Below are 69783 nucleotides of genomic sequence, written 5' to 3'. Positions count from 1 at the left end.
TGACTCTGTACCGGTACCCCCTGTATATAGCCTCCACATTGACTCTGTACCGGTACCCCTGTATATAGCCTCCACATTGACTCTGTACCGGTACCCCCTGTATATAGCCTCCACATTGACTCTGTACCGTAACACCCTGTATATAGCCTCCACATTGACTCTGTACCTGTACCCCCTGTATATAGCCTCCACATTGACTCTGTACCGTAACACCCTGTATATAGCCTCCACATTGACTCTGTATCGGTACCCCCTGTATATAGCCTCCACATTGACTCTGTACCGTAACACCCTGTATATAGCCTCCACATTGACTCTGTACTGGTACCCCCTGTAATATAGCCTCCACATTGACTCTGTACCGGTACCCCCTGTATATAACCTCCACATTGACTCTGTACAGTAACACCCTGTATATAGCCACCACATTGACTCTGTACCGTAACACCCTGTATATAGCCTCCACATTGACTCTGTACTGGTACCCCCTGTAATATAGCCTCCACATTGACTCTGTACCGGTACCCCCTGTATATAGCCTCCACATTGACTCTGTACCAGTTGCAAGTATTTCAGGGTAAATTTCAGGGTAAAGTCGACACATGTACTCGAATGGTGCAGCCGTCTAAGGCACTGCATCGCAGCACTAAAGGTATCACTACAGACCCGGGTTCGATCCCGGGCTGTATTACAACTGACCGTGAGTTTGAGTCCCATAGGGCGGCGCACAATTGGCCCAGCGTCGTCCGTGTTATGGCAGGGTTTGGCACAACGTCGTCCGTGTTAGGGCAGGGTTTGGCCCAGCGTCGTCCGTGTTAGGGCAGGGTTTGGCCCAGCGTCATCCGTGATAGGGCAGGGTTTGGCCCAGCTTCGTCCGTGTTAGGGCAGGGTTTGGCCCAGCGTCGTCCATGCTAGGGCAGGGTTTGGCCGGGGAGGCTTTACTTGACTCATCGCACTCTGGTGACTCCTTGTGGCGGGCCGGGCACCTGCAGGCTGACCGCGTTGTCAGTTGAACAGTGTTTCCTCCGACACATTGGTGCAGCTGGCTTCTGGATTAAGCAGGTGGGTGTTAAGAAGTGCAGTTTGGCCGGTCATGTTTCGGAGGACGCACGACTCCACCCTCACCTCTCCCGAGGAAAGCTCCCGTTGGGGAGTTGCAGTGATGAGATAAGATCAAAATTTGGGGAGCACAAAATGTAAATACATAATGCACCCAAGGATTCACAGATCTAGGAGTGAGTGGCTCAGGCTCAGTACACATTCATGTTTGAAACACCAGACAGGACATATCATCATCCATTTGGGGTCAATCTACTAGTCCCAGAAGCACATGGAGAGGTTTATCCTAATATCCTGACTTCACTACAGAGAGAGAGAGAGAGAGGGAGACAGAGGGAGACAGAGGGAGACAGAGGGAGACAGAGGGGGAGACAGAGGGTGACAGAGGGAGACAGAGGGGGAGACAGAGAGAGAGAGACAGAATCAGCACGTCCTTTATTATTCCAGCTGACTTCATATTTGATAAGAATTGAAAACCTGTCCCGGGCAGACGCGGGGTAATCGATGTCCTCTCATTCAAAAAGTAAGGATACTGCTTTGCTTTGGCCACAAGCATCTCCCCCACATTGAAGGTACTCTTACTGTGAAATATGATCCAAGGTGACAAGAAGTCCCTCTGGGGAAATAGTGGAGGGTAGTTTGATGACTCTGCAGCAGTGATCCCACTGGTTCACCTGGTAACAGAAGGGATGGAACTGAAGTGAGTGTCAAACAGACAGGTGCAGGAACTTACTATAACTTCCCCAGCGCAGTCCTGGAAACTTTGTCCATTGCTGGAGTGGGGTTGAGAATTGGATCGATGCTCAGAACTCTACTGACGTAGACCTCAAAACTGATGGACAAGTGTTTTTCACCTCGTCTTCCCTGGCTACTGTACTGAAGTTGGAGCTTTCCTGGCTACTGTACTGAAGCTGGGGCTTTCCTGGCTACTGTACTGAAGTTGGGGCTTTCCTGGCTACTGTACTGAAGCTGGGGGCTTTCCTGGCTACTATACTGAGGATGGGGGCTTTCCTGGTTACTGTACTGAAGCTGGGGCTTCACTGGCTACTGTACTGAAGCTGGGGGCTTTCCTGGCTACTGTACTGGAGCTGGGGGCTTTCCTGGCTACTATACTGGAGTTGGGGGCTTTCCTGGCTACTATACTGGAGTTGGGGGCTTTCCTGGCTACTGTACTGGAGATGGGGCTTTCCTGGCTACTATACTGAAGCTGGGGGCTTTCCTGGCTACTATACTGGAGTTGGGTCTTTCTGGCTACAATACTGGGGATGGAGCTCTGTCGATGAAACCATTAATGAACCTGACGATATGTACGTAGACCCTGATGATGATGACAACATACAGGACGGGGATGACAACACTGGCCTTCAAAGAGACTCTCACCACTCAGTGTACAGCACCATCTCCAGAAAAGATTCAACTCAGAGCCTTGACTGAAGACAATAAACACACTGGACTGAAGAGCGTCAGCACCAAACAAAAGGTCATTTTCTCAAATTTCCCCATGTTTTCCCAGAAATCCCAGTTGAAAGACCCCTAGCTGGGCCTCACACCTCTATTCTCCTGTCTGTATATTGATCCATCTGTCTTGTCTTTCAGGAGATTGCTATTTACAGCAGCATGCCATCCCAGCATCTCACTACTGGCTTGCTTATAAAGCTAAGCAGGTTCGGTCCCTGGATGGAAGACCAGATGCTGCTGGAAGAGATGTTGGAGGACATGAGTAAGGTTACTGACATTCATAGCAGAGCATGGGTTCACAACATGTTTCTGCACACAACCACAAATTGACTATAAGAGAATAGGTCACCATTTTGGACATGGCCTATCAATTTAGCCTGCTTTCATAAACTTTCTGCTGTCCACATGCACAAACATAACCTGCCCTGCTAGATTAAATGCAGCTCCTTTTGGGTAATCCACATATTGACACTTTTTAAGGCTCGGCACTGATTGGATAAGTCTGTGAGGAGATGTTAAGTTGTCCGGTCGTGTAGCGAGAGTGGGAAGGACATTAGTGATGTGAATAGCCGCTAAGGGCCCGATGTACGGACCGTCAACGTGTGTCTCAATGTAATCACAGGGCCTGATGTACGGACTGTCAACGTGTGTCACAATGTAATCACAGGGCCTGATGGCATGACATCTGCTAAGAACAGAATCTCATTCTAGTTCCACATGGAACTATTAGAATAGAATCTCATTCCATTTCTACATGGAACCATAAGAATAGAATGGCATTCTAGTTCTACATGGAACCATTAGAATAGAATCTCATTCCAGTTCTACATGGAACCATAAGAATAGAATGGCATTCTAGTTCTACATGGAACCATTAGAATAGAATCTCATTCCAGTTCTACATGGAACCATTAGAATAGAATCTCATTCTAGTTCTACATGGAACCATTAGAATAGAATCTCATTCTAGTTCTACATGGAACCATAAAAATAGAATCTCATTCCAGTTCTACATGGAACCATTAGAATAGAATCTCATTGTCGTTCTACATGGAACCATTCGAATAGAATCTCATTCTAGTTCTGCATGGAACTCATGCATCAGTGAATATTAATGACGTGTTCTTGCGAACCTTTATGTCACCATGAACGTGTCAAAGAAACAGACCACTAACAGTGGGCCCACATTCCCTTAAACATACCCAACTCACACCTTTCTGGTTGAAGTAAACTAACAGTGGGCCCACATTCCCTTAAACATACCCAACTCACACCTTTCTGGTTGAAGTAAACTAACAATGGGCCCACATTCCCTTAAACATACCCAACTCACACCTTTCTGGTTGAAGTAAACTAACAGTGGGCCCACATTCCCTTAAACATACCCAACTCACACCTTTCTGGTTGAAGTAAACTAACAGTGGGCCCACATTCCCTTAAACATACCCAACTCAGACCTTTCTGGTTGAAGTAAACTAACAGTGGGCCCACATTCCCTTAAACATACCCAACTCACACCTTTCTGGTTGAAGTAAACTAACAGTGGGCCCACATTCCCTTAAACATACCCAACTCACACCTTTCTGGTTGAAGTAAACTAACAGTGGGCCTACATTCCCTTAAACATACCCAACTCACACCTTTCTGGTTGAAGTAAACTAACAGTGGGCCTACATTCCCTTAAACATACCCAACTCACACCTTTCTGGTTGAAGTAAACTAACAGTGGGCCCACATTCCCTTAAACATACCCAACTCACACCTTTCTGGTTGAAGTAAACTAACAGTGGGCCTACATTCCCTTAAACATACCCAACTCACACCTTTCTGGTTGAAGTAAACTAACAGTGGGCCCACATTCCCTTAAACATACCCAACTCACACCTTTCTGGTTGAAGTAAACTAACAGTGGGCCCACATTCCCTTAAACATACCCAACTCACACCTTTCTGGTTGAAGTAAACTAACAGTGGGCCCACATTCCCTTAAACTTACCCAACTCACACCTTTCTGGTTGAAGTAAACTAACAGTGGGCCCACATTCCCTTAAACATACCCAACTCACACCTTTCTGGTTGAAGTAAACTAACAGTGGGCCCACATTCCCTTAAACATACCCAACTCACACCTTTCTGGTTGAAGTAAACTAACAGTGGGCCCACATTCCCTTAAACATACCCAACTCACACCTTTCTGGTTGAAGTAAACTAACAGTGGGCCCACATTCCCTTAAACATACCCAACTCACACCTTTCTGGTTGAAGTAAACTAACAGTGGGCCCACATTCCCTTAAACATACCCAACTCACACCTTTCTGGTTGAAGTAAACTAACAGTGGGCCCACATTCCCTTAAACATACCCAACTCACACCTTTCTGGTTGAAGTAAACTAACAGTGGGCCCACATTCCCTTAAACATACCCAACTCACACCTTTCTGGTTGAAGTAAACTAACAATGGGCCCACATTCCCTTAAACATACCCAACTCACACCTTTCTGGTTGAAGTAAACTAACAGTGGGCCCACATTCCCTTAAACATACCCAACTCAGACCTTTCTGGTTGAAGTAAACTAACAGTGGGCCCACATTCCCTTAAACATACCCAACTCACACCTTTCTGGTTGAAGTAAACTAACAGTGGGCCCACATTCCCTTAAACTTACCCAACTCACACCTTTCTGGTTGAAGTAAACTAACAGTGGGCCCACATTCCCTTAAACATACCCAACTCACACCTTTCTGGTTGAAGTAAACTAACAGTGGGCCCACATTCCCTTAAACATACCCAACTCACACCTTTCTGGTTGAAGTAAACTAACAGTGGGCCCACATTCCCTTAAACATACCCAACTCACACCTTTCTGGTTGAAGTAAACTAACAGTGGGCCCACATTCCCTTAAACATACCCAACTCACACCTTTCTGGTTGAAGTAAACTAACAGTGGGCCCACATTCCCTTAAACATACCCAACTCACACCTTTCTGGTTGAAGTAAACTAACAGTGGGCCCACATTCCCTTAAACATACCCAACTCACACCTTTCTGGTTGAAGTAAACTAACAGTGGGCCCACATTCCCTTAAACATACCCAACTCACACCTTTCTGGTTGAAGTAAACTAACAATGGGCCCACATTCCCTTAAACATACCCAACTCACACCTTTCTGGTTGAAGTAAACTAACAGTGGGCCCACATTCCCTTAAACATACCCAACTCACACCTTTCTGGTTGAAGTAAACTAACAGTGGGCCCACATTCCCTTAAACATACCCAACTCACACCTTTCTGGTTGAAGTAAACTAACAGTGGGCCCACATTCCCTTAAACATACCCAACTCACACCTTTCTGGTTGAAGTAAACTAACAGTGGGCCCACATTCCCTTAAACATACCCAACTCACACCTTTCTGGTTGAAGTAAACTAACAGTGGGCCTACATTCCCTTAAACATACCCAACTCACACCTTTCTGGTTGAAGTAAACTAACAGTGGGCCCACATTCCCTTAAACATACCCAACTCAGACCTTTCTGGTTGAAGTAAACTAACAGTGGGCCCACATTCCCTTAAACATACCCAACTCAGACCTTTCTGGTTGAAGTAAACTAACAGTGGGCCCACATTCCCTTAAACATACCCAACTCACACCTTTCTGGTTGAAGTAAACTAACAGTGGGCCCACATTCCCTTAAACATACCCAACTCACACCTTTCTGGTTGAAGTAAACTAACAGTGGGCCCACATTCCCTTAAACATACCCAACTCACACCTTTCTGGTTGAAGTAAACTAACAGTGGGCCCACATTCCCTTAAACATACCCAACTCACACCTTTCTGGTTGAAGTAAACTAACAGTGGGCCCACATTCCCTTAAACATACCCAACTCACACCTTTCTGGTTGAAGTAAACTAACAATGGGCCCACATTCCCTTAAACATACCCAACTCACACCTTTCTGGTTGAAGTAAACTAACAGTGGGCCTACATTCCCTTAAACATACCCAACTCACACCTTTCTGGTTGAAGTAAACTAACAGTGGGCCCACATTCCCTTAAACATACCCAACTCACACCTTTCTGGTTGAAGTAAACTAACAGTGGGCCCACATTCCCTTAAACATACCCAACTCACACCTTTCTGGTTGAAGTAAACTAACAGTGGGCCCACATTCCCTTAAACATACCCAACTCACACCTTTCTGGTTGAAGTAAACTAACAGTGGGCCCACATTCCCTTAAACATACCCAACTCACACCTTTCTGGTTGAAGTAAACTAACAGTGGGCCCACATTCCCTTAAACATACCCAACTCACACCTTTCTGGTTGAAGTAAACTAACAGTGGGCCCACATTCCCTTAAACATACCCAACTCACACCTTTCTGGTTGAAGTAAACTAACAGTGGGCCCACATTCCCTTAAACATACCCAACTCACACCTTTCTGGTTGAAGTAAACTAACAGTGGGCCCACATTCCCTTAAACATACCCAACTCACACCTTTCTGGTTGAAGTAAACTAACAGTGGGCCCACATTCCCTTAAACATACCCAACTCACACCTTTCTGGTTGAAGTAAACTAACAGTGGGCCCACATTCCCTTAAACATACCCAACTCACACCTTTCTGGTTGAAGTAAACTAACAGTGGGCCCACATTCCCTTAAACATACCCAACTCACACTTTTCTGGTTGAAGTAAACTAACAGTGGGCCCACATTCCCTTAAACATACCCAACTCACACCTTTCTGGTTGAAGTAAACTAACAGTGGGCCCACATTCCCTTAAACATACCCAACTCACGCCTTTCTGGTTGAAGTAAACTAACAGTGGGCCCACATTCCCTTAAACATACCCAACTCAGACCTTTCTGGTTGAAGTAAACTAACAGTGGGCCCACATTCCCTTAAACATACCCAACTCACACCTTTCTGGTTGAAGTAAACTAACAGTGGGCCCACATTCCCTTAAACATACCCAACTCACACCTTTCTGGTTGAAGTAAACTAACAGTGGGCCCACATTCCCTTAAACATACCCAACTCACACCTTTCTGGTTGAAGTAAACTAACAGTGGGCCCACATTCCCTTAAACATACCCAACTCACACCTTTCTGGTTGAAGTAAACTAACAGTGGGCCCACATTCCCTTAAACATACCCAACTCACACCTTTCTGGTTGAAGTAAACTAACAGTGGGCCCACATTCCCTTAAACATACCCAACTCACACCTTTCTGGTTGAAGTAAACTAACAGTGGGCCCACATTCCCTTAAACATACCCAACTCAGACCTTTCTGGTTGAAGTAAACTAACAATGGGCCCACATTCCCTTAAACATACCCAACTCACACCTTTCTGGTTGAAGTAAACTAACAGTGGGCCCACATTCCCTTAAACATACCCAACTCAGACCTTTCTGGTTGAAGTAAACTAACAGTGGGCCCACATTCCCTTAAACATACCCAACTCAGACCTTTCTGGTTGAAGTAAACTAACAGTGGACCCACATTCCCTTAAACATACCCAACTCACACCTTTCTGGTTGAAGTAAACTAACAGTGGGCCCACATTCCCTTAAACATACCCAACTCACACCTTTCTGGTTGAAGTAAACTAACAGTGGGCCCACATTCCCTTAAACATACCCAACTCACACCTTTCTGGTTGAAGTAAACTAACAGTGGGCCCACATTCCCTTAAACATACCCAACTCACACCTTTCTGGTTGAAGTAAACTAACAGTGGGCCCACATTCCCTTAAACATACCCAACTCAGACCTTTCTGGTTGAAGTAAACTAACAGTGGGCCCACATTCCCTTAAACATACCCAACTCAGACCTTTCTGGTTGAAGTAAACTAACAGTGGGCCCACATTCCCTTAAACATACCCAACTCACACCTTTCTGGTTGAAGTAAACTAACAGTGGGCCCACATTCCCTTAAACATACCCAACTCAGACCTTTCTGGTTGAAGTAAACTAACAGTGGGCCCACATTCCCTTAAACATACCCAACTCAGACCTTTCTGGTTGAAGTAAACTAACAGTGGGCCCACATTCCCTTAAACATACCCAACTCACACCTTTCTGGTTGAAGTAAACTAACAGTGGGCCCACATTCCCTTAAACATACCCAACTCAGACCTTTCTGGTTGAAGTAAACTAACAGTGGGCCCACATTCCCTTAAACATACCCAACTCACACCTTTCTGGTTGAAGTAAACTAACAGTGGGCCCACATTCCCTTAAACATACCCAACTCACACCTTTCTGGTTGAAGTAAACTAACAGTGGGCCCACATTCCCTTAAACATACCCAACTCACACCTTTCTGGTTGAAGTAAACTAACAGTGGGCCCACATTCCCTTAAACATACCCAACTCACACCTTTCTGGTTGAAGTAAACTAACAGTGGGCCCACATTCCCTTAAACATACCCAACTCAGACCTTTCTGGTTGAAGTAAACTAACAGTGGGCCCACATTCCCTTAAACATACCCAACTCACACCTTTCTGGTTGAAGTAAACTAACAGTGGGCCCACATTCCCTTAAACATACCCAACTCACACCTTTCTGGTTGAAGTAAACTAACAGTGGGCCCACATTCCCTTAAACATACCCAACTCACACCTTTCTGGTTGAAGTAAACTAACAGTGGGCCCACATTCCCTTAAACATACCCAACTCACACCTTTCTGGTTGAAGTAAACTAACAGTGGGCCCACATTCCCTTAAACATACCCAACTCAGACCTTTCTGGTTGAAGTAAACTAACAGTGGGCCCACATTCCCTTAAACATACCCAACTCACACCTTTCTGGTTGAAGTAAACTAACAGTGGGCCCACATTCCCTTAAACATACCCAACTCAGACCTTTCTGGTTGAAGTAAACTAACAGTGGACCCACATTCCCTTAAACATACCCAACTCACACCTTTCTGGTTGAAGTAAACTAACAGTGGGCCCACATTCCCTTAAACATACCCAACTCAGACCTTTCTGGTTGAAGTAAACTAACAGTGGACCCACATTCCCTTAAACATACCCAACTCACACCTTTCTGGTTGAAGTAAACTAACAGTGGGCCCACATTCCCTTAAACATACCCAACTCACACCTTTCTGGTTGAAGTAAACTAACAGTGGGCCCACATTCCCTTAAACATACCCAACTCACACCTTTCTGGTTGAAGTAAACTAACAGTGGGCCCACATTCCCTTAAACATACCCAACTCACACCTTTCTGGTTGAAGTAAACTAACAGTGGGCCCACATTCCCTTAAACATACCCAACTCACACCTTTCTGGTTGAAGTAAACTAACAGTGGGCCCACATTCCCTTAAACATACCCAACTCAGACCTTTCTGGTTGAAGTAAACTAACAGTGGGCCCACATTCCCTTAAACATACCCAACTCACACCTTTCTGGTTGAAGTAAACTAACAGTGGGCCCACATTCCCTTAAACATACCCAACTCAGACCTTTCTGGTTGAAGTAAACTAACAGTGGGCCCACATTCCCTTAAACATACCCAACTCACACCTTTCTGGTTGAAGTAAACTAACAGTGGGCCCACATTCCCTTAAACATACCCAACTCACACCTTTCTGGTTGAAGTAAACTAACAGTGGGCCCACATTCCCTTAAACATACCCAACTCACACCTTTCTGGTTGAAGTAAACTAACAGTGGGCCCACATTCCCTTAAACATACCCAACTCACACCTTTCTGGTTGAAGTAAACTAACAGTGGGCCCACATTCCCTTAAACATACCCAACTCAGACCTTTCTGGTTGAAGTAAACTAACAGTGGGCCCACATTCCCTTAAACATACCCAACTCACACCTTTCTGGTTGAAGTAAACTAACAGTGGGCCCACATTCCCTTAAACATACCCAACTCAGACCTTTCTGGTTGAAGTAAACTAACAGTGGACCCACATTCCCTTAAACATACCCAACTCACACCTTTCTGGTTGAAGTAAACTAACAGTGGGCCCACATTCCCTTAAACATACCCAACTCAGACCTTTCTGGTTGAAGTAAACTAACAGTGGACCCACATTCCCTTAAACATACCCAACTCACACCTTTCTGGTTGAAGTAAACTAACAGTGGGCCCACATTCCCTTAAACATACCCAACTCACACCTTTCTGGTTGAAGTAAACTAACAGTGGGCCCACATTCCCTTAAACATACCCAACTCACACCTTTCTGGTTGAAGTAAACTAACAGTGGGCCCACATTCCCTTAAACATACCCAACTCACACCTTTCTGGTTGAAGTAAACTAACAGTGGGCCCACATTCCCTTAAACATACCCAACTCACACCTTTCTGGTTGAAGTAAACTAACAGTGGGCCCACATTCCCTTAAACATACCCAACTCAGACCTTTCTGGTTGAAGTAAACTAACAGTGGGCCCACATTCCCTTAAACATACCCAACTCAGACCTTTCTGGTTGAAGTAAACTAACAGTGGGCCCACATTCCCTTAAACATACCCAACTCACACCTTTCTGGTTGAAGTAAACTAACAGTGGACCCACATTCCCTTAAACATACCCAACTCACACCTTTCTGGTTGAAGTAAACTAACAGTGGGCCCACATTCCCTTAAACATACCCAACTCACACCTTTCTGGTTGAAGTAAACTAACAGTGGGCCCACATTCCCTTAAACATACCCAACTCACACCTTTCTGGTTGAAGTAAACTAACAGTGGGCCCACATTCCCTTAAACATACCCAACTCACACCTTTCTGGTTGAAGTAAACTAACAGTGGGCCCACATTCCCTTAAACATACCCAACTCACACCTTTCTGGTTGAAGTAAACTAACAGTGGGCCCACATTCCCTTAAACATACCCAACTCACACCTTTCTGGTTGAAGTAAACTAACAGTGGGCCCACATTCCCTTAAACATACCCAACTCAGACCTTTCTGGTTGAAGTAAACTAACAGTGGGCCCACATTCCCTTAAACATACCCAACTCACACCTTTCTGGTTGAAGTAAACTAACAGTGGGCCCACATTCCCTTAAACATACCCAACTCACACCTTTCTGGTTGAAGTAAACTAACAGTGGGCCCACATTCCCTTAAACATACCCAACTCACACCTTTCTGGTTGAAGTAAACTAACAGTGGGCCCACATTCCCTTAAACATACCCAACTCAGACCTTTCTGGTTGAAGTAAACTAACAGTGGGCCCACATTCCCTTAAACATACCCAACTCACACCTTTCTGGTTGAAGTAAACTAACAGTGGGCCCACATTCCCTTAAACATACCCAACTCACACCTTTCTGGTTGAAGTAAACTAACAGTGGGCCCACATTCCCTTAAACATACCCAACTCACACCTTTCTGGTTGAAGTAAACTAACAGTGGGCCCACATTCCCTTAAACATACCCAACTCACACCTTTCTGGTTGAAGTAAACTAACAGTGGGCCCACATTCCCTTAAACATACCCAACTCACACCTTTCTGGTTGAAGTAAACTAACAGTGGGCCCACATTCCCTTAAACATACCCAACTCACACCTTTCTGGTTGAAGTAAACTAACAGTGGGCCCACATTCCCTTAAACATACCCAACTCACACCTTTCTGGTTGAAGTAAACTAACAGTGGGCCCACATTCCCTTAAACATACCCAACTCACACCTTTCTGGTTGAAGTAAACTAACAGTGGGCCCACATTCCCTTAAACATACCCAACTCACACCTTTCTGGTTGAAGTAAACTAACAGTGGGCCCACATTCCCTTAAACATACCCAACTCAGACCTTTCTGGTTGAAGTAAACTAACAGTGGGCCCACATTCCCTTAAACATACCCAACTCACACCTTTCTGGTTGAAGTAAACTAACAGTGGGCCCACATTCCCTTAAACATACCCAACTCACACCTTTCTGGTTGAAGTAAACTAACAGTGGGCCCACATTCCCTTAAACATACCCAACTCACACCTTTCTGGTTGAAGTAAACTAACAGTGGGCCCACATTCCCTTAAACATACCCAACTCACACCTTTCTGGTTGAAGTAAACTAACAGTGGGCCCACATTCCCTTAAACATACCCAACTCACACCTTTCTGGTTGAAGTAAACTAACAGTGGGCCCACATTCCCTTAAACATACCCAACTCACACCTTTCTGGTTGAAGTAAACTAACAGTGGGCCCACATTCCCTTAAACATACCCAACTCACACCTTTCTGGTTGAAGTAAACTAACAGTGGGCCCACATTCCCTTAAACATACCCAACTCACACCTTTCTGGTTGAAGTAAACTAACAGTGGGCCCACATTCCCTTAAACATACCCAACTCAGACCTTTCTGGTTGAAGTAAACTAACAGTGGGCCCACATTCCCTTAAACATACCCAACTCACACCTTTCTGGTTGAAGTAAACTAACAGTGGGCCCACATTCCCTTAAACATACCCAACTCACACCTTTCTGGTTGAAGTAAACTAACAGTGGGCCCACATTCCCTTAAACATACCCAACTCACACCTTTCTGGTTGAAGTAAACTAACAGTGGGCCCACATTCCCTTAAACATACCCAACTCAGACCTTTCTGGTTGAAGTAAACTAACAGTGGGCCCACATTCCCTTAAACATACCCAACTCACACCTTTCTGGTTGAAGTAAACTAACAGTGGGCCCACATTCCCTTAAACATACCCAACTCACACCTTTCTGGTTGAAGTAAACTAACAGTGGACCCACATTCCCTTAAACATGCCCAACTCATACCTTTCTGGTTGAAGTAAACTAACAGTGGGCCCACATTCCCTTAAACATACCCAACTCACACCTTTCTGGTTGAAGTAAACTAACAGTGGGCCCACATTCCCTTAAACATACCCAACTCACACCTTTCTGGTTGAAGTAAACTAACAGTGGGCCCACATTCCCTTAAACATACCCAACTCACACCTTTCTGGTTGAAGTAAACTAACAGTGGGCCCACATTCCCTTAAACATACCCAACTCACACCTTTCTGGTTGAAGTAAACTAACAGTGGGCCCACATTCCCTTAAACATACCCAACTCACACCTTTCTGGTTGAAGTAAACTAACAGTGGGCCCACATTCCCTTAAACATACCCAACTCACACCTTTCTGGTTGAAGTAAACTAACAGTGGGCCCACATTCCCTTAAACATACCCAACTCACACCTTTCTGGTTGAAGTAAACTAACAGTGGACCCACATTCCCTTAAACATACCCAACTCACACCTTTCTGGTTGAAGTAAACTAACAGTGGGCCCACATTCCCTTAAACATACCCAACTCACACCTTTCTGGTTGAAGTAAACTAACAGTGGGCCCACATTCCCTTAAACATACCCAACTCACACCTTTCTGGTTGAAGTAAACTAACAGTGGGCCCACATTCCCTTAAACATACCCAACTCAGACCTTTCTGGTTGAAGTAAACTAACAGTGGGCCCACATTCCCTTAAACATACCCAACTCACACCTTTCTGGTTGAAGTAAACTAACAGTGGGCCCACATTCCCTTAAACATACCCAACTCACACCTTTCTGGTTGAAGTAAACTAACAATGGGCCCACATTCCCTTAAACATACCCAACTCACACCTTTCTGGTTGAAGTAAACTAACAATGGGCCCACATTCCCTTAAACATACCCAACTCAGACCTTTCTGGTTGAAGTAAACTAACAGTGGGCCCACATTCCCTTAAACATACCCAACTCACACCTTTCTGGTTGAAGTAAACTAACAGTGGGCCCACATTCCCTTAAACATACCCAACTCACACCTTTCTGGTTGAAGTAAATAAGTAAGGATCATCTATAGCTATGAAAGAGCCTCTTTATGTCTCTCTCTCTCGCTCTCTCTCTCTCTCTCTCTGTGTCTCTCTCTGTCTCTCTCTCTCTCTGTCTCTGTCTCTGTCTCTGTTTCTCTGTCTCTGTCTCTGTCTCTGTCTCTCTCTCTCTCTCTCTCTCTCTCTCTCTCTCTCTCTCTCTCTCTCTCTCTCTCAATTAAATTCAAAGGGCTTTAATGGCAATGGAGGCATTTAGTTTACATTGCCAAAGCAAGTGAAATAGATAATAAACAAAAGTGAAATAAACAATATAAATTGTACTGTAAACATTACACTCACGAAAGTTCCAAAATAAGAGAGACATTTCAAGTGTCATTATGTCTATAAGTTCATATTATATCTACATACAGTGTTGTAACGATGTGCAAATACTTAAAGTTCAAGGGTGAAAATAAATCAACATAAATATGGGTTGTATTTGTGTTTGTTCTTCACTGGTTGCCCTTTTCTTTGAGGCAACAGGTCACACATCTTGCTGCTGTGATGACACACTGTGGTATTTCACCCAATAGTTCATCAGAGCTATTTTTAAATTCTTTGTGGATCTGTGTAATCTGAGGGAAATATGTGTCTCTAATATGGTCATACATTTGGCAGCAGGTTAGGAACTCTGGAATGTCCTGTCTGTCTGTCTGTCTGTCTGTCGTTCTCTCAATCTGTTCCTGTCTCTATCTCGCATCCCCTGTAACACACGCACATCAAATCTAATTGTATTTGTCACATGCGCCGAATACAACAGGTGTAGATCTTACTGTGAAATGGTTTACTTATAAGCCCTTAACCAACAATGCAGTTTTAAGAAAATACCCTCCAAAAAAGTAAGAGGTAAGAATAACAAATAATTAAAGAGCAGCAGTAAATAACAATGTGGAGGATATATACAGGGTGTTACGGTACAGAGTCAATGTGGAGGCTATATACAGGGTGTTACGGTACAGAGTCAATGTGGAGGCTATATACAGGGGGTACCGGTACAGAGTCAATGTGGAGGCTATATACAGGGGGTACCGGTACAGAGTCAATGTGGAGGCTATATACAGGGGGTACCGGTACAGAGTCAATGTGGAGGCTATATACAGGGGGTACCGGTACAGAGTCAATGTGGAGGCTATATACAGGGGGTACCGGTACAGAGTCAATGTGGAGGCTATATACAGGGGGTACCGGTACAGAGTCAATGTGGAGGCTATATACAGGGTGTTACGGTACAGAGTCAATGTGGAGGCTATATACAGGGTGTTACGGTACAGAGTCAATGTGGAGGCTATATACAGGGTGTTACGGTACAGAGTCAATGTGGAGGCTATATACAGGGTGTTACGGTACAGAGTCAATGTGGAGGCTATATACAGGGTATTACGGTACAGAGTCAATGTGGAGGCTATATACAGGGTATTACGGTACAGAGTCAATGTGGAGACTATATACAGGGTGTTACGGTACAGAGTCAATGTGGAGGCTATATACAGGGTGTTACGGTACAGAGTCAATGTGGAGGCTATATACAGGGTGTTACGGTACAGAGTCAATGTGGAGGCTATATACAGGGTATTACGGTACAGAGTCAATGTGGAGGCTATATACAGGGTGTTACGGTACAGAGTCAATGTGGAGGCTATATACAGGGAGTTACGGTACAGAGTCAATGTGGAGGCTATATACAGGGTGTTATGGTACAGAGTCAATGTGGAGGCTATATACAGGGTGTTACGGTACATAGTCAATGTGGAAGCTATATACAGGGGGTACCAGTATAGAGTCAATGTCAATGTGCGGGGGCACCGGTGTCGAGGTAATTGAGGTAATTATGTACATGTAGGTAAAGTTATTAAAGTGACTATGCATAGATAATAACAGAGAGTAGCAGCAGTGTGTGGGTGGTGGGGGGGGGGGGGGGCAATGCAAGAGTCTGGGTAGCCATTTGATTAGCTGTTCAGGAGTCTTATGGCTTGGGGATGGAAGCTGTTTAGAAGCCTCTTGGACCTAGACTTTGGCGCTCCGGTACCGCTTGCAGTGCGGTAGCAGAGAGAACAGTCCATCACTAGGATGGCTGGAGTCTATGACCAGTTTTAGGGCCTTCCTCCGACACCGCCTGGTATAGAGGTCCTGGTCCTGGTGCTGTACTGGGCTGTACGCACTACCCTCTGTAGAGCCTTGCATTGGGGGCCGAGCAGTTGTCATACCATGCAATGATGCAACCAGTCAAGATGCTCTCGACGGTGCAGCTGTAAAACCTTTTGAGGATCTGAGGACCCATACCAAATCTTTTCAGTCTCCTGAGGGGTATTAGGTTTTGTCGTGCCCTCTTCACGACTGTCTTCATGTGCTTGGACCATGTTTGTTGGTGATGTGGACACCAAGGAACTTGAAGCTCTCAACCTGCTCCACTACAGCCCCGTCAATGAGAATGGGAACGTACTCGGTCCTCTTTTTCCTGTAGTCCACTATCACCTCCTTTGTAATATGGCTACAGGTTCATCTGCCTCACCTAAAGCCCATTCTGGTGGGAAGCTGCTATAGACAGTCAGTATCTGGATAATGCAGTGTGTGTGGAAATGGTTGATAATGTATGTGATCAACAGAGAAGTATATTTTCTGGGTGATTTAAATATTGACGGGCTCTCATCAAGCTGCCCTTTCAAACTGTAACCAGTGCCTGCAACCTGCAATCAGTCAACCTACCAAGGCATTTACAAATAAAATAAAATCTGATTGTTTTAGTCACATGCGCCGAATGCAACAGGTGTAGTAGACCTTACAGTGAAATGCTGAATACAACAGGTGTAGTAGACCTTACAGTGAAAAGCTTACTTACGAGCCCCTAACCAACAATGCAGTTTTAAAATTCAGTTTAAAAAAAATATGGATAAGAATAAGAGATAAAAGTAAAACAGTAATTTAAGAGGAGAAGAAAAAAATAACAATATATACAGGGGGGTGGAGGCTATATACAGGGTATTACGGTACAGAGTCAATGTGGAGGCTATATACAGGGTATTACGGTACAGAGTCAATGTGGAGGCTATATACAGCCAGCCAGTCAGCCAACCAGCCAGTCAGTCAGTCAGCCAACCAGCCAGTCAGTCAGTCACCCAGCCAGCCAGTCAGTCACAAAGCACTGTAGCAGCTATTTTTATTTAATGATCGATTAGATAATCGTCTAGGCATCTCACGATTCCATTTCCATTTCTCTGCCCTCTCTGTCTCTTTTCAATTCGGCTGTAGGGCGTATAGAATCTTTAGAACTCTGCATCACGCGCTTGACTGGTCCTTATCATGGGCAAAGGAAATGTTGCCATCCCTCATGGCTGAATTCATTACGCTTAGATTCATTATACCATACATACAACACCAATCGTGTTGGTTAAGGTTGATCATTCTTTGTAGTCAACTTGCGATTGACCATGGGGATTATAGTTTTTTTTAAATCGATGTTACATACACAAAGGGAAAGCTAGGCCTTGTATCCATTTGGTCTTCAGCCAACTCCTAATTTGCTAGGCTTACATCTACATATTTCAAACTTTTTGATAAATGGATGTTTAGAGTTTAGAAAGACAAAATAAATAGTGATGACTTGCATTAGGCTAAAGTTGGCTGTGGGACCAATCACTAAAACATTGATTTATTTAAATCATTGATGCTGACAAGGACACACTTCCAATAATTTATCCTGGATTAAATCAGTCCCAAAGAATATCTTGAGACAGAAGACGATGTTGTATCATTGATGCTGGTAAGATATTTGACTATTATGTGCTCATTGAACAACACCAATGGAATGGTAATAGGCAACATTTTGAACACACATACCTCATTCGAGGATTTTTCTTTATTTTTACTATTTTCTACATTGTAGAATTGTATACAGAATATAGTCCTATTTGGTAAAAGACCAAGTCCACGTTATGGCAAGAACAGCTCAAATAAGCAAAAAGAAATGACAGTCATGACATTACTTTAAGACATAAAGGTCAGTCAATCTGGAAAATTCCAAGAACTTTGAAAGTTTCTTCAAGTGCTGTCACAAAAACCATCAAGCGCTATGATGAAACTGGCTCTCATGACGACCGCCACAGGAAAGGAAGACCCAGAGTTACCTCTGCTGCAGAGGATAAGTTCATTAGAGTTACCATCCTCACAAATTGCAGCCCAAATAAATGCTTCATAGAGTTCAAGTAACAGACAACATCAACTGTTCAGAGGAGACTGCGTGAAATCAGGCCTTCATGGTCAAATTGCTTCAAAGAAACCACCACTAAAGGACACCAATAAGAAGAGACTTCCTTGGGCCAAGAAACACGAGCAATGGACATTAGACCAGTGGAAATCTGTCCTTTGGTCTGATGAATCCAAATTTGAGATGTTTGGTTCCAACCACCATGTCTTTGTGAGATGCAAGAGTGTCAATAGTGTGCAAAGCTGTCATCGAGGCAAAGGGTGTCTTCTTCTTCGAGAAATCTAAAATCTAGTTTGATTTGTTGAACACTTTTTTGGTTACTACATGATTCCATATGTGTTATTTCATAGTTTTGATGTCTTCACTATTATTCTACAATGTAGAAAATAATAAAACTAAAGAAAACACCTTTAATGAGTAGGTGTGTCCAAACTGTTGACAGCAACATATTATAAAAAATGTTGCTTCCTCTTGGGCCCCCCACGGGCCTGGGCCCAGGGGCTTCAGCACCGATAGACCCCTGCATTTAACCGGCCCTGGTCATACAATCCGCTGGCGCTTCATACACTCTGTTGGTGCGTCATAGAGTTTCTTCTCGGAAAAACGGTGACTGGCGCCATTGTGTGGCTTTACGGAAAATAACACCAAAAGAGTTGAAAACTCCAATTCATAGGAGTCCAATCAATCAGCAAACTTAAACGACAATGAATTTCATTATAGGCTACGTGTTACATCTACTGTTGAACAGATCCTATTGACATATTGTTTCACATCTTTATGGTTACGCACAGGTTGACAATTACGCTATAGACTTCACTTTCTACACCGATTGGTCAACGTTGATACGATATGCCTTCAAGTTGATAACTTTGGCACTTTCACTTATTCTAGCTAATAGCCTACTTGGGCTAAACAAATCCTTCATTATCGACAGGTCATCTCTGAAGTCGCGGGCGTTGCAGAGCGCAGTGAACAGCTCTAGAGAACTATTTTAGAATTCATCCATCCCCTTTCCTGGACCAATTTCCTTTTGGAAAGACCAATAAAAAGCGTGGGAAAATTCTCCCCACTTTTTCCATTTACAGGGCTGGTTATTAAAAGAAAGCACGCGGGGACGCCTGCCGAACATACCGCAGAGTGGTAGAACGACGGAGTACTGAGGAGAAGTCAACCAACAGAAGAACCCAACTTTACGACTGACAGGTACGGATGCTTCGCTTTTATCTTAAACCGAGCTTTTAAAAAAAATGTAGGCTATTCTTATAACATTGGTCGCCCATAACTTTTACTTTTCGTCTTCGTAGAATTATCTGTGAGTTACGACTGTGATGATGAAAGCATAACATACAAAGTGATGCATGCGTATGGGATTGTAAATTATTTGGTATAGCAAAGTTAAAATGACAGAGTCAATTAACATAGGGTTTGCTCACATTTTAAGAGTATACAACAACAACAAAAATGTATAAAATAGTTTGCCCCAACTGTCAACAGTTGAAAAATCCATCAAGTTCGGTCAAACGTGTCTCAAGAACATAACATTGTATACGAATTATTGTGGGGGAAAAATAAGAAACACGCGCACCGCTCTTGATAGTGTATCACTGCTCTTTAACAACAAGCTCTACGAATCGACCACACAGCCTTCGTCATACAAACTATTGGGAAATATATGTAATACATTTGGATGGTAAATAGGCCTGCAAAATACAGGAAGAATATATGTTTCTGAAATGGCATTAAACTACAACAAAGAAACATATGGTGTAACACAGGATGGATACACAAGTGGACGTATGGACAGGGACACAGGTGGATGTATGGACAGGGACACAAGTGGATGTATGGACAGGGACACAAGTGGATGTATGGACAGGGACACAGGTGGATGTATGGACAGGGAGACAGGTGGATGTATGGACAGGGAGACAGGTGGATGTATGGACAGGGGGACAGGTGGACGTATGGACAGGGAGACAGGTGGACGGATGGACAGGGACACAGGTGGATGTATGGACAGGGACACAGGTGGATGTATGGACAGGGACACAGGTGGATGTATGGACAGGGAGACAGGTGGATGTATGGACAGGGAGACAGGTGGACGGATGGACAGGGACACAGGTGGATGTATGGACAGGGACACAGGTGGATGTATGGACAGGGACACAGGTGGATGTATGGACAGGGACACAGGTGGATGTATGGACAGGGACACAGGTGGATGTATGGACAGGGACACAGGTGGATGTATGGACAGGGACACAGGTGGATGTATGGACAGGGACACAGGTGGATGTATGGACAGGGAGACAGGTGGATGTATGGACAGGGAGACAGGTGGACGGATGGACAGGGACACAGGTGGATGTATGGACAGGGACACAGGTGGATGTATGGACAGGGACACAGGTGGATGTATGGACAGGGACACAGGTGGATGTATGGACAGGGACACAGGTGGATGTAGGGACAGGGACACAGGTGGATGTATGGACAGGGACACAGGTGGATGTATGGACAGGGAGACAGGTGGACGGATGGACAGGGAGACAGGTGGACAGATGGACAGGGACACAGGTGGATGTATGGACAGGGAGACAGGTGGATGTATGGACAGGGACACAGGTGGATGTATGGACAGGGAGACAGGTGGATGTATGGACAGGGAGACAGGTGGACGGATGGACAGGGACACAGGTGGATGTATGGACAGGGACACAGGTGGATGTATGGACAAGGACACAGGTGGATGTATGGACAGGGAAACAGGTGGACGTATGGACAGGGACACAGGTGGACTTATGGACAGGGACACAGGTGGACGGATGGACAGGGACACAGGGGGATGTATGGACAGGGACACAGGTGGATGTATGGACAGGGACACAGGTGGATGTATGGACAGGGAGACAGGTGGATGTATGGACAGGGAGACAGGTGGACGTATGGACAGGGAGACAGGTGGACGGATGGACAGGGACACAAGTGGATGTATGGACAGGGACACAAGTGGATGTATGGACAGGGAGACAGGTGGATGTATGGACAGGGACACAGGTGGATGTATGGACAGGGAGACAGGTGGATGTATGGACAGGGAGACAGGTGGACGGATGGACAGGGACACAGGTGGATGTATGGACAGGGACACAGGTGGATGTATGGACAAGGACACAGGTGGATGTATGGACAGGGAAACAGGTGGACGTATGGACAGGGACACAGGTGGACGGATGGACAGGGACACAGGTGGATGTATGGACAGGGACACAGGTGGACTTATGGACAGGGACACAGGTGGACGGATGGACAGGGACACAGGTGGATGTATGGACAGGGACACAGGTGGATGTATGGACAGGGACACAGGTGGATGTATGGACAGGGAGACAGGTGGATGTATGGACAGGGAGACAGGTGGACGTATGGACAGGGAGACAGGTGGACGGATGGACAGGGACACAAGTGGATGTATGGACAGGGACACAAGTGGATGTATGGACAGGGACACAAGTGGATGTATGGACAGGGACACAGGTGGATGTATGGACAGGGACACAGGTGGATGTATGGACAGGGACACAGGTGGATGTATGGACAGGGAGACAGGTGGATGTATGGACAGGGAGACAGGTGGACGGATGGACAGGGACACAGGTGGATGTATGGACAGGGACACAGGTGGATGTATGGACAGGGACACAGGTGGATGTATGGACAGGGACACAGGTGGATGTATGGACAGGGACACAGGTGGATGTATGGACAGGGAGACAGGTGGATGTATGGACAGGGAGACAGGTGGACGGATGGACAGGGACACAGGTGGATGTATGGACAGGGACACAGGTGGATGTATGGACAGGGAGACCGGTGGATGTATGGACAGGGACACAGGTGGATGTATGGACAGGGACACAGGTGGATGTATGGACAGGGAGACAGGTGGACGGATGGACAGGGAGACAGGTGGATGTATGGACAGGGAGACAGGTGGACGGATGGACAGGGACACAGGTGGATGTATGGACAGGGACACAGGTGGATGTATGGACAAGGACACAGGTGGATGTATGGACAGAGAAACAGGTGGACGTATGGACAGGGACACAGGTGGATGTATGGACAGGGACACAGGTGGAGGTATGGACAGGGACACAGGTGGACTTATGGACAGGGACACAAGTGGACGGATGGACAGGGACACAGGTGGATGTATGGACAGGGACACAGGTGGATGTATGGACAGGGACACAGGTGGACGTATGGACAGGGACACAGGTGGACGGATGGACAGGGACACAGGTGGATGTATGGACAGGGACACAGGTGGATGTATGGACAGGGACACAGGTGGATGTATGGACAGGGACACAGGTGGATGTATGGACAGGGAGACAGGTGGATGTATGGACAGGGAGACAGGTGGACGGATGGACAGGGACACAGATGGATGTATGGACAGGGACACAGGTGGATGTATGGACAGGGACACAGGTGGATGTAGGGACAGGGACACAGGTGGATGTATGGACAGGGACACAGGTGGATGTATGGACAGGGAGACAGGTGGACGGATGGACAGGGAGACAGGTGGACAGATGGACAGGGACACAGGTGGATGTATGGACAGGGAGACAGGTGGATGTATGGACAGGGACACAGGTGGATGTATGGACAGGGAGACAGGTGGATGTATGGACAGGGAGACAGGTGGACGGATGGACAGGGACACAGGTGGATGTATGGACAGGGACACAGGTGGATGTATGGACAAGGACACAGGTGGATGTATGGACAGGGAAACAGGTGGACGTATGGACAGGGACACAGGTGGACTTATGGACAGGGACACAGGTGGACGGATGGACAGGGACACAGGGGGATGTATGGACAGGGACACAGGTGGATGTATGGACAGGGACACAGGTGGATGTATGGACAGGGAGACAGGTGGATGTATGGACAGGGAGACAGGTGGACGTATGGACAGGGAGACAGGTGGACGGATGGACAGGGACACAAGTGGATGTATGGACAGGGACACAAGTGGATGTATGGACAGGGAGACAGGTGGATGTATGGACAGGGACACAGGTGGATGTATGGACAGGGAGACAGGTGGATGTATGGACAGGGAGACAGGTGGACGGATGGACAGGGACACAGGTGGATGTATGGACAGGGACACAGGTGGATGTATGGACAAGGACACAGGTGGATGTATGGACAGGGAAACAGGTGGACGTATGGACAGGGACACAGGTGGACGGATGGACAGGGACACAGGTGGATGTATGGACAGGGACACAGGTGGACTTATGGACAGGGACACAGGTGGACGGATGGACAGGGACACAGGTGGATGTATGGACAGGGACACAGGTGGATGTATGGACAGGGACACAGGTGGATGTATGGACAGGGAGACAGGTGGATGTATGGACAGGGAGACAGGTGGACGTATGGACAGGGAGACAGGTGGACGGATGGACAGGGACACAAGTGGATGTATGGACAGGGACACAAGTGGATGTATGGACAGGGACACAAGTGGATGTATGGACAGGGACACAAGTGGATGTATGGACAGGGACACAGGTGGATGTATGGACAGGGACACAGGTGGATGTATGGACAGGGACACAGGTGGATGTATGGACAGGGAGACAGGTGGATGTATGGACAGGGAGACAGGTGGACGGATGGACAGGGACACAGGTGGATGTATGGACAGGGACACAGGTGGATGTATGGACAGGGACACAGGTGGATGTATGGACAGGGACACAGGTGGATGTATGGACAGGGACACAGGTGGATGTATGGACAGGGAGACAGGTGGATGTATGGACAGGGAGACAGGTGGACGGATGGACAGGGACACAGGTGGATGTATGGACAGGGACACAGGTGGATGTATGGACAGGGAGACCGGTGGATGTATGGACAGGGACACAGGTGGATGTATGGACAGGGACACAGGTGGATGTATGGACAGGGAGACAGGTGGACGGATGGACAGGGAGACAGGTGGACGGATGGACAGGGAGACAGGTGGACGGATGGACAGGGACACAGGTGGATGTATGGACAGGGAGACAGGTGGATGTATGGACAGGGACACAGGTGGATGTATGGACAGGGAGACAGGTGGATGTATGGACAGGGAGACAGGTGGACGGATGGACAGGGACACAGGTGGATGTATGGACAGGGACACAGGTGGATGTATGGACAAGGACACAGGTGGATGTATGGACAGAGAAACAGGTGTACGTATGGACAGGGACACAGGTGGATGTATGGACAGGGACACAGGTGGAGGTATGGACAGGGACACAGGTGGACTTATGGACAGGGACACAAGTGGACGGATGGACAGGGACACAGGTGGATGTATGGACAGGGACACAGGTGGATGTATGGACAGGGACACAGGTGGACGTATGGACAGGGACACAGGTGGACGGATGGACAGGGACACAGGTGGATGTATGGACAGGGACACAGGTGGATGTATGGACAGGGACACAGGTGGATGTATGGACAGGGACACAGGTGGATGTATGGACAGGGAGACAGGTGGATGTATGGACAGGGAGACAGGTGGACGGATGGACAGGGACACAGATGGATGTATGGACAGGGACACAGGTGGATGTATGGACAAGGACACAGGTGGATGTATGGACAGGGAAACAGGTGGACGTATGGACAGGGACACAGGTGGATGTATGGACAGGGACACAGGTGGATGTATGGACAGGGACACAGGTGGATGTATGGACAGGGACACAGTTGGACGGATGGACAGGGACACAGGTGGATGTATGGACAGGGACACAAGTGGATGTATGGACAGGGACACAGGTGGATGTATGGACAGGGAGACAGGTGGACGGATGGACAGGGACACAGGTGGATGTATGGACAGGGACACAGTTGGACGGATGGACAGGGACACAGGTGGATGTATGGACAGGGAGACAGGTGGACGGATGGACAGGGACACAGGTGGATGTATGGACAGGGACACAGTTGGACGGATGGACAGGGACACAGGTGGATGTATGGACAGGGACACAGGTGGATGTATGGACAGGGACACAGGTGGATGGATGGACAGCGACACAGGTGGACGGATGGACAGGGACACAGGTGGACGGATGGACAGGGAGACATTGTTATTCGTTCTCGCCTCACATAACATGGTTTTAAAAGAGGATTGTTAGCGTGCTGTAGTGATTGAGGAGGGGGGAAGCTGTGGTCCACTTACAGTACATGCAGCAGTGGTTTCCAACCCTTGTCCTCCAGTACCCCCAACACCCTGGTCAGAACACCCTGTACCCCCAACACCCTGGTCCTCCAGGTTGTTGGGGGGTACTGGAGGACCAGGGTGTTGGGGGGGTACTGGAGGATAAGGGTGTTGGGGAGTACTGGAGGACCAGGGTGTTGGGGGTACTGGAGGACCAGGGTGTTGGGGGGTACTGGAGGATCAGGGTGTTGGGGAGTACTGGAGGACATGGGTGTTTGGGGGTACTGGAGGACCAGGGTGTTGGGGGTACTGGAGGATCAGGGTGTTGGGGAGTACTGGAGGATCAGGGTGTTGGGGAGTACTGGAGGACATGGGTGTTGTGGGGTACTGGAGGACCAGGGTGTTGGGAAGTACTGGAGGATCAGGGTGTTGGGAGGTACTGGAGGATCAGGGTGTGGGGGTCCTGAAGTACCAGGGTGTTGGGGGGTACTGGAGGATCAAGGTGTTGGGGAGGGAGGGGGGGTTACTGGAGGACAAGTGTGTTGGGGGGTACTGGAGGACCAGGGTGTTGGGGAGGGAGGGGGGGTTACTGGAGGACAAGTGTGTTGGGGGGTACTGGAGGACCAGGGTTTTGGGGGTTACTGGAGGGGCTATTGGAGGTGCAGGGTGTTGGGGGTACTGGAGGACCAGGGTGTTGGGGGGTACTGGAGGACCAGGGTGTTGGGGGGTACTGGAGGATCAGGGTGTTGGGGAGTACTGGAGGACATGGGTGTTTGGGGGTACTGGAGGACAAGGGTGTTGGGGGTACTGGAGGATCAGGGTGTTGGGGAGTGCTGGAGGATCAGGGTGTTGGGAAGTACTGGAGGACCAGGGTGTTTGGGGGTACTGGAGGACATGGGTGTTTGGGGGTACTGGAGGACATGGGTGTTTGGGGGTACTGGAGGTCCAGGGTGTTGGGGGGGTACTGGAGGACCAGGGTATTGGGAGGTACTGGAGGATCAGGGTGTTGGGAGGTACTGGAGGATCAGGGTGTGGGGGTCCTGAAGGACCAGGGTGTTGGGGGGTACTGGAGGATCAAGGTGTTGGGGAGTACTGGAGGACCAGGGTGTTGGGGGGGGGGGGGGTTACTGGAGGACCAGGGTGTTGGGGGTACTGGAGGACCAGGGTGTTGGGGGTACTGGAGTTACAGGGTGTTGTGGGGTACCGGAGGACCAGGGTGTTGGGGGGTACCGGAGGACCAGGGTGTTGGGGGTACTGGAGGACCAGGGTGTTGGGGGTACTGGAGGATCAGGGTGTTGGGGGGTACTGGAGGATCAGGGTGTTGGGGAGTACTGGAGGACCATGGTGTTGGGGGGTACTGGAGGACCAGGGTGTTGGGGAGTACTGGAGGATCAGGGTGTTGGGAGGTACTGGAGGATCAGGGTGTGGGGGTCCTGAAGTACCAGGGTGTTGGGGGGTACTGGAGGATCAAGGTGTTGGGGAGTACTGGAGGACCAGGGTGTTGGGGAGGGAGGGGGGGTTACTGGAGGACCAGTGTGTTGGGGGGTGCTGGAGGACCAGGGTTTTGGGGGTTACTGGAGGGGCTATTGGAGGTGCAGGGTGTTGGGGGTACTGGAGGACCAGGGTGTGGGGGGTACTGGAGGACATGGGTGTTTGGGGGTACTGGAGGACATGGGTGTTTGGGGGTACTGGAGGTCCAGGGTGTTGGGGGGGTACTGGAGGACCAGGGTATTGGGAGGTACTGGAGGATCAGGGTGTTGGGAGGTACTGGAGGATCAGGGTGTGGGGGTCCTGAAGGACCAGGGTGTTGGGGGGTACTGGAGGATCAAGGTGTTGGGGAGTACTGGAGGACCAGGGTGTTGGGGGGGGGGGGGGTTACTGGAGGACCAGGGTGTTGGGGGTACTGGAGGACCAGGGTGTTGGGGGTACTGGAGTTACAGGGTGTTGTGGGGTACCGGAGGACCAGGGTGTTGGGGGGTACCGGAGGACCAGGGTGTTGGGGGTACTGGAGGACCAGGGTGTTGGGGGTACTGGAGGATCAGGGTGTTGGGGGGTACTGGAGGATCAGGGTGTTGGGGAGTACTGGAGGACCATGGTGTTGGGGGGTACTGGAGGACCAGGGTGTTGGGGAGTACTGGAGGATCAGGGTGTTGGGAGGTACTGGAGGATCAGGGTGTGGGGGTCCTGAAGTACCAGGGTGTTGGGGGGTACTGGAGGATCAAGGTGTTGGGGAGTACTGGAGGACCAGGGTGTTGGGGAGGGAGGGGGGGTTACTGGAGGACCAGTGTGTTGGGGGGTGCTGGAGGACCAGGGTTTTGGGGGTTACTGGAGGGGCTATTGGAGGTGCAGGGTGTTGGGGGTACTGGAGGACCAGGGTGTGGGGGGTACTGGAGGACCAGGGTGTTGGGGGGTACTGGAGGACCAGGGTGTTTGGGGGTACTGGAGGTCCAGGGTGTTGGGGGGGTACTGGAGGACCAGGGTATTGGGAGGTACTGGAGGATCAGGGTGTTGGGAGGTACTGGAGGATCAGGGTGTGGGGGTCCTGAAGGACCAGGGTGTTGGGGGGTACTGGAGGATCAAGGTGTTGGGGAGTACTGGAGGACCAGGGTGTTGGGGGGGGGGGGGGGTTACTGGAGGACCAGGGTGTTGGGGGTACTGGAGGACCAGGGTGTTGGGGGTACTGGAGTTACAGGGTGTTGTGGGGTACCGGAGGACCAGGGTGTTGGGGGGTACCGGAGGACCAGGGTGTTGGGGGTACTGGAGGACCAGGGTGTTTGGGGGTACTGGAGGATATGGGTGTTTGGGGGTACTGGAGGATCAGGGTGTTGGGGGGTACTGGAGGATCAGGGTGTTGGGGAGTACTGGAGGACATGGGTGTTTGGGGGTACTGGAGGACAAGGGTGTTGGGGGTACTGGAGGATCAGGGTGTTGGGGAGTGCTGGAGGATCAGGGTGTTGGGAAGTACTGGAGGACCAGGGTGTTTGGGGGTACTGGAGGACATGGGTGTTTGGGGGTACTGGAGGACATGGGTGTTTGGGGGTACTGGAGGACATGGGTGTTTGGGGGTACTGGAGGTCCAGGGTGTTGGGGGGGTACTGGAGGACCAGGGTATTGGGAGGTACTGGAGGATCAGGGTGTGGGGGTCCTGAAGGACCAGGGTGTTGGGGGGTACTGGAGGATCAAGGTGTTGGGGAGTACTGGAGGACCAGGGTGTTGGGGGTACTGGAGTTACAGGGTGTTGTGGGGTACCGGAGGACCAGGGTGTTGGGGGGTACCGGAGGACCAGGGTGTTGGGGGTACTGGAGGACCAGGGTGTTGGGGGTACTGGAGGATCAGGGTGTTGGGGGGTACTGGAGGATCAGGGTGTTGGGGAGTACTGGAGGACCATGGTGTTGGGGGGTACTGGAGGACCAGGGTGTTGGGGAGTACTGGAGGATCAGGGTGTTGGGAGGTACTGGAGGATCAGGGTGTGGGGTTCCTGAAGTACCAGGGTGTTGGGGGGTACTGGAGGATCAAGGTGTTGGGGAGTACTGGAGGACCAGGGTGTTGGGGAGGGAGGGGGGGTTACTGGAGGACCAGTGTGTTGGGGGGTACTGGAGGACCAGGGTTTTGGGGGTTACTGGAGGGGCTATTGGAGGTGCAGGGTGTTGGGGGTACTGGAGGACCAGGGTGTGGGGGGTACTGGAGGACCAGGGTGTTGGGGGGTACTGGAGGACCAGGGTGTTGGGGGGTACTGGAGGATCAGGGTGTTGGGGAGTACTGGAGGACATGGGTGTTTGGGGGTACTGGAGGACAAGGGTGTTGGGGGTACTGGAGGATCAGGGTGTTGGGGAGTGCTGGAGGATCAGGGTGTTGGGAAGTACTGGAGGACCAGGGTGTTTGGGGGTACTGGAGGACATGGGTGTTGGGGGTACTGGAGGACATGGGTGTTGGGGGTACTGGAGGATCAGGGTGTTGGGGAGTGCTGGAGGATCAGGGTGTTGGGAAGTACTGGAGGACCAGGGTGTTTGGGGGTACTGGAGGACATGGGTGTTTGGGGGTACTGGAGGTCCAGGGTGTTGGGGGGGTACTGGAGGACCAGGGTATTGGGAGGTACTGGAGGATCAGGGTGTTGGGAGGTACTGGAGGATCAGGGTGTGGGGGTCCTGAAGGACCAGGGTGTTGGGGGGTACTGGAGGATCAAGGTGTTGGGGAGTACTGGAGGACCAGGGTGTTGGGGGGGGGGGGGTTACTGGAGGACCAGGGTGTTGGGGGTACTGGAGGACCAGGGTGTTGGGGGTACTGGAGTTACAGGGTGTTGTGGGTACTGGAGGATCAGGGTGTGGGGTTCCTGAAGTACCAGGGTGTTGGGGGGTACTGGAGGATCAAGGTGTTGGGGAGTACTGGAGGACCAGGGTGTTGGGGAGGGAGGGGGGGTTACTGGAGGACCAGTGTGTTGGGGGGTACTGGAGGACCAGGGTTTTGGGGGTTACTGGAGGGGCTATTGGAGGTGCAGGGTGTTGGGGGTACTGGAGGACCAGGGTGTGGGGGGTACTGGAGGACCAGGGTGTTGGGGGGTACTGGAGGACCAGGGTGTTGGGGGGTACTGGAGGATCAGGGTGTTGGGGAGTACTGGAGGACATGGGTGTTTGGGGGTACTGGAGGACAAGGGTGTTGGGGGTACTGGAGGATCAGGGTGTTGGGGAGTGCTGGAGGATCAGGGTGTTGGGAAGTACTGGAGGACCAGGGTGTTTGGGGGTACTGGAGGACATGGGTGTTGGGGGTACTGGAGGACATGGGTGTTGGGGGTACTGGAGGATCAGGGTGTTGGGGAGTGCTGGAGGATCAGGGTGTTGGGAAGTACTGGAGGACCAGGGTGTTTGGGGGTACCGGAGGACCAGGGTGTTGGGGGTACTGGAGGACCAGGGTGTTGGGGGTACTGGAGGACCATGGTGTTGGGGGGTACCGGAGGACCAGGGTGTTGGGGGTACTGGAGGACCAGGGTGTTGGGGGTACTGGAGGATCAGGGTGTTGGGGGGTACTGGAGGATCAGGGTGTTGGGGAGTACTGGAGGACCATGGTGTTGGGGGGTACTGGAGGACCAGGGTGTTGGGGGTACTGGAGGACCAGGGTGTTGGGGGTACTGGAGGACCAGAGTGATGGGGGTACTGGAGGATCGGGGTGTTGGGGGGTACTGGATGACCATGGTGTTGTGGGTACTGGAGGACCAGGGTGTTGGGAGGTACTGGAGGGCCAGGGTGTTGGGAGGTACTGGAGGATCAGGGTGTGGGGGTCCTGAAGGACCAGGGTGTTGGTGGGTACTGGAGGACCAAGGTGTTGGGGAGTACTGGAGGACCAGGGTGTTGGGGGGGTTTGGGGGTACTGGTGGACCAGTGTGTTGGGGTGTACTGGAGGATCAAGGTGTTGGGGAGTACTGGAGGACCAGGGTGTTGGGGGGGGGGGGTTACTGGAGGACCAGGGTGTTGGGGGTACTGGAGGACCAGGGTGTTGGGGGTACTGGAGTTACAGGGTGTTGTGGGGTACCGGAGGACCAGGGTGTTGGGGGGTACCGGAGGACCAGGGTGTTGGGGGTACTGGAGGACCAGGGTGTTGGGGGTACTGGAGGATCAGGGTGTTGGGGGGTACTGGAGGATCAGGGTGTTGGGGAGTACTGGAGGACCATGGTGTTGGGGGGTACTGGAGGACCAGGGTGTTGGGGGGTACTGGAGGATCAGGGTGTTGGGGAGTACTGGAGGACATGGGTGTTTGGGGGTACTGGAGGACAAGGGTGTTGGGGGTACTGGAGGATCAGGGTGTTGGGGAGTGCTGGAGGATCAGGGTGTTGGGAAGTACTGGAGGACCAGGGTGTTGGGAAGTACTGGAGGACCAGGGTGTTTGGGGGTACTGGAGGACATGGGTGTTTGGGGGTACTGGAGGTCCAGGGTGTTGGGGGGGTACTGGAGGACCAGGGTATTGGGAGGTACTGGAGGATCAGGGTGTTGGGAGGTACTGGAGGATCAGGGTGTGGGGGTCCTGAAGGACCAGGGTGTTGGGGGGTACTGGAGGATCAAGGTGTTGGGGAGTACTGGAGGACCAGGGTGTTGGGGGGGGGGGTTACTGGAGGACCAGGGTGTTGGGGGTACTGGAGGACCAGGGTGTTGGGGGTACTGGAGTTACAGGGTGTTGGGGAGTGCTGGAGGATCAGGGTGTTGGGAAGTACTGGAGGACCAGGGTGTTGGGAAGTACTGGAGGACCAGGGTGTTTGGGGGTACTGGAGGACATGGGTGTTTGGGGGTACTGGAGGTCCAGGGTGTTGGGGGGGTACTGGAGGACCAGGGTATTGGGAGGTACTGGAGGATCAGGGTGTTGGGAGGTACTGGAGGATCAGGGTGTGGGGGTCCTGAAGGACCAGGGTGTTGGGGGGTACTGGAGGATCAAGGTGTTGGGGGGTACTGGATGACCATGGTGTTGTGGGTACTGGAGGACCAGGGTGTTGGGAGGTACTGGAGGGCCAGGGTGTTGGGAGGTACTGGAGGATCAGGGTGTGGGGGTCCTGAAGGACCAGGGTGTTGGTGGGTACTGGAGGACCAAGGTGTTGGGGAGTACTGGAGGACCAGGGTGTTGGGGGGGTTTGGGGGTACTGGTGGACCAGTGTGTTGGGGTGTACTGGAGGACCATGGTGTTGGGTGTTACTGGAGGGGGTATTGGAGGTGCAGGGTGTTGGGTTTACTGGAGTACCAGGGGATTACTGGAGGACCAGGGTGTTGGAGGTACTGGAGGACCAGGGTGTTGGGGGGTACTGGAGGACCAGGGTGTTGGGGGTACTGGAGGACCAGGGTGTTGTGGGGTACTGGAGGAACAGGGTGTTGGGTGGTACCGGAGGAACAGGGTGTTGTGGGTACTGGAGGACCAGGGTGTTGGGGGTACTGGAGGACCAGGGTGTTGGGGGTACTGGAGGACCAGGGTGTTGTGGGGTACTGGAGGAACAGGGTGTTGGGTGGTACTGGAGGGCCAGGGTGTTGGGAGGTACTGGAGGATCAGGGTGTGGGGGTCCTGAAGGACCAGGGTGTTGGTGGGTACTGGAGGACCAAGGTGTTGGGGAGTACTGGAGGACCAGGGTGTTGGGGGGGTTTGGGGGTACTGGTGGACCAGTGTGTTGGGGTGTACTGGAGGACCATGGTGTTGGGTGTTACTGGAGGGGGTATTGGAGGTGCAGGGTGTTGGGTTTACTGGAGTACCAGGGGATTACTGGAGGACCAGGGTGTTGGAGGTACTGGAGGACCAGGGTGTTGGGGGGTACTGGAGGACCAGGGTGTTGGGGGTACTGGAGGACCAGGGTGTTGTGGGGTACTGGAGGAACAGGGTGTTGGGTGGTACCGGAGGAACAGGGTGTTGTGGGTACTGGAGGACCAGGGTGTTGGGGGTACTGGAGGACCAGGGTGTTGGGGGTACTGGAGGACCAGGGTGTTGTGGGGTACTGGAGGAACAGGGTGTTGGGTGGTACCGGAGGAACAGGGTGTTGTGGGTACTGGAGGACCAGGGTGTTGGGGGTACTGGAGGACCAGAGTGATGGGGGTACTGGAGGATCAGGGTGTTGTGGGTACTGGATGACCATGGTGTTGGGGGTACTGGAGGACCAGAGTGATGGGGGTACTGGAGGACCAGGGTGTTGTGGGGTACTGGAGGAACAGGGTGTTGGGTGGTACCGGAGGATCAGGGTGTTGTGGGTACTGGATGACCATGGTGTTGGGGGTACTGGAGGACCAGAGTGATGGAGGTACTGGAGGACCAGGGTGTTGGGGGTACTGGAGGACCAGAGTGATGGGGGTACTGGAGGATCAGGGTGTTGTGGGTACTGGATGACCATGGTGTTGGGGGTACTGGAGGACCAGAGTGATGGGGGTACTGGAGGACCAGGGTGTTGTGGGGTACTGGAGGAACAGGGTGTTGGGTGGTACCGGAGGATCAGGGTGTTGTGGGTACTGGATGACCATGGTGTTGGGGGTACTGGAGGACCAGAGTGATGGGGGTACTGGAGGATCAGGGTGTGGGGGTCCTGAAGGACCAGGGTGTTGGGGGGTACTGGAGGACCAAGGTGTTGGGGAGTACTGGAGGACCAGGGTGTTGGGGGGGGGGGGGGTACTGGAGGACCAGTGTGTTGGGGGTACTGGAGGACCAGGGTGTTGGGGGTACTGGAGTTACAGGGTGTTGTGGGGTACCGGAGGACCAGGGTGTTGGGGGGTACCGGAGGACCAGGGTGTTGGGGGTACTGGAGGACCAGGGTGTTGGGGGGTACTGGAGGACCAGGGTGTTGGGGGGTACTGGAGGATCAGGGTGTTGGGGGTACTGGAGGACCAGGGTGTTGGGGGTACTGGAGGATCAGGGTGTTGGGGGGTACTGGAGGATCAGGGTGTTGGGGAGTACTGGAGGACCATGGTGTTGGGGGGTACTGGAGGACCAGGGTGTTGGGGGGTACTGGAGGATCAGGGTGTTGGGGAGTACTGGAGGACATGGGTGTTTGGGGGTACTGGAGGACAAGGGTGTTGGGGGTACTGGAGGATCAGGGTGTTGGGGAGTGCTGGAGGATCAGGGTGTTGGGAAGTACTGGAGGACCAGGGTGTTGGGAAGTACTGGAGGACCAGGGTGTTTGGGGGTACTGGAGGACATGGGTGTTTGGGGGTACTGGAGGTCCAGGGTGTTGGGGGGGTACTGGAGGACCAGGGTATTGGGAGGTACTGGAGGATCAGGGTGTTGGGAGGTACTGGAGGATCAGGGTGTGGGGGTCCTGAAGGACCAGGGTGTTGGGGGGTACTGGAGGATCAAGGTGTTGGGGAGTACTGGAGGACCAGGGTGTTGGGGGGGGGGGTTACTGGAGGACCAGGGTGTTGGGGGTACTGGAGGACCAGGGTGTTGGGGGTACTGGAGTTACAGGGTGTTGGGGAGTGCTGGAGGATCAGGGTGTTGGGAAGTACTGGAGGACCAGGGTGTTGGGAAGTACTGGAGGACCAGGGTGTTTGGGGGTACTGGAGGACATGGGTGTTTGGGGGTACTGGAGGTCCAGGGTGTTGGGGGGGTACTGGAGGACCAGGGTATTGGGAGGTACTGGAGGATCAGGGTGTTGGGAGGTACTGGAGGATCAGGGTGTGGGGGTCCTGAAGGACCAGGGTGTTGGGGGGTACTGGAGGATCAAGGTGTTGGGGAGTACTGGAGGACCAGGGTGTTGGGGGGGGGGGGTTACTGGAGGACCAGGGTGTTGGGGGTACTGGAGGACCAGGGTGTTGGGGGTACTGGAGTTACAGGGTGTTGTGGGGTACCGGAGGACCAGGGTGTTGGGGGGTACCGGAGGACCAGGGTGTTGGGGGTACTGGAGGACCAGGGTGTTGGGGGTACTGGAGGACCAGAGTGGTGGGGGTACTGGAGGATCGGGGTGTTGGGGGGTACTGGATGACCATGGTGTTGTGGGTACTGGAGGACCAGGGTGTTGGGAGGTACTGGAGGGCCAGGGTGTTGGGAGGTACTGGAGGATCAGGGTGTGGGGGTCCTGAAGGACCAGGGTGTTGGTGGGTACTGGAGGACCAAGGTGTTGGGGAGTACTGGAGGACCAGGGTGTTGGGGGGGTTTGGGGGTACTGGTGGACCAGTGTGTTGGGGTGTACTGGAGGACCATGGTGTTGGGTGTTACTGGAGGGGGTATTGGAGGTGCAGGGTGTTGGGTTTACTGGAGTACCAGGGGATTACTGGAGGACCAGGGTGTTGGAGGTACTGGAGGACCAGGGTGTTGGGGGGTACTGGAGGACCAGGGTGTTGGGGGTACTGGAGGACCAGGGTGTTGTGGGGTACTGGAGGAACAGGGTGTTGGGTGGTACCGGAGGAACAGGGTGTTGTGGGTACTGGAGGACCAGGGTGTTGGGGGTACTGGAGGACCAGGGTGTTGGGGGTACTGGAGGACCAGGGTGTTGTGGGGTACTGGAGGAACAGGGTGTTGGGTGGTACTGGAGGGCCAGGGTGTTGGGAGGTACTGGAGGATCAGGGTGTGGGGGTCCTGAAGGACCAGGGTGTTGGTGGGTACTGGAGGACCAAGGTGTTGGGGAGTACTGGAGGACCAGGGTGTTGGGGGGGTTTGGGGGTACTGGTGGACCAGTGTGTTGGGGTGTACTGGAGGACCATGGTGTTGGGTGTTACTGGAGGGGGTATTGGAGGTGCAGGGTGTTGGGTTTACTGGAGTACCAGGGGATTACTGGAGGACCAGGGTGTTGGAGGTACTGGAGGACCAGGGTGTTGGGGGGTACTGGAGGACCAGGGTGTTGGGGGTACTGGAGGACCAGGGTGTTGTGGGGTACTGGAGGAACAGGGTGTTGGGTGGTACCGGAGGAACAGGGTGTTGTGGGTACTGGAGGACCAGGGTGTTGGGGGTACTGGAGGACCAGGGTGTTGGGGGTACTGGAGGACCAGGGTGTTGTGGGGTACTGGAGGAACAGGGTGTTGGGTGGTACCGGAGGAACAGGGTGTTGTGGGTACTGGAGGACCAGGGTGTTGGGGGTACTGGAGGACCAGAGTGATGGGGGTACTGGAGGATCAGGGTGTTGTGGGTACTGGATGACCATGGTGTTGGGGGTACTGGAGGACCAGAGTGATGGGGGTACTGGAGGACCAGGGTGTTGTGGGGTACTGGAGGAACAGGGTGTTGGGTGGTACCGGAGGATCAGGGTGTTGTGGGTACTGGATGACCATGGTGTTGGGGGTACTGGAGGACCAGAGTGATGGAGGTACTGGAGGACCAGGGTGTTGGGGGGTACTGGAGGACCAGGGTGTTGGGGGTACTGGAGGACCAGGGTGTTGTGGGGTACTGGAGGAACAGGGTGTTGGGTGGTACCGGAGGAACAGGGTGTTGTGGGTACTGGAGGACCAGGGTGTTGGGGGTACTGGAGGACCAGGGTGTTGGGGGTACTGGAGGACCAGGGTGTTGTGGGGTACTGGAGGACCAGAGTGATGGAGGTACTGGAGGACCAGGGTGTTGGGGGGTACTGGAGGACCAGGGTGTTGGGGGTACTGGAGGACCAGGGTGTTGTGGGGTACTGGAGGAACAGGGTGTTGGGTGGTACCGGAGGAACAGGGTGTTGTGGGTACTGGAGGACCAGGGTGTTGGGGGTACTGGAGGACCAGGGTGTTGGGGGTACTGGAGGACCAGGGTGTTGTGGGGTACTGGAGGAACAGGGTGTTGGGTGGTACCGGAGGAACAGGGTGTTGTGGGTACTGGAGGACCAGGGTGTTGGGGGTACTGGAGGACCAGAGTGATGGGGGTACTGGAGGATCAGGGTGTTGTGGGTACTGGATGACCATGGTGTTGGGGGTACTGGAGGACCAGAGTGATGGGGGTACTGGAGGACCAGGGTGTTGTGGGGTACTGGAGGAACAGGGTGTTGGGTGGTACCGGAGGATCAGGGTGTTGTGGGTACTGGAGGACCAGGGTGTTGGGGGTACTGGAGGACCAGGGTGTTGGGGGTACTGGAGGACCAGGGTGTTGTGGGGTACTGGAGGAACAGGGTGTTGGGTGGTACCGGAGGAACAGGGTGTTGTGGGTACTGGAGGACCAGGGTGTTGGGGGTACTGGAGGACCAGAGTGATGGGGGTACTGGAGGATCAGGGTGTTGTGGGTACTGGATGACCATGGTGTTGGGGGTACTGGAGGACCAGAGTGATGGGGGTACTGGAGGACCAGGGTGTTGTGGGGTACTGGAGGAACAGGGTGTTGGGTGGTACCGGAGGATCAGGGTGTTGTGGGTACTGGATGACCATGGTGTTGGGGGTACTGGAGGACCAGAGTGATGGGGGTACTGGAGGACCAGGGTGTTGGGGGTACTGGAGTTACAGGGTGTTGTGGGGTACCGGAGGACCAGGGTGTTGGGGGTACTGGAGGATCAGGGTGTTGTGGGGTACTGGAGGACCAGGATGTTGGGGGTACTGGAGGACCAGGGTGTTGTGGGGTACTGGAGGACCAGGGTGTTGGGGGTACTGGAGGATCAGGGTGTTGTGGGGTACTGGAGGACCAGGATGTTGGGGGTACTGGAGGGCCAGGGTGTTGGGAGGTACTGGAGGATCAGGGTGTGGGGGTCCTGAAGGACCAGGGTGTTGGGGGGTACTGGAGGACCAAGGTGATGGGGGTACTGGAGGATCAGGGTGTTGTGGGTACTGGATGACCATGGTGTTGGGGGTACTGGAGGACCAGAGTGATGGGGGTACTGGAGGACCAGGGTGTTGTGGGGTACTGGAGGAACAGGGTGTTGGGTGGTACCGGAGGATCAGGGTGTTGTGGGTACTGGATGACCATGGTGTTGGGGGTACTGGAGGACCAGAGTGATGGGGGTACTGGAGGACCAGGGTGTTGGGGGTACTGGAGTTACAGGGTGTTGTGGGGTACCGGAGGACCAGGGTGTTGGGGGTACTGGAGGATCAGGGTGTTGTGGGGTACTGGAGGACCAGGATGTTGGGGGTACTGGAGGACCAGGGTGTTGTGGGGTACTGGAGGACCAGGGTGTTGGGGGTACTGGAGGATCAGGGTGTTGTGGGGTACTGGAGGACCAGGATGTTGGGGGTACTGGAGGGCCAGGGTGTTGGGAGGTACTGGAGGATCAGGGTGTGGGGGTCCTGAAGGACCAGGGTGTTGGGGGGTACTGGAGGACCAAGGTGTTGGGGAGTACTGGAGGACCAGGGTGTTGGGGGGGGGGGGGGGTACTGGAGGACCAGTGTGTTGGGGTGTACTGGAGGACCAGGGTGTTGGGGGTTACTGGAGGGGGTATTGGAGGTGCAGGGTGTTGGGTTTACTGGAGGACCAGGGGATTACTGGAGGACCAGGGTGTTGGGGGGTACTGGAGGACCAGGGTGTTGGGGGGTACTGGAGGACCAGGGTGTTGGGGGTACTGGAGGACCATGGTGTTGTGGGGTACTGGAGGAACAGGGTGTTGGGTGGTACCGGAGGAACAGGGTGTTGTGGGTACTGGAGGACCAGGGTGTTGTGTGTACTGGAGGACCAGGGTGTTGTGGGGTACTGGAGGACCAGGGTGTTGGGGGTACTGGAGGATCAGGGTGTTGTGGCGTACTGGAGGACCAGGATGTTGGGGGTACTGGAGGACCAGGATGTTGGGGGTACTGGAGGATCAGGGTGTTGTGGAGTACTGGAGGACCATGGTGTTGGGGGGTCCTGGAGGACCAGGGTGTTGGGAGGTACTGGAGGATCTGGGTGTTGTGGGGTACTGGAGGACCAGGGTGTTGTGGGGTACTGGAGGACCAGGGTGTTGGGGGTACTGGAGGATCAGGGTGTTGTGGGGTACTGGAGGACCAGGGTGTTGGGGGTACTGGAGGGGGTATTGGAGGTGCAGGGTGTTGGGTTTACTGGAGGACCAGGGGATTACTGGAGGACCAGGGTGTTGGGGGGTACTGGAGGACCAGGGTGTTGGGGGGTACTGGAGGACCAGGGTGTTGGGGGTACTGGAGGACCATGGTGTTGTGGGGTACTGGAGGAACAGGGTGTTGGGTGGTACCGGAGGAACAGGGTGTTGTGGGTACTGGAGGACCAGGGTGTTGTGTGTACTGGAGGACCAGGGTGTTGTGGGGTACTGGAGGACCAGGGTGTTGGGGGTACTGGAGGATCAGGGTGTTGTGGCGTACTGGAGGACCAGGATGTTGGGGGTACTGGAGGACCAGGATGTTGGGGGTACTGGAGGATCAGGGTGTTGTGGAGTACTGGAGGACCATGGTGTTGGGGGGTCCTGGAGGACCAGGGTGTTGGGAGGTACTGGAGGATCTGGGTGTTGTGGGGTACTGGAGGACCAGGGTGTTGTGGGGTACTGGAGGACCAGGGTGTTGGGGGTACTGGAGGATCAGGGTGTTGTGGGGTACTGGAGGACCAGGGTGTTGGGGGTACTGGAGGATCAGGGTGTTGTGGGGTACTGGAGGACCAGGATGTTGGGGGTACTGGAGGATCAGGGTGTTGTGGAGTACTGGAGGACCATGGTGTTGGGGGGTCCTGGAGGACCAGGGTGTTGGGAGGTACTGGAGGATCTGGGTGTTGGGGAGTACTGGAGGACCAGGGTGTTGGGGGGTACTGGAGGACCAGGGTTTTGGGGGGTACTGGAGGACCAGGGTGTTGGGGAGTACTGGAGGACATGGGTGTTTGGGGGTACTGGAGGACAAGGGTGTTGGGGGTACTGGAGGATCAGGGTGTTGGGGAGTGCTGGAGGATCAGGGTGTTGTGGGGTACTGGAGGACCAGGGTGTTGTGGGGTACTGGAGGACCAGGGTGTTGTGGGGTACTGGAGGACCAGGGTGTTGGGGGTACTGGAGGATCAGGGTGTTGTGGGGTACTGGAGGACCAGGATGTTGGGGGTACTGGAGGACCAGGGTGTTGGGGGTACTGGAGGATCAGGGTGTTGTGGAGTACTGGAGGACCATGGTGTTGGGGGTACTGGAGGATCAGGGTGTTGTGGGGTACTGGAGGACCAGGATGTTGGGGGTACTGGAGGACCAGGATGTTGGGGGTACTGGAGGATCAGGGTGTTGTGGAGTACTGGAGGACCATGGTGTTGGGGGGTCCTGGAGGACCAGGGTGTTGGGAGGTACTGGAGGATCTGGGTGTTGGGGAGTACTGGAGGACCAGGGTGTTGGGGGGTACTGGAGGACCAGGGTTTTGGGGGGTACTGGAGGACCAGGGTGTTGGGGGGTACTGGAGGACCAGGATGTTGGGGGTACTGGAGGATCAGGGTGTTGTGGAGTACTGGAGGACCATGGTGTTGGGGGGTCCTGGAGGACCAGGGTGTTGGGAGGTACTGGAGGATCTGGGTGTTGGGGAGTACTGGAGGACCAGGGTGTTGGGGGGTACTGGAGGACCAGGGTTTTGGGGGGTACTGGAGGACCAGGGTGTTGGGGGGTACTGGAGGATCAGGGTGTTGGGGAGTACTGGAGGACATGGGTGTTTGGGGGTACTGGAGGACAAGGGTGTTGGGGGTACTGGAGGATCAGGGTGTTGGGGAGTGCTGGAGGATCAGGGTGTTGGGAAGTACTGGAGGACCAGGGTGTTTGGGGGTACTGGAGGACATGGGTGTTTGGGGGTACTGGAGGACATGGGTGTTTGGGGGTACTGGAGGTCCAGGGTGTTGGGGGGGTACTGGAGGACCAGGGTATTGGGAGGTACTGGAGGATCAGGGTGTTGGGAGGTACTGGAGGACCAGAGTGATGGGGGTACTGGAGGATCAGGGTGTTGTGGGTACTGGATGACCATGGTGTTGGGGGTACTGGAGGACCAGAGTGATGGGGGTACTGGAGGACCAGGGTGTTGGGGGTACTGGAGTTACAGGGTGTTGTGGGGTACCGGAGGACCAGGGTGTTGGGGGTACTGGAGGACCAGGGTGTTGGGGGTACTGGAGGATCAGGGTGTTGGGGGGTACTGGAGGATCAGGGTGTTGGGGAGTACTGGAGGACCATGGTGTTGGGGGGTACTGGAGGACCAGGGTGATGGGGGTACTGGAGGATCAGGGTGTTGGGGGGTACTGGATGACCATGGTGTAGTGGGTACTGGAGGACCAGGGTGTTGGGAGGTACTGGAGGGCCAGGGTGTTGGGAGGGGGGGGGGGGTACTGGAGGACCAGTGTGTTGGGGTGTACTGGAGGACCAGGGTGTTGGGGGTTACTGGAGGGGGTATTGGAGGTGCAGGGTGTTGGGTTTACTGGAGGACCAGGGGATTACTGGAGGACCAGGGTGTTGGGAGGTACTGGAGGATCAGGGTGTTGGGAGGTACTGGAGGACCAGAGTGATGGGGGTACTGGAGGATCAGGGTGTTGTGGGTACTGGATGACCATGGTGTTGGGGGTACTGGAGGACCAGAGTGATGGGGGTACTGGAGGACCAGGGTGTTGGGGGTACTGGAGTTACAGGGTGTTGTGGGGTACCGGAGGACCAGGGTGTTGGGGGTACTGGAGGACCAGGGTGTTGGGGGTACTGGAGGATCAGGGTGTTGGGGGGTACTGGAGGATCAGGGTGTTGGGGAGTACTGGAGGACCATGGTGTTGGGGGGTACTGGAGGACCAGGGTGATGGGGGTACTGGAGGATCAGGGTGTTGGGGGGTACTGGATGACCATGGTGTAGTGGGTACTGGAGGACCAGGGTGTTGGGAGGTACTGGAGGGCCAGGGTGTTGGGAGGGGGGGGGGGTACTGGAGGACCAGTGTGTTGGGGTGTACTGGAGGACCAGGGTGTTGGGGGTTACTGGAGGGGGTATTGGAGGTGCAGGGTGTTGGGTTTACTGGAGGACCAGGGGATTACTGGAGGACCAGGGTGTTGGGGGGTACTGGAGGACCAGGGTGTTGGGGGGTACTGGAGGACCAGGGTGTTGGGGGTACTGGAGGACCATGGTGTTGTGGGGTACTGGAGGAACAGGGTGTTGGGTGGTACTGGAGGACCAAGGTGTTGGGGAGTACTGGAGGACCAGGGTGTTGGGGTGTACTGGAGGACCAGGGTGTTGGGGGTTACTGGAGGGGGTATTGGAGGTGCAGGGTGTTGGGTTTACTGGAGGACCAGGGGATTACTGGAGGACCAGGGTGTTGGGGGGTACTGGAGGACCAGGGTGTTGGGGGGTACTGGAGGACCAGGGTGTTGGGGGTACTGGAGGACCATGGTGTTGTGGGGTACTGGAGGAACAGGGTGTTGGGGGTACTGGAGGATCAGGGTGTTGTGGCGTACTGGAGGACCAGGGTGTTGGGAGGTACTGGAGGGCCAGGGTGTTGGGAGGTACTGGAGGATCAGGGTGTGGGGGTCCTGAAGGACCAGGGTGTTGGGGGGTACTGGAGGACCAAGGTGTTGGGGAGTACTGGAGGACCAGGGTGTTGGGGGGGGGGGGGGGTACTGGAGGACCAGTGTGTTGGGGTGTACTGGAGGACCAGGGTGTTGGGGGTTACTGGAGGGGGTATTGGAGGTGCAGGGTGTTGGGTTTACTGGAGGACCAGGGGATTACTGGAGGACCAGGGTGTTGGGGGGTACTGGAGGACCAGGGTGTTGGGGGGTACTGGAGGACCAGGGTGTTGTGTGTACTGGAGGACCAGGGTGTTGTGGGGTACTGGAGGACCAGGGTGTTGGGGGTACTGGAGGATCAGGGTGTTGTGGCGTACTGGAGGACCAGGATGTTGGGGGTACTGGAGGACCAGGATGTTGGGGGTACTGGAGGATCAGGGTGTTGTGGCGTACTGGAGGACCAGGATGTTGGGGGTACTGGAGGACCAGGATGTTGGGGGTACTGGAGGATCAGGGTGTTGTGGAGTACTGGAGGACCATGGTGTTGGGGGGTCCTGGAGGACCAGGGTGTTGGGGGGTACTGGAGGATCAGGGTGTTGTGGGGTACTGGAGGACCAGGGTGTTGTGGGGTACTGGAGGACCAGGGTGTTGGGGGGTACTGGAGGACCAGGGTGTTGGGGGTACTGGAGGATCAAGGTGTTGGGGAGTACTGGAGGACCAGGGTGTTGGGGGGGGGGGTTTACTGGAGGACCAGGGGGTTGGGGGTACTGGAGGACCAGGGTGTTGGGGGTACTGGAGTTACAGGGTGTTGTGGGGTACCGGAGGATCAGGGTGTGGGGGTCCTGAAGTACCAGGGTGTTGGGGGTACTGGAGGACCAGGGTGTTGGGGGTACTGGAGGATCAGGGTGTTGTGGGGTACTGGAGGACCAGGATGTTGGGGGTACTGGAGGACCAGGATGTTGGGGGTACTGGAGGATCAGGGTGTTTGGGGGTACTGGAGGACAAGGGTGTTGGGGGTACTGGAGGATCAGGGTGTTGGGGAGTGCTGGAGGATCAGGGTGTTGGGAAGTACTGGAGGACCAGGGTGTTTGGGGGTACTGGAGGACATGGGTGTTTGGGGGTACTGGAGGACATGGGTGTTTGGGGGTACTGGAGGTCCAGGGTGTTGGGGGGGTACTGGAGGACCAGGGTATTGGGAGGTACTGGAGGATCAGGGTGTTGGGAGGTACTGGAGGATCAGGGTGTGGGGGTCCTGAAGGACCAGGGTGTTGGGGGGTACTGGAGGATCAAGGTGTTGGGGAGTACTGGAGGACCAGGGTGTTGGGGGGGGGGGGGGTTACTGGAGGACCAGGGGGTTGGGGGTACTGGAGGACCAGGGTGTTGGGGGTACTGGAGTTACAGGGTGTTGTGGGGTACCGGAGGATCAGGGTGTGGGGGTCCTGAAGTACCAGGGTGTTGGGGGTACTGGAGGACCAGGGTGTTGGGGGTACTGGAGGACCAGGGTGTTGGGAGGTACTGGAGGATCAGGGTGTGGGGGTCCTGAAGTACCAGGGTGTTGGGGGGTACTGGAGGATCAAGGTGTTGGGGAGTACTGGAGGACCAGGGTGTTGGGGAGGGAGGGGGGGTTACTGGAGGACCAGTGTGTTGGGGGGTACTGGAGCACCAGGGTTTTGGGGGTTACTGGAGGGGCTATTGGAGGTGCAGGGTGTTGGGGGTACTGGAGGACAAGGGTGTTGGGGGTACTGGAGGATCAGGGTGTTGGGGAGTGCTGGAGGATCAGGGTGTTGGGAAGTACTGGAGGACCAGGGTGTTTGGGGGTACTGGAGGACATGGGTGTTTGGGGGTACTGGAGGTCCAGGGTGTTGGGGGGGTACTGGAGGACCAGGGTGTGGGGGTCCTGAAGTACCAGGGTGTTGGGGGTACTGGAGGACCAGGGTGTTGGGGGTACTGGAGGACCAGGGTGTTGGGAGGTACTGGAGGATCAGGGTGTGGGGGTCCTGAAGTACCAGGGTGTTGGGGGGTACTGGAGGATCAAGGTGTTGGGGAGTACTGGAGGACCAGGGTGTTGGGGAGGGAGGGGGGGTTACTGGAGGACCAGTGTGTTGGGGGGTACTGGAGGACCAGGGTTTTGGGGGTTACTGGAGGGGCTATTGGAGGTGCAGGGTGTTGGGGGTACTGGAGGACCAGGGTGTGGGGGGTACTGGAGGACCAGGGTGTTGGGGGGTACTGGAGGACCAGGGTGTTGGGGGGTACTGGAGGATCAGGGTGTTGGGGAGTACTGGAGGACATGGGTGTTTGGGGGTACTGGAGGACAAGGGTGTTGGGGGTACTGGAGGATCAGGGTGTTGGGGAGTGCTGGAGGATCAGGGTGTTGGGAAGTACTGGAGGACCAGGGTGTTTGGGGGTACTGGAGGACATGGGTGTTTGGGGGTACTGGAGGTCCAGGGTGTTGGGGGGGTACTGGAGGACCAGGGTATTGGGAGGTACTGGAGGATCAGGGTGTTGGGAGGTACTGGAGGATCAGGGTGTGGGGGTCCTGAAGGACCAGGGTGTTGGGGGGTACTGGAGGATCAAGGTGTTGGGGAGTACTGGAGGACCAGGGTGTTGGGGGGGGGGGGTTACTGGAGGACCAGGGTGTTGGGGGTACTGGAGTTACAGGGTGTTGTGTGGTACCGGAGGACCAGGGTTTTGGGGGGTACCGGAGGACCAGGGTGTTGGGGGTACTGGAGGACCAGGGTGTTGGGGGTACTGGAGGATCAGGGTGTTGGGGGGTACTGGAGGATCAGGGTGTTGGGGAGTACTGGAGGACCATGGTGTTGGGTGTTACTGGAGGGGGTATTGGAGGTGCAGGGTGTTGGGTTTACTGGAGTACCAGGGGATTACTGGAGGACCAGGGTGTTGGAGGTACTGGAGGACCAGGGTGTTGGGGGGTACTGGAGGACCAGGGTGTTGGGGGTACTGGAGGACCAGGGTGTTGTGGGGTACTGGAGGAACAGGGTGTTGGGTGGTACCGGAGGAACAGGGTGTTGTGGGTACTGGAGGACCAGGGTGTTGGGGGTACTGGAGGACCAGAGTGATGGGGGTACTGGAGGATCAGGGTGTTGTGGGTACTGGATGACCATGGTGTTGCGGGTACTGGAGGACCAGAGTGATGGGGGTACTGGAGGACCAGGGTGTTGGGGGTACTGGAGGACCAGGGTGTTGGGGGGTACTGTAGGACCAGGGTGTTGGGGGTACTGGAGGACCAGGGTGTTGTGGGGTACTGGAGGAACAGGGTGTTGGGTGGTACCGGAGGAACAGGGTGTTGTGGGTACTGGAGGACCAGGGTGTTGGGGGTACTGGAGGACCAGGGTGTTGGGGGTACTGGAGGACCAGGGTGTTGTGGGGTACTGGAGGAACAGGGTGTTGGGTGGTACCGGAGGAACAGGGTGTTGTGGGTACTGGAGGACCAGGGTGTTGGGGGTACTGGAGGACCAGAGTGATGGGGGTACTGGAGGATCAGGGTGTTGGGGAGTACTGGAGGACCATGGTGTTGGGGGGTACTGGAGGACCAGGGTGTTGGGGGTACTGGAGGACCAGGGTGTTGGGGGTACTGGAGGACCAGAGTGATGGGGGTACTGGAGGATCAGGGTGTTGGGGGGTACTGGATGACCATGGTGTAGTGGGTACTGGAGGACCAGGGTGTTGGGAGGTACTGGAGGGCCAGGGTGTTGGGAGGTACTGGAGGATCAGGGTGTGGGGGTCCTGAAGGACCAGGGTGTTGGGGGGTACTGGAGGACCAAGGTGTTGGGGAGTACTGGAGGACCAGGGTGTTGGGGGGGGGGGGGGTACTGGAGGATCAGGGTGTTGGGGGGTACTGGAGGATCAGGGTGTTGGGGAGTACTGGAGGACCATGGTGTTGGGGGGTACTGGAGGACCAGGGTGTTGGGGGTACTGGAGGACCAGGGTGTTGGGGGTACTGGAGGACCAGAGTGATGGGGGTACTGGAGGATCAGGGTGTTGGGGGGTACTGGATGACCATGGTGTAGTGGGTACTGGAGGACCAGGGTGTTGGGAGGTACTGGAGGGCCAGGGTGTTGGGAGGTACTGGAGGATCAGGGTGTGGGGGTCCTGAAGGACCAGGGTGTTGGGGGGTACTGGAGGACCAAGGTGTTGGGGAGTACTGGAGGACCAGGGTGTTGGGGGGGGGGGGGTACTGGAGGACCAGTGTGTTGGGGTGTACTGGAGGACCAGGGTGTTGGGGGTTACTGGAGGGGGTATTGGAGGTGCAGGGTGTTGGGTTTACTGGAGGACCAGGGGATTACTGGAGGACCAGGGTGTTGGGGGGTACTGGAGGACCAGGGTGTTGGGGGGTACTGGAGGACCAGGGTGTTGGGGGGTACTGGAGGATCAGGGTGTTGGGGAGTACTGGAGGACCATGGTGTTGGGGGGTACTGGAGGACCAGGGTGTTGGGGGTACTGGAGGACCAGGGTGTTGGGGGTACTGGAGGACCAGAGTGATGGGGGTACTGGAGGATCAGGGTGTTGGGGGGTACTGGATGACCATGGTGTAGTGGGTACTGGAGGACCAGGGTGTTGGGAGGTACTGGAGGGCCAGGGTGTTGGGAGGTACTGGAGGATCAGGGTGTGGGGGTCCTGAAGGACCAGGGTGTTGGGGGGTACTGGAGGACCAAGGTGTTGGGGAGTACTGGAGGACCAGGGTGTTGGGGGGGGGGGGGGGGGGGGGGGGGTACTGGAGGACCAGTGTGTTGGGGTGTATTGGGGGTTACTGGAGGGGGTATTGGAGGTGCAGGGTGTTGGGTTTACTGGAGGACCAGGGGATTACTGGAGGACCAGGGTGTTGGGGGGTACTGGAGGACCAGGGTGTTGGGGGGTACTGGAGGACCAGGGTGTTGGGGGTACTGGAGGACCAGGGTGTTGTGGGGTACTGGAGGAACAGGGTGTTGGGTGGTACCGGAGGAACAGGGTGTTGTGGGTACTGGAGGACCAGGGTGTTTTGTGTACTGGAGGACCAGGGTGTTGTGGGGTACTGGAGGACCAGGGTGTTGTGGGGTACTGGAGGACCAGGGTGTTGGGAGGTACTGGAGGGCCAGGGTGTTGTGTGTACTGGAGGACCAGGGTGTTGGGGGTACTGGAGGACCAGAGTGATGGGGGTACTGGAGGATCAGGGTGTTGGGGGGTACTGGATGACCATGGTGTAGTGGGTACTGGAGGACCAGGGTGTTGGGAGGTACTGGAGGGCCAGGGTGTTGGGAGGTACTGGAGGATCAGGGTGTGGGGGTCCTGAAGGACCAGGGTGTTGGGGGGTACTGGAGGACCAAGGTGTTGGGGAGTACTGGAGGACCAGGGTGTTGGGGGGGGGGGGGGGGTACTGGAGGATCAGGGTGTTGGGGGGTACTGGAGGATCAGGGTGTTGGGGAGTACTGGAGGACCATGGTGTTGGGGGGTACTGGAGGACCAGGGTGTTGGGGGTACTGGAGGACCAGGGTGTTGGGGGTACTGGAGGACCAGAGTGATGGGGGTACTGGAGGATCAGGGTGTTGGGGGGTACTGGATGACCATGGTGTAGTGGGTACTGGAGGACCAGGGTGTTGGGAGGTACTGGAGGGCCAGGGTGTTGGGAGGTACTGGAGGATCAGGGTGTGGGGGTCCTGAAGGACCAGGGTGTTGGGGGGTACTGGAGGACCAAGGTGTTGGGGAGTACTGGAGGACCAGGGTGTTGGGGGGGGGGGGGGGGTACTGGAGGACCAGTGTGTTGGGGTGTACTGGAGGACCAGGGTGTTGGGGGTTACTGGAGGGGGTATTGGAGGTGCAGGGTGTTGGGTTTACTGGAGGACCAGGGGATTACTGGAGGACCAGGGTGTTGGGGGGTACTGGAGGACCAGGGTGTTGGGGGGTACTGGAGGACCAGGGTGTTGGGGGGTACTGGAGGATCAGGGTGTTGGGGAGTACTGGAGGACCATGGTGTTGGGGGGTACTGGAGGACCAGGGTGTTGGGGGTACTGGAGGACCAGGGTGTTGGGGGTACTGGAGGACCAGAGTGATGGGGGTACTGGAGGATCAGGGTGTTGGGGGGTACTGGATGACCATGGTGTAGTGGGTACTGGAGGACCAGGGTGTTGGGAGGTACTGGAGGGCCAGGGTGTTGGGAGGTACTGGAGGATCAGGGTGTGGGGGTCCTGAAGGACCAGGGTGTTGGGGGGTACTGGAGGACCAAGGTGTTGGGGAGTACTGGAGGACCAGTGTGTTGGGGTGTATTGGGGGTTACTGGAGGGGGTATTGGAGGTGCAGGGTGTTGGGTTTACTGGAGGACCAGGGGATTACTGGAGGACCAGGGTGTTGGGGGGTACTGGAGGACCAGGGTGTTGGGGGGTACTGGAGGACCAGGGTGTTGGGGGTACTGGAGGACCAGGGTGTTGTGGGGTACTGGAGGAACAGGGTGTTGGGTGGTACCGGAGGAACAGGGTGTTGTGGGTACTGGAGGACCAGGGTGTTTTGTGTACTGGAGGACCAGGGTGTTGTGGGGTACTGGAGGACCAGGGTGTTGTGGGGTACTGGAGGACCAGGGTGTTGGGAGGTACTGGAGGGCCAGGGTGTTGTGTGTACTGGAGGACCAGGGTGTTGTGGGGTACTGGAGGACCAGGGTGTTGTGGGGTACTGGAGGACCAGGGTGTTGGGAGGTACTGGAGGGCCAGGGTGTTGGGGGGTCCTGGAGGACCAGGGTGTTGGGGGGTACTGGAGGACCAGGGTGTTGTGGGTACTGGAGGACCAGGGTGTTGTGGGGTACTGGAGGACCAGGGTGTTGTGGGGTACTGGAGGACCAGGGTGTTGGGAGGTACTGGAGGGCCAGGGTGTTGGGGGGTCCTGGAGGACCAGGGTGTTGGGGGGTACTGGAGGACCAGGGTGTTGGGGGGTCCTGGAGGACCAGGGTGTTGGGGGTACTGGAGGACCAGGGTTTTGGGGGGTCCTGGAGGACCAGGGTGTTGGGGGTACTGGAGGATCAGCGTGGGGAAACACTAACATACAGTAAACAGCTAAACAGGACTGGCATTTTTGTGTGCGTATGAAATGCTGTGTTAGTATTTCAGCAGCTACTCTTCCTGGGGTTTATTATGGATCCCCATTAGTTTCTGCCAAGGCAGCAGCTACTCTTCCTGGGGTTTATTATGGATCCCCATTAGTTCCTGCCAAGGCAGCAGCTACTCTTCCTGGGGTTTATTATGGATCCCCATTAGTTCCTGCCAAGGCAGCAGCTACTCTTCCTGGGGTTTATTATGGATCCCCATTAGTTCCTGCCAAGGCAGCAGCTACTCTTCCTGGGGTTTATTATGGATCCCCATTAGTTCCTGCCAAGGCAGCAGCTACTCTTCCTGGGGTTTATTATGGATCCCCATTAGTTCCTGCCAAGGCAGCAGCTAATCTTCCTGGGGTTTATTATGGATCCCCATTAGTTCCTGCCAAGGCAGCAGCTAATCTTCCTGGGGTTTATTATGGATCCCCATTAGTTCCTGCCAAGGCAGCAGCTACTCTTCCTGGGGTTTATTATGGATCCCCATTAGTTCCTGCCAAGGCAGCAGCTACTCTTCCTGGGGTTTATTATGGATCCTCATTAGTTCCTGCCAAGGCAGCAGCTACTCTTCCTGGGTTTTATTATGGATCCCCATTAGTTCCTGCCAAGGCAGCAGCTACTCTTCCTGGGGTTTATTATGGATCCCCATTAGTTCCTGCCAAGGCAGCAGCTACTCTTCCTGGGGTTTATTATGGATCCCCATTAGTTCCTGCCAAGGCAGCAGCTACTGTTCCTGGGGTTTATTATGGATCCTCATTAGTTCCTGCCAAGGCAGCAGCTACTCTTCCTGGGGTTTATTATGGATCCCCATTAGTTCTTGCCAAGGCAGCAGCTACTCTTCCTGGGGTTTATTAGGGATCCCCATTAGTTCCTGCCAAGGCAGCAGCTACTCTTCCTGGGGTTTATTATGGATCCCCATTAGTTCCTGCCAAGGCAGCAGCTACTCTTCCTGGGGTTTATTATGGATCCCCATTAGTTCCTGCCAAGGCAGCAGCTACTCTTCCTGGGGTTTATTATGGATCCCCATTAGTTCCTGCCAAGGCAGCAGCTAATCTTCCTGGGGTTTATTATGGATCCCCATTAGTTCCTGCCAAGGCAGCAGCTAATCTTCCTGGGGTTTATTATGGATCCCCATTAGTTCCTGCCAAGGCAGCAGCTACTCTTCCTGGGGTTTATTATGGATCCCCATTAGTTCCTGCCAAGGCAGCAGCTAATCTTCCTGGGGTTTATTATGGATCCCCATTAGTTCCTGCCAAGGCAGCAGCTAATCTTCCTGGGGTTTATTATGGATCCCCATTAGTTCCTGCCAAGGCAGCAGCTACTCTTCCTGGGGTTTATTATGGATCCCCATTAGTTCCTGCCAAGGCAGCAGCTACTCTTCCTGGGGTTTATTATGGATCCCCATTAGTTCCTGCCAAGGCAGCAGCTACTCTTCCTGGGGTTTATTATGGATCCCCATTAGTTCCTGCCAAGGCAGCAGCTACTCTTCCTGGGGTTTATTATGGATCCCCATTAGTTCCTGCCAAGGCAGCAGCTACTCTTCCTGGGGTTTATTATGGATCCCCATTAGTTCCTGCCATAGCAGCAGCTACTCTTCCTGGGGTTTATTATGGATCCCCATTAGTTCCTGTCAAGGCAGCAGCTACTCTTCCTGGGGTTTATTATGGATCCCCATTAGTTCCTGTCAAGGCAGCAGCTACTCTCCCTGGGGTTTATTAGGGATCCCCATTAGTTCTTGCCAAGGCAGCAGCTACTCTTCCTGGGGTTTATTATGGATCCCCATTAGTTCCTGCCAAGGCAGCAGCTACTCTTCCTGGGGTTTATTATGGATCCCCATTAGTTCCTGCCATAGCAGCAGCTACTCTTCCTGGGGTTTATTATGGATCCCCATTAGTTCCTGCAGTCAAGCAAAATTAAGGCAGTTGTACAATTGAAAAAACATGACAAAAAATTCACAACAGATTTCACAACATATTAAGTGTGTGCCCTCAGGCCCCTACTCCATCACTACCACATATCTACAGTACTAAATCCATGTGTGTGAATGTTATCGTGTGTGTGTGTATAGTGTGTATGTTATCATGTGTGTGTATAGCGTGTATGTTAACGTGTATGTGTGCATAGTGTGTATGTTATCATGTGTGTGTGTATGTCATCATGTGTGTGTGTGTATAGTGTGTATGTTATTATGTGTGTGTATAGTGTGTCTGTTATCATGTGTGTGTATAGTGTGTATGTTATATTGTGTGTGTATAGTGTGTATGTTATCATGTGTGTGTGTGTGTGTATAGTGTGTATGTTATAGTTTGTATGTTATCACGTGTGTGTATAGTGTTTGTGTTATCGTGTGTGTGTGTGTGTGTGTGTTTATAGTGTGTGTGTTATCATGTGTGTGTGTGTGTATAGTGTGTATGTTACCATGTGTGTGTTTGCATGTCTATGTGTCTTTGTTTGTGTCTCTTCACAGTCCCTGCTGTTCCACAAGGTGTATTTTTATCTGTTTTTTAAATCTGATTCTCCAGCTGCATCAGTTACCTGCTGTGGAATAGAGATCCATGTAGTCATGTCTCTATGTAGTACTGTGGAATAGAGATCCATGTAGTCATGTCTCTATGTAGTACTGTGGAATAGAGATCCATGTAGTCATGTCTCTATGTAGTACTGTGGAATAGAGTTCCATGTAGTCATGTCTCTATGTAGTACTGTGGAATAGAGGTCCATGTAGTCATGGCTCTATGTAGTACTGTGGAATAGAGTTCCATGTAGTCATGGCTCTATGTAGTACTGTGGAATAGAGTTCCATGTGGTCATTGCTCTATGTAGTACTGTGTGCCTCCAACAGTCTGTTCTGGACTTGGGAACTGTGAAGAGACCTCTGGTGTCATGTCTTGTACGGTATCCATGGGTGTCTGAGCTGTGTGCCAGTAGTTCAAACAGACAGCTCAGTGCATTCATACCTCTCACAAATACAAGTAGAGATGAAGTCAATGAAATGAAATACAAAAAATACCTCCCTTCCCTTAGTTCCCTCTCTCTCCCCTCCTCCCTTCCCTTAGTTCCCTCTCTCTCTCCTCCCTTCCCTTAGTTCCCTCTCTTTCCCCCCTCCCTTCCCTTAGTTCCCTCTCTCTCTCTTCTCCCTCCCTTCCCTTAGTTCCCTCTCTTTCCCCCCTCCCTTCCCTTAGTTCCCTCTCTCCTCCCTCCATTCCCTTAGTTCCCTCTCTCTCCTCCCTCCATTCCCTTAGTTCCCTCTCTCTTCTCCCTCCATTCCTTTTGTTCCCTCTCTCTTCTTCCTCCCTTCCCTTAGTTCCCTCTCTCTCCTCCCTCCCTTCCCTTAGTTCCCTCTCTCTCTCTTCTCCCTCCCTTCCCTTAGTTCCCTCTCTCTCTCTTCTCCCTCCCTTTCCTTAGTTCCCTCTCTCTCTCTTCTCCCTCCCTTCCCTTAGTTCCCTCTCTCTCCTCCCTTCCCTTAGTTCCCTCTCTCTCCTCCCTCCCTTCCCTTAGTTCCCTCTCTCTCCTCCCTTCCCTTAGTTCCCTCTCTCTCCTCCCTTCCCTTAGTTCCCTCTCTCTCCTCCCTTCCCTTAGTTCCCTCTCTCTCCTCCCTCCCTTCCCTTAGTTCCCTCTCTCTACTCCACTTTGAGGAAAGTATATATATATAATATGTAATAATAGTAAAAGAGAGATAACAAACAAACAGATGAAAGTCAAGAGTTCACAGGATGTTTGTGTGTGTGTGTGTGTGTGTGTGTGCGTGCCTGCGTGCGTGCGTGCGTGCGAATCATGTGGACATTTCAGGAGACAGCATAACAACAGTCCCCCAGGGGAACGTAGACTGGAAGAGACACAGTATTGTGTACGTCACTGAGACAGAGAAACATGAATCTCATTCTGAACATTCCATAAGTGTAATTAAATCAGCATCATATATAACACTCGGTGAAGTATGCTGAGAACGACTACAGTGTTGCGTAAAATGATACAGTCAAAAAAGCCTAAAATTACTTTATTTGTAATACTATTCCGAAAGGTTTCGTTGTTTTATTTAATGTTTCTTTAAACCAAAACATGAAGGTGGAAAAACCCCCTAAGCACATTGGTTTGGGTGGTGAGCTCATGGAAACAGGCTTATTTATTAGGTGGGTTATGTTGTGTTCTGACACACATGACCTCTAGTAAAAGGAGGTATTCTAGAAAACATCCAGGAGCATGTTTCACCTAGTTTCACCGGTGTGTGTGTGTGTGTGTGTGTGTGTGTGTGTGCATGTGTGTGTGAGAGAGAGAGTCGTTGTGTGTGTGAGTAAGAGAGAGTCTGTTTGTAGTGTGTGTGTGTGTGTGTGTGTGTGTGTGTGTGTGTGTGTGTGTGTGTGTGTGTGTGTGTGTGTGTGTGTGTGTGAGTAAGAGAGAGTCTGTTTGTAGTGTGTGTGTGTGTGTGTGTGAGTGAGTGAGAGAGAGAGTCTTTGTGTGTGTGTGTGTGTGTGTGTGTGAGTAAGAGAGAGTCTGTTTGTAGTGTGTGTCTGTCTGTGTGTGAGTGTGTGTGCTGATATACATTATCTAATGTTTTTACGTTGCGTATGGTACGTTGTGTATGATACGTCCTGTATGGTACGTCCTGTATGGTACGTCCTGTATGGTACGTCCTGTATGGTACGTCCTGTATGGTACGTCCTGTATGGTACGTCCTGTATGGTACGTCCTGTATGGTACGTCCTGTATGGTACGTCCTGTATGGTACGTCCTGTATGGTACGTCCTGTATGATACGTCCTGTATGGTACGTCCTGTATGTTACGTCGTGTATGGTACGTCCTGTATGGTACGTCCTGTATGTTACGTTGTGTATGGTACGTCCTGTATGGTACGTCCTGTATGTTACGTCGTGTATGGTACGTCCTGTATGGTACGTCCTGTATGGTACGTCCTGTATGGTACGTCCTGTATGGTACGTCCTGTATGGTACGTCCTGTATGGTACGTCCTGTATGGTACGTCCTGTATGGTACGTCGTGTATGGTACGTCCTGTATGGTACGTCCTGTATGGTACGTCCTGTATGGTACGTCCTGTATGGTACGTCCTGTATGGTACGTCCTGTATGGTACGTCCTGTATGGTACGTCCTGTATGGTAGGTTGTGTATGGTATGTCCTGTATGGTAGGTTGTGTATGGTATGTCCTGTATGGTAGGTTGTGTATGGTACGTCCTGTATGGTACGTCCTGTATGGTACGTCCTGTATGTTACGTCCTGTATGGTACGTCCTGTATGGTACGTCCTGTATGGTAGGTTGTGTATGGTATGTCCTGTATGGTAGGTTGTGTATGGTATGTCCTGTATGGTAGGTTGTGTATGGTACGTCCTGTATGGTACGTCCTGTATGATATGTCCTGTATGGTACGTCCTGTATGGTACGTCCTGTATGGTACGTCCTGTATGGTACGTCCTGTATGGTACGTCCTGTATGATACGTCCTGTATGGTACGTCCTGTATGGTACGTCCTGTATGGTACGTCCTGTATGTTACGTCCTGTATGGTACGTCCTGTATGGTACGTCCTGTATGGTAGGTTGTGTATGGTATGTCCTGTATGGTAGGTTGTGTATGGTATGTCCTGTATGGTAGGTTGTGTATGGTACGTCCTGTATGGTACGTCATGTATGGTACGTCCTGTATGGTACGTCCTGTATGGTACGTCCTGTATGGTACGTCCTGTATGGTACATCCTGTATGGTACGTCCTGTATGGTACGTCCTGTATGGTACATCCTGTATGGTACGTCCTGTATGGTACATCCTGTATGGTACATCCTGTATGGTACATCCTGTATGGTACGTCCTGTATGGTACGTCCTGTATGGTACGTTGTGTATGGTACGTCCTGTATGGTACGTCCTGTATGGTACGTCCTGTATGGTACGTCCTGTATGGTACGTCCTGTATGGTACGTCCTGTATGGTACGTCCTGTATGGTACGTCCTGTATGGTACGTTGTGTATGGTACGTCCTGTATGGTACGTCCTGTATGGTACGTCCTGTATGGTAGGTTGTGTATGGTATGTCCTGTATGGTAGGTTGTGTATGGTATGTCCTGTATGGTAGGTTGTGTATGGTACGTCGTGTATGGTACGTCCTGTATGGTACGTCCTGTATGGTACGTCCTGTATGGTACGTCCTGTATGGTACGTCCTGTATGGTACGTCATGTATGGTACGTCCTGTATGGTACGCCCTGTATGGTACGTCCTGTATGGTACGTCCTGTATGGTACGTCCTGTATGGTACGTTGTGTATGGTACGTCCTGTATGTTACGTTGTGTATGGTACGTCCTGTATGGTACGTCCTGTATGGTACGTCCTGTATGGTACGTCCTGTATGGTACGTCATGTATGGTACGTCCTGTATGGTACGTCGTGTATGGTACGTCCTGTATGGTACGTCCTGTATGGTACGTCCTGTATGGTACGTCCTGTATGGTACGTCCTGTATGGTACGTCCTGTATGATACGTCCTGTATGGTACGTTGTGTATGGTACGTCCTGTATGGTACGTCCTGTATGGTATGTCCTGTATGGTAGGTTGTGTATGGTAGGTCGTGTATGGTACGTCCTGTATGGTACGTCCTGTATGATACGTCCTGTATGGTACGTCCTGTATGGTACGTCCTGTATGGTACGTCCTGTATGGTACGTCCTGTATGGTACGTCCTGTATGGTACGTTGTGTATGGTACGTCCTGTATGGTACGTCCTGTATGGTACGTCCTGTATGGTAGGTTGTGTATGGTATGTCCTGTATGGTAGGTTGTGTATGGTAGGTCGTGTATGGTACGTCCTGTATGGTATGTCCTGTATGGTAGGTTGTGTATGGTAGGTCGTGTATGGTACGTCCTGTATGGTACGTCCTGTATGGTACGTCCTGTATGGTACGTCCTGTATGTTACGTCCTGTATGGTACGTCCTGTATGGTACGTCCTGTATGGTACGTTGTGTATGGTACGTCCTGTATGTTACGTTGTGTATGGTACGTCCTGTATGGTACGTCCTGTATGTTACGTCCTGTATGGTACGTCCTGTATGGTACGTCCTGTATGGTACGTTGTGTATGGTACGTCCTGTATGGTACGTCCTGTATGGTACGTCCTGTATGTTACGTTGTGTATGGTACGTCCTGTATGGTACGTCCTGTATGGTACGTCCTGTATGGTACGTCCTGTATGGTACGTCCTGTATGTTACGTCCTGTATGGTACGTCCTGTATGGTACGTCCTGTATGGTACGTCCTGTATGTTACGTTGTGTATGGTACGTCCTGTATGGTACGTCCTGTATGGTACGTCCTGTATGGTACGTCCTGTATGGTACGTCCTGTATGGTACGTTGTGTATGGTACGTCCTGTATGGTACGTCCTGTATGGTAGGTTGTGTATGGTATGTCCTGTATGGTAGGTTGTGTATGGTACGTCCTGTATGGTAGGTTGTGTATGGTACGTCCTGTATGGTAGGTTGTGTATGGTATGTCCTGTATGGTAGGTTGTGTATGGTATGTCCTGTATGGTAGGTTGTGTATGGTACGTCCTGTATGGTACGTCCTGTATGGTACGTCCTGTATGGTACGTCCTGTATGGTACGTCCTGTATGATACGTCCTGTATGGTACGTCCTGTATGGTACGTCCTGTATGGTACGTCCTGTATGATACGTCCTGTATGGTACGTCCTGTATGGTACGTCGTGTTAACATGAGTTCACCTGTCTCCCCCTGCAGGTGACAGAGGATGTCCAGGGCTGACTGGTCCTTCCTGGAGCAGCTGTTGGAGGAGGGGCAGGAGTACAGCACCGGGGTGGGCCGTGTCTGGCTCACTGTCCTCTTCCTGTTCCGCATGCTGGTCCTGGGCACCGCCGCAGAGTCAGCCTGGGACGACGAACAGGACGACTTCGTCTGTAATACCAAGCAACCTGGATGTACCGCCGTGTGTTACGACAAAGCTTTCCCCATATCACATTACCGCTATTTTGTGCTCCAGGTGATTTTTGTTTCCACGCCAACTATTTTTTACTTCGGATATGTGGCCATGAGGGCTGCAAAGGAGAAAAAAAAGGAGGAGGAGGAGAGGACGGAGGAGGGTGGGGCTGGTGAGGGACGAGAGAGGGGAGGAGTAAAGAAGAAGAGGGAGGTGAGAAAGGGGGAAGAGATAGAAGAACTAGAGGAGGAGAAAGGAGGGAGAAAGGTGGTGAAAGCTCTCCCAGAGGCTCCTAAGCTGAAGGGCCGTCTCCTCTGTGCCTACGCCGCCAGCATCCTCCTCAAGGTCCTCCTGGAGGTCGGCTTCATCGTGGGGCTATGGTACCTCTACGGCTTCGTGATCCCGGCCCGGTTCGAGTGTGTCCGGGACCCCTGTCCTCACACGGTGGACTGCTTCGTCTCCAGACCCACGGAGAAGACCATCTTCACCATCTACACCCAGACCATCGCTGGAGTCTCTCTCTTTCTCAACCTAGCAGAGCTCCTCTACCTCCTCCAGCTGGCCATCACCCACCACCTAGAACAACGCTACGCCCAGGAGCAGTACACCTTTCCTGGCATAGCCGGGGTCCGAGTCCGGCCTGGTGCTCCAAGCCTGGAGATGGAGATGCAGCAAATTTCGCCTTACCAGGAGAAGGGCCATCTGTATTTACCCATGGGGGAGGCCGGCTACGCCACGCCCAGTGAGAGTTATCTGGACCTGGGGGAGGCCGGCTACACCAAGCCCAGTGAGAGTTATCTGGACCTGGGGGAGGCCGGCTACACCAAGCCCAGTGAGAGTTATCTGGACCTGGGGTCCAGAGCAGGGATGGATCCTGGTGGTGACATTCTCCCCAGTTACTTGAACTGTTTGGGAGCGATAAGGACTACACACTCTTCAGGGAGAGCTCACCATAAGAAATACAGCACACAACACACACACAGTAAGGGTGCCCAGAAGGGACACAGCAACAAACACACTAAGCATTATGTATGAGGAAACCAGAGAGGTTTGGTTCTGTGAATAGAAGGAAGCCATATGTCCACCACAGACTGATACAGGCATTATAACACTGTCATAATATGTCATAACAGCTGACATTAACCTGTCATAATATGGTCATAACAGCTGACATTAACCTGTTATAACCTGTCATAATATGGTCATAACAGCTGACATTAACCTGTCATAATATGGTCATAACAGCTGACATTAACCTGTTATAACCTGTCATAATATGGGCATAACAGCTGACATTACCCTGTCATAATATGGCCATAACAGCTGACATTAACCTGTCATAATATGGCCATAACAGCTGACATTAACCTGTCATAATATGGCCATAACAGCTGACATTAACCTGTCATAATATGGTCATAACAGCTGACATTACCTTGTCATAACCTATTATAAAGTGTCAAAACACACCACACAAGGAAAAACATTCCGTTACATCACAGCCTCCTTGTCAACAGTATGTTTATGTTAATATTACATTTATTTTTTTAATTGACCATATTAAAATTATCATTGTTATTGTGCACACATTGATGTCAGACATGCACCTGCCTCAATGCTCTGTTTCTGATGACTGGGATGAATGTAGGAGCAGATTTCAGGAGCAGGACAAGACACCCTCTATTAGACTGAGGACTGGGATGAATGTAGGAGCAGATTTCAGGAGCAGGACAAGACACCCTCTATTAGACTGAGGACTGGGATGAATGTAGGAGCAGATTTCAGGAGCAGGACACCCTCTATTAGACTGAGGACTGGGATGAATGTAGGAGCAGATTTCAGGAGCAGGACAAGACACCCGCTATTAGACTGATGACTGGGATGAATGTAGGAGCAGATTTCAGGAGCAGGACAAGACACCCTCTATTAGACTGATGACTGGGATGAATGTAGGAGCAGATTTCAGGATCAGGACAAGACACCCTCTATTAGACTGATGACTGGGATGAATGTAGGAGCAGATTTCAGGAGCAGGACAAGACACCCGCTATTAGACTGAGGACTGGGATGAATGTAGGAGCAGATTTCAGGAGCAGGACAAGACACCCTCTATTAGACTGAGGACTGGGATGAATGTAGGAGCAGATTTCAGGAGCAGGACAAGACACCCTCTATTAGACTGAGGACTGGGATGAATGTAGGAGCAGATTTCAGGAGCAGGACAAGACACCCTCTATTAGACTGAGGACTGGGATGAATGTAGGAGCAGATTTCAGGAGCAGGACAAGACACCCTCTATTAGACTGATGACTGGGATGAATGTAGGAGCAGATTTCAGGAGCAGATCAAGACATCCTCTATTAGACTGATGACTGGGATGAATGTAGGAGCAGATTTCAGGAGCAGGACAAGACACCCTCTATTAGACTGATGACTGGGATGAATGTTGGAGCAGATTTCAGGAGCAGATCAAGACACCCTCTATTAGACTGAGGACTGGGATGAATGTAGGAGCAGATTTCAGGAGCAGGACAAGACACCCTCTATTAGACTGATTACTGGGATGAATGTAGGAGCAGATTTCAGGACAAGCCACCCTCTATTAGACTGATGACTCGGATGACTGTAGGAGCAGATTTCAGGAGCAGGACAAGACACTCTCTATTAGACTGAGGACTGGGATGAATGTAGGAGCAGATTTCAGGAGCAGGACAAGACACCCTCTATTAGACTGATGACTGGGATGAATGTAGGAGCAGATTTCAGGAGCAGGACAAGCCACCCTCTATTAGACTGAGGACTGATAAAAGGACATGATAGGACTCTCTGCCTGATGTGATTACGATGGTCGAAATGCTTCTTGACATTGGCATGAAGTAGATTTTCTATTAGCTATTTAAAATATGATGAACAAAATACTGTAAAGAATTCATTACAACAACAACAAAGGACTTAAGAAACAAACTTTCAAACGAAAGGAAACTTCTTGGCAGGGAAAAATATTATTTGAATAAATGTGGGTTGTGACACTCTTATGTAGGTGTTATAACCAGCCATAAAATAACACACTATATGTCACAACAGGTGTAAATATATGGGTCATGACAGTGTTATAACCATATTATGACAGGTTATGACTAGTTATGTCAGCTGTTATGACCGTGTTATTACATGTTACTGATTGTAATTGCGCAACATATACCTTGAAGGCAAAGACTATGTAGTGGAGACTAGATTAGATCTTCCTCATTCAAATGGGAACCAGAGAACCCTCCCTCAAGGGGAGGTACGATCCTTGATCATGGAACACTAGAGAATGGGAACATGAGAAACCTCCCTCAGGGGAGGTACGATCCTTGATCATGGAACACCAGAGAATGGGAACATGAGAAACCTCCCTCAGGGGAGGTACGATCCTTGAACACTAGAGAATGGGAACATGAGAAACCTCCCTCAGGGGAGGTACGATCCTTGATCATGGAACACCAGAGAAACCTCCCTCAGGGGAGGTACGATCCTTGATCATGGAACACCAGAGAATAGGAAACGAGGAATAATGGAACAGTAAAAGAATGCAGTATAATTTAGCCGTTTATGACTTCAGGAATCCTTCTATTCCAATGGGAATGGGATAAGCCTATGCAGTGGCTGATTGTGACAATAGAAGAACTTGGGATTCCACAGGGAAAACAGCCTACAGAGCCCATGCAGTGCAGTGAGGTCTTGTGAGAAAGCATGGGGGAGGGGGGGGGGAAATATGACTGTGTCCCAAATGGCACCGTATTCCCTACATAGTGCACTACTTTAGACCAGAGCCTCATGGACCCTAGTCAACAGTAGTGCACGATGTAGGGACTAGGGTGCCATTTGGGAGGTATCCTTTATGTTCTGAATTAAGCATGTTCCCTAAAGGATTAATGTGACCTCATAATGCTGCTAGAGCCAGTGGAATGTACTGGACTATTCTGTCTCCCTGGAGACTAGTGTACTGGGATCTCTGGACTATTCTGTCTCCCTGGAGACTAGTGTACTGGGATCTCTGGACTATTCTGTCTCCCTGGAGACTAGTGTACCGGGATCTCTGGACTATTCTGTCTCCAGGGAGACTAGTGTACTGGGATCTCTGGACTATTCTGTCTCCCTGGAGACTAGTGTACCGGGATCTCTGGACTATTCTGTCTCCCTGGAGACTAGTGTACTGGGATCTCTGGACTATTCTGTCTCCAGGGAGACTAGTGTACTGGGATCTCTGGACTATTCTGTCTCCCTGGAGACTAGTGTACCGGGATCTCTGGACTATTCTGTCTCCCTGGAGACTAGTGTACTGGGATCTCTGGACTATTCTGTCTCCCGGAGACTAGTGTACTGGGATCTCTGGACTATTCTGTCTCCCTGGAGACTAGTGTACCGGGATCTCTGGACTATTCTGTCTCCAGGGAGACTAGTGTACTGGGATCTCTGGACTATTCTGTCTCCCCGGAGACTAGTGTACCGGGATCTCTGGACTATTCTGTAGTGGCCAAACACACTGACACACACATGTGTACAAGCACACACACTGGCAATCATGCACACAAAGGCACACACATAAACAGGTATGCACACACACACACACATATAGACAAACACACACACATACACACACACATAAACTACATACACCCTTATCCCCTCTCCAACGTTGGCTTGGAGTCAGGAGAGGGGAGCTAGAACCATGGTGTGCTGGGATGGTCGCCAGTATCCAAAACATGAAGAATGAGGGATGGCGAGAAAGAGACTGGGGGAGGGAGGGAGAGGGAGTGGGTATGGAGAGAAAGAGACTGGGGGGGAGGGAGAGGGAGTGGGTATGGAGAGAGCAATGGAAACACAGAGAATGGGTATGTTCAATTAAAGTGACTGTTTCTGAATGTTTTTAAGTTAATTCCCTGTGAATGAAAGCGGTACAGCTGAATCATTGAGAAAGTGATTCCTTCTAAAACTTCTTGTGACTCTCAAACCCGGATCCGTGAGCGTAATCATCGCCTGACACGAATTAGACAGCTGAATCATTGAGAAAGTGATTCCTTTTAATAAGAAAAGGAGAGTACTTCAACAGTATATATTTAATTTGGTTTTGTACAGAGATTGTCAATGTTTATATTTAGTAGCTACATGTTAATAAAGCTCTTTATTTTAATCTGTTTTAATTATTAAATGTCCTCTTTGTTTATCCACTTCATTGACTAGAGCTGTGAATTAATGGCTTCCACAAGTTATGGCTCGATGGAGAACAGCATTTTAGATAAGACACCTAATTCTCCTAACATTGTCCTAATTCTCCTAACCTGCTATGTTAATTCTCCTAACCAAGCCAATTGTTGTTGTTTTTTTTTTTTTGGGGGGGGGGGGGGGGTTATAGGCCACCCAATCAGAATGCATTCTATGAAAGACTTGAAATTGTGTTGTCAAACTGTAATGATTCCCTGTTGAAGGAAATCATTTTGTTAGTGGATTTCAATACTGATGTCTGCAAAAAGAATAGCCCACAATGTATTTCTACACTTTTGTAGATCACTTGCTCTGACCCAAATGATAAAAGATCCCACCAGGATATGTGAAACGGTGGAAAGTACGATTGACTTAATATCGGTGTCTGATCTAAAATATCGCAGAGTGGAGTATTATAAAATATGGAATCATTTTATTACATTTTGCACAAGCAGGATTTTTAAAGATATATCGGAAGTCGGAAGTTTACATACACTTACGTTGGAGTCATTAAAACTCGTTTTTCAACCACTTCACAAATTTATTTTTAACAAACTATAGTTTTGGCAAGTCGGTTAGGACATCTACTTTGTGCATGACACAAGTAATTTGTCCAACAAATGTTACAGACAGATTATTTCACTTATAATTCACTGTATCACAATTCCAGTGGGTCAGAAGTTTATACACTAAGTTGACTGTGCCTTCAAACAGCTTGGAAAATTCCAGAAAATGATGTCATGGATTTAGAAGCTTCTGAAAGGCTGATTGACATGATTTGAGTCAATTGGAGGTGTACCTGTGGATGTATTTCAAGGCATACCTTCAAACTCAGTGCCACTTTGCTTGACATCGTGGGAAGCTACGCGAAACGTTTGAGCCAAGTTAAACAATTTAAAAGCAATTCTACCAAATACTAATTGAGTGTATGTAAACTTCTGATCCACTGGGAATGGTATGAAAGAAATAAAAGCTGAAATAAATCATTCTCTCTACTATTATTCTGACATTTCACATTCTTAAAATAAAGTAGTGATCGTAACTGACCTAAGACAGGGGATTTTTACTAGGATTAAATGTCAGGAATTGTGAAAAACTGAGTTTAAATGCATTTGGCTAAGGTGTATGTAAACTTCCGACTTCAACTGTCAGTGTCACAAAACCGTTAGAAACAGAGGACTCAAAAAATACTGTGTTGAAAAGTTTAGGGAGGAAGTGGGTAAAATTGACTGGTCACCTGTGCTAGATAGTGTAGGGGTAGACAGTGCCTGGGAAGTCTTTAATGTAGATTCCCTGATGTGGTGAATGTGATGGCTCCAATTAGAATGGTCACCTGTGCTAGATAGTGTAGGGGTAGACAGTGCCTGGGAAGTCTTTAAATGTAGATTCCTTGGATGTGGTGAATGTGATGGCTCCCATTAGACTGGTCACCTGTGCTAGATAGTGTAGGGGTAGACAGTGCCTGGGAAGACTTTAAATGTAGATTCCCTGATGTGGTGAATGTGATGGCTCCAATTAGAATGGTCACCTGTGCTAGATAGTGTAGGGGTAGACAGTGCCTGGGAAGACTTTAAATGTAGATTCCTTGATGTGGTGAATATGATGGCTCCCATTAGACTGGTCACCTGTGCTAGATAGTGTAGGGGTAGACAGTGCCTGGGAAGACTTTAAATGTAGATTCCCTGATGTGGTGAATGTGATGGCTCCCATTAGACTGGTCACCTGTGCTAGATAGTGTAGGGGTAGACAGTGCCTGGGAAGACTTTAAATGTAGATTCCCTGATGTGGTGAATGTGATGGCTCCCATTAGACTGGTCACCTGTGCTAGATAGTGTAGGGGTAGACAGTGCCTGGGAAGACTTTAAATGTAGATTCCTTGATGTGGTGAATATGATGGCTCCCATTAGACTGGTCACCTGTGCTAGATAGTGTAGGTGTAGACAGTGCCTGGGAAGTCTTTAAATGTAGATTCCCTGATGTGGTGAATGTGATGGCTCCCATTAGACTGGTCACCTGTGCTAGATAGTGTAGGGGTAGACAGTGCCTGGGAAGTCTTTAAATGTAGATTCCTTGATGTGGTGAATGTGATGGCTCCCATTAGACTGGCCAGGGTAAAGCAGAGATCTAGCCCTTGGTTTAATCATGAGATTCTAGAATCTATCCAGGCAAGGAATAAGGCCTTTAAAAAATGTAAGAACTCTCAAGAGCAGCATGATTTTGTCCAATATAAACATCACTGAAATGAAGCACAGAGCAGGATGGATGAAGCACAGAGCAGGATGGATGAAGCACAGAGCAGGATGGATGAAGCACAGAGCAGGATGGATGAAGCACAGAGCAGGATGGATGAAGCTAAGAGGGGTTAATTTGATGAGAAAATAATTGAGAACAAAAATGACCCTAAAAAGCTTTGGAAATCATTTAAGGAACTAGGCTGTAGTAGTACTACCAAAAACAAACTCAACAGTATTGGACTGAACATCAAAGGGGAGATGGTATATGAAAAAGCAGAGGTTGCCAATGAATTCAACTCTTTTTTCTTTTTTTTTTTACTTCTTTTGCCAGCAAGCTGTTTAGCAGGCTGGTTAGCAAGCTGGTTAGCAAGCTGGTTAGCAGGCTGGTTAGCAAGCTGGTTAGCAGGCTGGTTAGCAAGCTGGTTAGCAGGCTGGTTAGCAGGCTGGTTAGCAAGCTGGTTAGCAGGCTGTTTAGCAAGCTGGTTAGCAGCTGGTTAGCAGGCTGGTTAGCAAGCTGGTTAGCAAGCTGGTTAGCAGGCTGGTTAGCAAGCTGGTTAGCAGCTGGTTAGCAGGCTGGTTAGCAAGCTGGTTAGCAAGCTGGTTAGCAGGCTGGTTAGCAAGCTGGTTAGCAAGCTGGTTAGCAGGCTGGTTAGCAGGCTGGTTAGCAAGCTGGTTAGCAAGCTGGTTAGCAGGCTGGTTAGCAGGCTGGTTAGCAAGCTGGTTAGCAGGCTGGTTAGCAGGCTGGTTAGCAGGCTGGTTAGCAAGCTGGTTAGCAGCTGGTTAACAGGCTGGTTAGCAAGCTGGTTAGCAAGCTGGTTAGCAGGCTGGTTAGCAAGCTGGTTAGCCAGCTGCCCACCAGTTCTGGTTTGTACGGAGGCAACCAAGTCAAGAAGTATTATGTAGAGTTAGGGGTTCAGCCAAACTCTTTATCTTTTGCAAAGGAAGCAACATCCAAAAGAGTCAGTACGCTGGCAGAGTTTAAATGCTCCAAAGCCACAGGCCTGGATAATATTCCTGCAAGGTTTCTAATAGATTCTGCTGAGCAAATTGATCCTTGTATTACGCATATCGTTAATCTCTCTCTCTTGAACAAGGTACCTTTCCCATGGACATGAAACAAGCTAAAGTTATACCTCTGTAAAAGAAGGGGATAAAGTCTGACCCTGGGAAATATAGATCTGTATCTATCCTCTGTATAAGAAAAAAAACCTGCTACATTGATTCTCCTAACCTGCTACGTTAATTATCCTAACCTGCTATGTTAATTATCCTAACCTGCTATGTTAATTATCCTAACCTGCTATGTTAATTATCATAACCTGCTACGTTAATTATCCTAACCTGCTATGTTAATTATCCTAACCTGCTACGTTAATTATCCTAACCTGCTACGTTAATTATCCTAACCTGCTATGTTAATTATCCTAACCTGCTATGTTAATTATCCTAACCTGCTATGTTAATTATCCTAACCTGCTACATTGATTCTCCTAACCTGCTACGTTAATTATCCTAACCTGCTACGTTAATTATCCTAACCTGCTACGTTAATTATCCTAACCTGCTACGTTAATTATCCTAACCTGCTACGTTAATTATCCTAACCTGCTACGTTAATTATCCTAACCTGCTATGTTAATTATCCTAACCTGCTACGTTAATTATCCTAACCTGCTATGTTAATTATCCTAACCTGCTATGTTAATTATCCTAACCTGCTACGTTAATTATCCTAACCTGCTATGTTAATTATCCTAACCTGCTATGTTAATTATCCTAACCTACTATGTTAATTATCATAACCTGCTACGTTAATTATCCTAACCTGCTATGTTAATTATCATAACCTGCTATGTTAATTATCCTGACCTGCTACGTTAATTATCCTAACCTGCTATGTTAATTATCATAACCTGCTATGTTAAATATCCTAACCTGCTACGTTAATTATCCTAACCTGCTACGTTAATTATCCTGACCTACTATGTTAATTATCCTAACCTGCTATGTTAATTATCCTGACCTACTATGTTAATTATCCTAACCTGCTATGTTAATTATCCTAACCTGCTATGTTAATTATCCTAACCTGCTATGTTAATTATCCTAACCTGCTATGTTAATTATCCTAACCTGCTAAGAATAACAGAACAGAATATATATAACTACGTTAAAGGATATTATATTCTGCTAATATCCCTCACAAGAAAATCTCAGGAAAATAACTATGATTTACTGCCCTGCTTTGACTCTGTCTCGGAGTGTAGAAGGCTAACAATATTAATATGCCAGTAAAAGTTGAAGCATGTCATATCGTTATGGGGGGATGTGGACCATGGAAAAGGTGAGGAGCTGATAAAACCCAGAACTCTGCACACTACACACAGGGACATGTCCTGGATCATTTTCCATTGTGTGTGTGTGTGTGTGTGTGTTCGTGTGACGGTGTGTGAAGGATGCTAGCCTCAGTGAACTCTACACAAAGACCGTTCATTTCCAGCAATTTAGGGAACTGTCTCCTCGACGATAAGCAGTTATCTGTGGCAAGAAATAGTACCTGATGGGTAATTGTCTAGAAAAGACACATCCTGTCTAACCCTTGGGACCTCAAAACAAACAATAACAAACAGCTGGGGATGAAAAAAATGATTAATGTCACTGACGTCTCTCGCTGAAGATGTTTTAAATGAAAACAACATGTTTTAAATGAAAACAACATGTTTTAAATGAAAACAACATGTTTTAAATGAAAACAACAGGTTTTAAATGAAAACGACATGTTTTAAATGAAAACAACAGGTTATAAATGTAAACAACTGTTTTTCAAAATGAAATCAATAGGTTTCTAAATGAATCAACAGGTTTAAAATGAATCAACATGTTTTAAATGAATCAACATGTTTTAAATGAATCAGGTTTTTAAATTAAAACAAAAGGTTTTAAATGAATCAACAGGTTTTAAATGAATCAACAGGTTTTAAAGTAAACAACAGGTTTGAAGTGAAACAGCAGCCTATAAATCTATCAACAGGTTTCAAATGAAAACAACATGGTTTAAATTAAATAACAGGTTTAAATGAGAACAACAGGTTTTAAATTAAATAACAGGTTTAAATGAGAACAACAGGTTTTAAATTAAATAACAGGTTTAAAATGAGAACAACAGGTTTGAAGTGAAACAACAGGTTTGAAGTGAAACAACAGGTTTGAAGTGAAACAACAGGTTTGAAGTGAAACAACAGGTTTGAAGTGAAACAACAGGTTTGAAGTGAAACAACAGGTTTGAAGTGAAACAACAGGTTTGAAGTGAAACAACAGGTTTGAAGTGAAACAACAGGTTTGAAGTGAATCAACAGGTTTGAAGTGAAACAACAGGTTTGAAGTGAAACAACAGGTTTGAAGTGAAACAACAGGTTTTAGGTTTTTAATGATTTAATTTATAAAAAAAGAGGACGCCATTCCTTGACTGTGTTAAAGCACAGTGTGTTTTGGTTATGCGTTGTCTCCTCACTGCCACCCTCTCTGAAAGATGAGCTGGCAGCAGGTATTGAAGTGAGTACCAAATGGCAACCTATTCCCTATATAGTACACTACTTTAGACCAGAGCCCTAGGGAAACCTATTCCCTATATAGTGCACTACTTCTGACCAAGGCACATAGGGTGTAAATCAACATGTACTGCAGTAGTGCGAAATGCAGTAAATAGGGTTCTATTTGGTGTGTGAAGTGGCTAAGCAGGGCCCGGTGAGGCTGCCCAACGCATTGCCTGTTCTGAAGCACCTGGGACAGTAGTCTCACTCTGTTGTGTTATCTCAGGCCAGCAAGCGTGTGTGTGTGTGCGTGTGTGTGTGTGTGTGTGTGTGTGTGTGTGTGTGTGTGTGTGTGTGTGTGTGTGTGTGTGTGTGTGTGTGTGTGTGTGTGTGTGTGTGTGTGTGTGTGTGAGAAAGAGAGAGAGAGAGAGAGAGAATGTGTGTGGAGGGAGGTGGCACGCTAACGAAACGTTGGGGTCATGGAACAGCTTGAGAGGGGTGACCCACTTCGGCCCTACTCTCTGCCAACCAAAACCTACAGGAGCAGAAAACTGGTCTGGGCCTGTATAGTCCGACCGCATGCAGGAGCAGCCTACACTAACCCCCTACTGTAGACAGAGACAGCAGTCTACACCCCCCCCCCACCCTACTGTAGACAGAGACAGCAGTCTACACCCCCCCCCCCCCTACTGTAGACAGAGACAGCAGTCTACACCCCCCCACCCTACTGTAGACAGAGACAGCAGCCAGCCATACACACACACACACTGACTAGAGTACAGGAAGGTACTGTCAGACCGATAGAGTACAGGAAGGAACTGTCAGACAGCTAGAGTACAGGAAGGGACTGTCAGACAGATAGAGTACAGGAAGGAACTGTCAGACAGATAGAGTACAGGAAGGAACTGTCAGACAGCTAGAGTACAGGAAGGAACTGTCAGACCGATAGAGTACAGGAAGGTACTGTCAGACCGATAGAGTACAGGAAGGAACTGTCAGACAGCTAGAGTACAGGAAGGAACTGTCAGACCGATAGAGTACAGGAAGGAACTGTCAGACAGATAGAGTACAGGAAGGAACTGTCAGACTGATAGAGTACAGGAAGGAACTGTCAGACAGATAGAGTACAGGAAGGAACTGTAGAGTACAGGAAGG

General features: G+C 50.9%; 1 protein-coding gene across 1 annotated transcript; it reads left to right on the top strand.

Annotated features, from left to right (window-relative positions):
* The first annotated feature begins 19671 nt into the window (after positions 1-19671).
* gja4 (gap junction protein alpha 4) lies at positions 19672-62790 on the top strand. Its single transcript, XM_036971669.2, has 2 exons — positions 19672-19793; positions 57422-62790. The coding sequence occupies exon 2, from the start codon at positions 57432-57434 to the stop codon at positions 58650-58652; it is 1221 nt and encodes a 406-aa protein (XP_036827564.1). The 5' UTR covers positions 19672-19793; positions 57422-57431; the 3' UTR covers positions 58653-62790.
* The last annotated feature ends 6993 nt before the right edge of the window (positions 62791-69783 follow it).

This window comes from Oncorhynchus mykiss, chromosome 30 (genome assembly GCF_057628025.1).
Source record: "Oncorhynchus mykiss isolate SJ-2025 chromosome 30, ASM5762802v1, whole genome shotgun sequence".
Lineage (NCBI taxonomy): Eukaryota > Metazoa > Chordata > Actinopteri > Salmoniformes > Salmonidae > Oncorhynchus > Oncorhynchus mykiss.
Note: the sequence above shows the minus strand (reverse complement) of the source record. Positions and strands in the feature narration are given on the sequence as shown.

Bases quoted from the DNA above. Each gene is read 5' to 3' on its own strand.
- gja4 (XM_036971669.2), top strand. From the start codon at position 57,432: ATGTCCAGGGCTGACTGGTCCTTCCTGGAGCAGCTGTTGGAGGAGGGG.